The sequence below is a fragment of the Lutra lutra genome, chromosome 6 (genome assembly GCF_902655055.1).
Source record: "Lutra lutra chromosome 6, mLutLut1.2, whole genome shotgun sequence".
Lineage (NCBI taxonomy): Eukaryota > Metazoa > Chordata > Mammalia > Carnivora > Mustelidae > Lutra > Lutra lutra.
Genome location: NC_062283.1, coordinates 19,506,164 through 19,560,266, shown reverse-complemented (window position 1 = coordinate 19,560,266; position 54,103 = coordinate 19,506,164). Strand labels below are relative to the sequence as shown.

The 54,103-nt window shown below is 38.1% G+C and overlaps 1 protein-coding gene across 1 annotated transcript; it reads right to left on the bottom strand.

Annotated features, from left to right (window-relative positions):
* Positions 1 to 4,579: 4,579 nt before the first annotated feature.
* BLOC1S5 (biogenesis of lysosomal organelles complex 1 subunit 5) lies at positions 4,580 to 49,603 on the bottom strand. The gene is made up of 5 exons (XM_047734491.1): positions 49,447 to 49,603; positions 42,940 to 43,022; positions 26,953 to 27,082; positions 21,067 to 21,125; positions 4,580 to 6,102 (listed from the first exon to the last, which is right to left on the bottom strand). The coding sequence occupies exons 1-5, from the start codon at positions 49,559 to 49,561 to the stop codon at positions 5,923 to 5,925; spliced, it is 567 nt and encodes a 188-aa protein (XP_047590447.1). The 5' UTR covers positions 49,562 to 49,603; the 3' UTR covers positions 4,580 to 5,922.
* Positions 49,604 to 54,103: the final 4,500 nt, after the last annotated feature.

Here is a 54,103-nt window from a genome sequence, read left to right as displayed (position 1 = left end):
ATGGCAAGAAACAGTTCATAAAGTGAATGGAAGTGTTCAGATGGAAAGCCTATGTGTTCTGGGAGCAAAGAAGAGAACCTACAATGTATCTGGGAGGCATTTGTGACTCCTCCAGGTTTTCATGGCATTTCTGGTTTAATACCACAGATCTAGTACCTCTTATCTATATATCCATAATATTTACATATTCACAAACCACAGTATGTCCTAAAAAGAAAAGAATCCAAAATGAAGTATTCAGATAAAAGTGATATAGGTTCAGAACAAGACTATATTGTCTTCAGTAGCTCACAACCAGTAAAAATTAAGAATCCATCAGAAGTAATAATCAAATTAGTTCACAGATAATAAATAATCAAATGGACAATATTTGCCACAATAATTAAAACGGAAGGTATCACTTTTTATACCAGAATACGGACATTTCTTTTGGAAGTGAATTTTAATATAGTAAAATCAATGCATATTTGTCTAACATGCTATTTCTGGGGGTGCCTGGGTGGCTCGGTCATTAAGCCTCTGCCTTCGGCTCAGGTCATGATCCCAGCATCCTGGGATTGAGCCCCACATCGGGCTCCCTGCTCGGCAGAAAGCCCGCTTCTCCCTCTCCCACTCTCCCTGCTTGTGTTCCCTCTCTCTGTGTCTGTCAAATAAATACATAAAATCTTAAAAAAAAGTTATGCTATTTCTGTACAGAGAAATCTCACTAGCTACTGAATATCAAAAACCCTGGGGAAAAATTTTAACTTTTTTTTTTCATTGCAATGTAAATAAATGGCAACAACTGAAGGCAGATAGGAAAGAGTGAAATTCCATACCAAAATTTAGATTGGGAACTGGTTAACTGCCCTAAAGACATTTCCCCATCTCTGTAGCCTAGAAGGGCCCCAGCTTTAAGGAGCCACATCTACACAGGGGACAGAAGTTACACAGTTTGAGACTTGTGCATTAGTCTCCTCTGACGGGCATAACAAAATACTACAGATGGGGCAGCTTAAAAGAGATCTGGTATCTCATAGTTCTGGAGGCAGTGAGTCCACAATCACAATTCCAGAAAATTCAATTTCTGGTGAGGCTTGCAGAAGGCCAATTCTTGCTGTGTCCTCAGATGAACTTTTCTGTGTGTGCAAGTGGAGAGAGAGTGCTCTGTTGCCTCTTCCTCTTTATATAAGGATACCGTGTTATGGGATTAGGGCCCCACTTCATGTAACCTTAATTACCTTCTCAAAGGCGCTATCTCCAAATACAATCACATTGGGGGTTTGGGCTTCAACATATTAATTTGGTGGGACACAATTCAGTTCATAACAGGGACTCAGCTGGATGAACAGCAGGACTGATGAACCCCCCGAGGGTAGCACTCTCAATGAGTAAACTAGAAAGGACCTCAACGTGCCCTTCTTTACTCCAAGTAGATCTGTGAAGGGAAAAAAAGCCTCTTCTAGGAATGCTGACGCTCACATATGTTTGAGGATGAAGGTCTCACTACTTGTGAGTAAATGTATGTGCACGTGTGTATTCACGCACTGAAGGGCAGGTGAGACAGAGGAAGGAAACCCAAGATGAAAACGGAAGTGATCCAAGGTTGGTCATGCCCCAAGGAACGAACTGATACTTCAAGAAAAAAATACAAAAAACAGTATGTTCTCTATGGGAACATATTTTAAATAAAAATTCCCCAAAATAAAGTTTAGAAGAATACCAAGTCAACCAAAATCACTGATTTTACTAGAAAACAAATCACTGTACTTGTTTCAGACAACACTACAACAAATTGTAGATTTAGAGCCACAAAAAAAGGAGAAAAATACAAAATTATATATATATAGTATGTAAATACATTTATATAGTGTAGCATGTAAATATATATATATTTACATATATATAGTATGTAAATACATTTAATATGTTTTAAGATAAGAAAAAGAGGAAACAATGTAGCTATAACAAATGACCAGGAATGTTTGAGAAAGAAACATACAATACTTTGGAAATGGAAAAAAAAAAAAAGACTAATTAAAAACTCAATAGGTTATTTAAAAAAAAACTCTATAGGTTATAAATAGATTAGAGATGGTGAGAACACAAGAATTAGGGAGCAGAAAAACAGATTTAAAGAAACCATCCAGAATTCAACACACTGAAGAAGAAGAGACAGAAAATATGAGCCAAAGTGATACAAAGAACAGAGTGTGATGATTTCCCAAAGGAAAGAACAGAGAGAATGAGCAATACGCAATATTTAAAAGACATAATGATGGAAAATTTTCCAGAATTTATGAAAAGCACTAATTTTCAGGTTTAGGAAGCTCAATGAATGTGTACAGGATAATAAAAAGAAATTTAACAAAACAAAAAATACTGGAATTAAAACAAAAAGAAATCCACAGCTAGACACATTGTATTACAATGACTTTAATTGGGTTGGGTGAGCCTGGTGGTGGGTATTATGGAGGGCATGTATTACATGGAGCACTGGGTGTGGTGCATAAACAATGAATTTTGCAACACTGAAAAAATAAAATTAAATTAAAAAAAGAAAAAACCAAAGATAAAAACTGTAAGCAATGTGAGAGAAGAGACAGATTAGCTTCAAAGGAATACTGATCAGACTATGACATGATTTCAGAAGCAATAATGGAAGCAAGAAGACAAGGAAAGAATATCACTAAATACTGAGAGAAAATAACCATCGATCCATCAATCTAGAATTATAGAGTCAGCTATCTTTCAAGGATAGTAAAATGATAAACTGTGGGTAAGTCTAAACAAACACTGACTGCATACAGTAAAATAGCTATTTTTGGAGTTAAACTGAGATAAAGTAAAATTCTAATTTTACTTGATTTAAAATTCTAATTTTAGTTGAGTTAAATTTAGTTGATTGAGGAATCAAACTTTGTTCAACAGTTTCTAGCGTTTAGGAAGACAGTAAGGATACTGACTTTAGAATTTGTTAACTATGCAGATTAAATTTTTTGGTAAGCACTAAATTTTTACCTTCTAAACTAGGAGAGGGAGAATAAACAGGAAAACAAAAAAATTATAAGAAAGCAAAAAAAAAAAGGGCAGTGAGGAAACAGAAAAGGTAGGACAAAAAGCACGAAAGATGATATAAATGAATCCTAATACATTAATAGTTTCATCAAATTTAAATGGATTAGATAGAAAAAAATCCAGTTATAATTTTTAAGTTACAAATACTAACCAGCTGATGTGTGCAGCCTATATAAATTTTTAAAAAACCCCACATAATTAAAAGCAATAAAAAAATGAAATAAAAACATTTCTAGAAATAGAGACTATGACAACAAGAATCAATTCCAAGCTTGGAAGACAAAAAATTCCAAAGTTGTATGTACCCAACAACAAAGCTTCTAAATATAGAAAACAAAAACTGACAGAATTATAGGAAGAATCAGAAAACTCACCAGAGTATGAAATTTCAAAGTATCTCAGAATCTGAGGGATTACATAGAAGAAAAACAACAGTAAAACAGAGATCATCTGAACAACACAGTAAGTTTGGTCTAGTGGATACCCAAGAACTAGAAAACAGCATGTTCAAGTGCTAATGAAACACAGAAACTAAAAATATTTTAGGTCATAAGGCAAATAACAAATTTCAATATATCAATATAACAAAGTCTCTAACCACAAGCCAATTAAAGCATCAATCAACAAGAACAATTTAAAAATCTACAGGTTAAGAAATGAAAAAACATCCACAAATACGTAAGTCAAAATAGAAATCATAATGAAAAATAGAAAATACTTAGACCTTAAAAACAAATACTTTTATAATACTTTAAAAGGGCAGAACGTTACTTCACTTGATCATTATAAAATAATCCTGTGAGCTACACAGAACTCATTTCATCTCTGCTCAACAGCATAAACAGAAATGTTGTAAATTATGTAATTACTAATTTTTAAATGTAAATAAAATATCTGTCAAAAGTGATTTGGAAACTGTGAAATATAAGTGAAAATATTAAGGGGAAGGCAAACCAACTGTCTTTTTCACACACCATGTTGACTAGCTAACAAAGTTACAAAGAAAGAATTTACTATCTTCATGTTTACAGTTCAAAGAGCTTACCAACTCATTTGGGTTTAAGAAGTCCTTTAGATCCATGTATAAAATATACACACTTAGACAGTATTTATTATCATATGAGAGGAGCAGACACTATCAGAAACCTTTGCTGTGCAACTGGAGCAGCCACATTAAGAGCACGTTTGCTCTCACACACACAGTCCTGATTTCTTGGTTACGGCATCTGTTCAAATGGTGCGTTGGCAATTAATAGCATTCCAAAAACTGCCTACAGTACAAAGGGAATTTTCATTTAAGGTTCCCCTCCCTTTTCATGTGTGGGCTATTTTTGGAAGGATGGTTTTATTTTTTTTCATCCACTGAAAGAGAATTAAGAAAATTCCAACATGCCTTAGTGTCAGCAAGTGCTCTTTTTAGTCCAGGTACCAGAGAATGATTGATGAACCTGTCAAGCCTACAGTAGCGGACAGAGAAAGTTGGCCGAAGTTCAGTGTTATTGAAAGAAATCTCAAATACTTATTTCATCTCCTCTATTAACTTTAATCACATTTTCAACATGCAGCCAAGAATGAAGCTTTGACAGTAAGCCATAAATTTACACAAGCAAGCATTGTCACTTCTCTGCAGTAGCAACACTGAGATAACACAAGAAAGTTGGGTATTTTCTTTCTTGTGCCTTTCTTTACAGGAGAGCAATAAAAAATATTTGAAAGATTTATCCATACCTTGAATTCATTTGCTATAAATCTCAGAAATTATTGCATTTAATTTTGCTAGGTTTATGGCAAATAAAAAATCAACTTAGTTTCTCAATTAGGCTGTTAAATGCAGATTTTTTTAAAGATCACAGTGATGACAGAATTGGTACATGTTTCATCATAATACACCTGCTTATGAGAACAGACGTTAAACACTAAAAAAGGATTTACATTTAACATGGATCATTTGCCATGTGGGCAAACACTTCTGGTTTATTCAGAGCCAGAATCTTTATATGGTTCCAGAGGGACTCCTTGGCCAATTTTGCTGATTACTCATTACACAGTTGAAACATGGATAGACATTATTTATCTTACAAAGCTTACCCACAGCAAAACAGACACAAAAATGAGGTAAATACTATGGATAAGATTATGGTTTTTGGAAAGGCTAAACGTCAAATATTTTTTGGTAAGCTTTTCCTTCTAAGTCTGTTTTAAAAGCTGAAAATATTAAGTGCTGGAAGGCCACTTAACAAGTGTGTTTTGTCATTCAGTGAAACACGTGGCATCATGCTGTCCTGTAAAACCTGCAACCCTTCCCAATGGGCGGTTCAAAGACCAATGCGGCCATCTTTGCCTCGGTAGAGAAAAGATTTTGACTCTCACCTCTCTTAAATGGGATCTCTGTTCCAAAGACAGTTGTCTTTGTCAACATTACCCATGGAATAATACTGTATACATTCTTCTAATAGCCAAGGGCGTTATGACAGGTAGCTATTCTATCTGCCTTCTAAGCCACAATAACTAACCCAATATGGGAATGAATTAAATTATTTTTCTAAGTCTATACCTACAGTTCTCTGAGATAATCAACTGAAAAGACACCCAATGCTGATTAACAAAAAGCAAATTTATCCCATTTTTTTCCTCCTATCCTCCCCATTCAAATAGTCATATATAGGCACTTAAAACTGGAAAGTTGTGGCACTCTTCTTCTATTAGACACTTCATTAAGACTCCAATAGAACTTTCTTCTGATATAAGAGTGCCACTGAATATATTGCTAAGCTTGAAGCAGAGGCTAAATGGTTTGGTGGGCACAGTTTTTTGGGGGGAAGTCCATGTTCTCTTACTAAATTGTCACTGTTGTGGTTAAAGTTCTTAAAAGGTTGAAAATTTCGCTAGGTCCTTCTCCATCTCGGCATACTGTTCTTTAAGCCTCTCCATGGCTTTTCTGTGTTCTTCATCCACTTCAGCCTGTCTGCTGTGTTGTTCTTTCATGAAATCTTCCCACTGGGTGATATGCTGTTTTTCACTAGCTATTAAATGGTCATTAAGAATCTGAGAAAAGAAATTTGAAAGTCACATGACATTTTCCAGACAATTATTCTTCTATGCACAAGAGACAAACATAACTTTAACTCTTGGTATTTGCCTTCTACAACAATCAGCTTGAAAGTCACAATGCTACAACGGCACGGCAGTTTTAATATCCAACAAGAACAGGACAAATCAGAAACATCTAAGGCTTCTCTTACTGTGAGTGAACTCGGATGGTAACCGTATTTCTGAAATTTCTAAAGTGTCTAGTATCTTTAAGTGACAAAATCAAATACAATCCAAGTAAATTTTCATGTCTCTGTTTCTTCTCAAATTCCATTTAAGTGTATATAATTTTTAAATCAAGTGTAAAGAATAATTGCCAAAAGAAATCATTATTATGAGAAACCAAGGTGCATGTCTTACCTAAAATATTTTTTCGATGCATTAAAAAAGATTTTAAATTTAAAAAAGCTTTGGGGGCACCTAGCTGGCTCAGTCAGTTAAGCATCCGCCTTTGGCTCAGGTCATGATTCCAGGGTCCTGGGATTGAGTTGGGCTCCCTGTGCAGCGGGGAGCCTGCTTCTCCCTCTGCCTCTGCCACTCCCCCCATTTGTGCTCTCTCTTTGTCAAATAAATTAACAAAAAATCTTTTAAAGAAAATTTTAAAAAGATTTTAAATCTAAAAAAGACCTAAGATGCAAAGATTATTCATCACTGGAAAAGAACTCATGACATTTCTTCTGGTTTAGTTCCATTCCCTAAAGTAAATAAACACCAAAAGCATCTGTGCAAATAAGTTAAGTTCTTGAGATGTTCCTTAATATTTCTACATGAAGATGAAAAAATTTTCTTTTGACTACCACAACAATAAAGATAAAACAATGTATAAGTGAAAAGGTGTAAGTTTAGTACAATTTTAATCATCTCTGAATACATACAACAAAGAGAAGCTAAATAGGAAAAGAGAGTTAGAAAAATAATTTTATCTCCCTGCCTTAAATGTTCTACATACATGTCTTTAGAAGTCTGGATACAGACTAAGTCCTATTAAGAAAAAAAAAAAAAAGGGACAGATACAAACCATAAAAAGTTATAAAGCACCTAAAGCCATTATAAATTCCAGCACTCTAATGAAAACAGGACACCTGGCACACTCAGATACTGGTGCCCAGATGCTTGGTCACACCAAAGGGTAGCCAGTAGGGGAAAAAATGGGAACTGTGTTTTCATGCTGTCATCACATCCTTGCTGCTCCATTTTCTCTCTCATCTGAGATGATGATAAGCAGGATAAAAAGGTGGATAATCTGTTGTTCTCTAAGTATCTATGAAATGCATGTTTTTGCTACCTGTCCTGCGCATCTTATCTACTCCTAAAAACTACTGTTATAAAATGACATTATTTTCACTTTACACATGAAGATTAAGGTTTAAGGAAACTAAAGGTATTTCTCCACGGTCATTCAGCTATTAAGTTGAAGATTCAAACTTAGGTCTTTGTGATACCCAACCTATGCCTTTTTTATCCGAAGTGCGAATTGTATCTTTCCAGAGGAAGGTTTACACAGGTAGGAAAAGTCTCTTCTACAGGACAAAAACAACTACTATAAGAGCTTTTTCTTGCCAATCTGATCCGGTTTCTCTGCACAGAGGCTTTTCAAGTGAAACCAGGTTGGAGTGAGTCTGAAGTCTGCCTTAAAGTCAAACATTCCCCTAAAATATGTGCCCCAGACCAGGCACTACAGTGGTGGGGAGAGGGGTAGGGAGGGGTTTGCCGGTGGCAATAAAGTTAGGAAACAGGCTAAACAAAATTCAGAACTTTATTTTTTAACTTTTCAGCCTCATGGATTGTAATTCTCCAAAAGATGAATAAAACATGAAGAGTTCATTAAACTCTTTTCATGGAACTTTGGCAAAAATTATTATATTCTAAGAGAAAAGCCACAGTCAGACTAAAGATAGAAGAAAATGCATATAGACTTTCTCAAGATGGGATCCTGCTTTTAGCTGTAAACTATTTTTTTAGTAAGTCAGAAAATACTAAACATGCATACTCAGATGTTGCTTAATAGATTTTTCTTTTCTTTTTATTCTTTTAAGATATGCCATAATTGGCTCAGCCAACCCTGTGAGTTGGACCACAAGGCAACAGCCCTGATTCCACTTCCCACCAGAGAGCACTTTTTCCAGTGCAATTCAATGGAAAAATGATTTGGGAAGCATATAAACCTAACTTCAAATTCTGGTTCACTTGCTACCAGCTGCAGGACCCTAAGCAAGCTGAAGTTTAACTTTAAAATGAGGAAAATACTTTACGTTCATAAATAAATATGAAGTCCAGAGGTATTACATGTCCAGTTCCTAGCTCACTGCCTGTGGAACTTAATAAAAATTAATGTCACTATTATACAAATTATAAGCAAAACATCTAGAAGGAAAATCAAACCACTTTTTAACCTCCTCCTTTTTTGTCCTTTAATTTTAATAATTTATTTTTATTTTATTAATTTTAATAAATTCAATAAATTATTTAATAATTTATTTTTAAAGATTTTATTTGAGAGAAAGAGAGGGAGAAACCCTGCGTGCATGCATAGGTCCATGGGGGGCAGAGGGTAGAGGGAGAGGGAGAAGCAGGCCCGGGTTGAGCTGAGGGAGCCCAATGCCGGGCTCCATTCCAGGACCCTGGGATCATGACCTGAGCCAAAGGCAGATGCTTAACCAACTGAACCACCCAAGCATTCCTAGTTTTAGTAATCCAATTTCAGCAATGGATTCTTGTAATAATTTGAACAATACAGGCAACTCAAATAAAACTGAGTTTCCCCTTCCCATTCCTATACTCAATTTCAATCCTCCTTATCATTTGGCTCTAAGAAAGGACTTTAAGATGTCATTAAATACCAGTATGTCTATTTCGTAGTTTCAGAATATTATGACTAAAAATATATATATCCAACTAGCTTCTTCACAGATAGATAGATCACTCTTTGGCCTCACAGTTCAGGTAAAAAGAAGCTGAATGTGGCCTATGCTCTAATCTAGCTGAAATTTTAGTCTTGCTTTCTCATCAAGAACTTCTTGAAGTCACTCTTAGTTTTATCTCAGACTCTCACTTTTAATAAAAGAAAGTACTATGAGGGATGCCTGGGTGGCTCAGTGGGTTAAGCATCTGCCTTCAGCTCAGGTCCTGATCCCAGGGTCCTGGGATCAAGCTCCACCCAGCTCAGCGGGGAGTCTGCTTCTCCCTCTCCCCCCGGCTCTCCCTCTGCTTGTGCTCTCTCTCTCTCTCTCTCTCAAGTGAATGAATGAATGAATCAATGAATAAAAAAAGTAAGTGCTATGCAATCTTGCATTCTTCTTACCAATCAGTAAAGAAAATTAAAGGACAGCTTCTACGTTCATGTACTGCCAATACCATACTCTTTACATAAATAAATAACATCTGCCTAGCTGGAATAACATCTACTGAAACTTAGGGGGAGAACTATATGGTAAGTCTTTTTATTTTTTAAAAGATTTTATTTATTTATTTGACAGAGATCACAAGCTGGCAGAGAAGCAGGCAGAGAGAGAGAGGGAGAAGCAGGCTCCCTGCTGAGCAGAGAGCCCGATGTGGGGCTTGATCCCAGGACCCTGATATCATGACCTAAGACGAAGGCAGAGACTTAACCCACTGAGCCACCCAGACGCCCCTAGAGTAAGTCTTTTAATCCAACAAAAGAAAAAAAAAAGTCAAGTCCAATTACAAATACTGCAGTATTTGTGAAAAGCTTTTTTGATTCTGAATTAACTTACCTTACTTTACACACAATTCTAACCATGTTAATTAACTGGTTTCCAAAAGTACACCGTATTAAAAGTCACAAACTAGAAAAAAAATGCTGATAAATGAGATAGGAAGAAATGAAAGGCATCAGCCTTATGGGGAGGGAGAACACAGATACAAAAACTTAGAACACACATAGTATTTGAGGGTATTTGCCAAAGAGAAAAACTCTCTAATTCTCTGAGGACACCCCCATATTCACCATCGTGTAAAACTATTTTCAATAACTCCTAATTTCATAAAGAAATTTAGCCTATAATAATTTTTATGAAACCAGAAAAGTATGAAATATATTTTTTTAAAGATATCCTCCCAAAATAAAGTGATAAAAGTGGTGTGCCTAAAGAAGATAAAAACCTCAGCTGTGAGGTAAACTTGGCTAGATGGAATGTTCCATTTTCTAAGATTCCCATAAGGTTTTATTTTATGTAATAGCAGAAAAATTCCCAATTAGCTGTATGTTACATATCACCTAGGCAAAGAGTTAAAAAGTATTCTACAACAGAAGGGAAGGTTACCCTAGGGTCTAGCTATTCAAAATACACAGAAATGCAGTCTGGCCAGTTGTAACTTCCCTAGAATAGGACAAGGAGCTGAGCAGCGGCTTAATCGAAAGCAGCACATGAGCCCCCTAACAGACTGTCACAATACTTCAACTCCGCTGAAGCCATTCTAACGCCAACGTGCGCCCCAGCTCATACATGAGGAGGTTACAGAAGCCAAGGACTTAGCCCAAAATGCCAATGAATCTGGTCACAACTACAAAAAACTCTCAGAAATCAGGAAAAATCTTTTATAAATAACCACGCTAACTGCAGACCATCATCTCCTGGGCACATCACTTTCAGAAACAGCAATTCTGCTTTTATGTTCAAGAAATGGGGTTCTCATGAGAGACTATGGACTCTGAAAAACAATCTGAGGGTTTTGAAGGGGCGGGGGGTGGGAGGTTGGGGGAACCAGGTGGTGGGTATTAGAGAGGGCATGGATTGCATGGAGCAGTGGGTGTGGTGCAAATACAATGAATACTGTTATGCTGAAAATAAATAAAAAATTAAAAAAAATTTTAATAGCTAAAAAAAATTAAAAGAAATGGGGTTCTATGTGAGATTTAGTCTGAAATAAGTGTTCCTATAATTAAAACACATTTGAAAAACAATGATCCCATTTAACTCTAGTTATAGTCAAACAGCTTCATACAAGTCTGATAGGAAGTGATAGTTCCCTACATACGCACCAAATCCTTTCTCTAGCATCCTTTTTCCCGGTATTATAAAGAGTTCAATGAGTACTAAAGATTATTTCCTGATGTTTGTACAAACGTATTTCTTTAATAACAACAAAATTAAGTCACATCACATAGGATGGTCTGCAGCTTTCTCTTTTCAGCAATGATACAATAGGTACCGGGCACAGCAACAGCAGGAGGGTGGGAGAGCTCTGCCCTGGGTGCAAGTAATAAGACGGTGTATTGTCTGTAGAGAATTTACATCAAGGACACAAACAAATGAAAGACTGTTTTTTATCATCACCAGGCACTGACCATACTGAAAAATGTCGGTGATAAAATACTCTTAAACCAAAAATCTTTCTTTGGTCTAAAGCTCTACACAATTACTGAGGTTATTGTTGAATTTTAATAATGTGTTTCAAATTAACACGTTTTTATTATTTATCCTTTAATAAATTGTGTCTTTTACACTGAAGTGAATTTAGAGGACTTCCAGTTACAGAACCAGTCCTGGACAAAGATGAAGTCAGCTACACATGTTTATTTCCAAAGTAAATACCAAGTAGTCCAGAATCATTTCAGCTTTCTTTAGACACTAAGCCCCTCCAACCTCCGGGGAATTAAATATAACTGCACTTAAACAATGACAGTAGAGCAAATGCAGGTAAGATCTGAATCAGTTCAAATCCATTATTCTATACTACCATTTTTTTGTACTTAAGTTTGAGTATGTTTTTATTTAGACCTAAAATTTTTATATTATGGGGACACTGAGAGCCATCAGAACAACTGCCAAAGAATAAAGACAGTATTGCAATTTTTGGAATTCATTGTGATGTGATTTTTATGAAGCTCTTCCGGACTTATTCTTATGCTTAACACTTTTCTGAACTATTTATCTTATATTTATATTATATTACATTATTTATTATTTATTATTATTAATTTATATTAATATAAATATAAGCATTATATTTATATTAAATTATATTAATATAAATATAAGCATTATATTTATATTAAATTATATTAATATAAATATAAGCATTATATTTATATTAAATTACATTAATATAAATATAAGCATTATATTTATATTAAATTATATTAATATAAATATAAACATTGTATTTATATTAATGTCAAAGAAATTTCAAAATTATAATAAAAACCATTTTAAATCAACTGTGAGTCAAACAGATTAATAAATCTGTCTATACTATTTAATTTGAATAGTCAAACATCAAATTCAATGAGGTTATTAACCAATCTGCCTAAGAATCAAAAGCAAGCGGTAATATTATTACCATAACAGACAATATATAGGTGACGTTTTTTCTTTTTTTTTTTCCAAAAAGTAATCAATGCACTTAAATTTATTACTTACTTTTTTCCTTTGGTGTTATAGTTCTTTTAAGTTTTTTATTTTTTTATTGGTGTGACTACATACATGAAGTTAAAAACAATACCATCTGCATTTTTGTTCTTGTCATTCATTATTCTTTAACATCTGGCTTATTATTAAACATAATTTTGTTGGGAGAAGTGTTAAAAGAAGGTCTATTCTTGGTGTCAAATATGGTATGTATGCTGCTCCTATACAGACATATTTCCATGGACACACACTTAGAATAAGGTAGAATCAAGAGTAAAAATCCAGTTTTCTACTCTTTTTTGCTATATAACATTGTTTAAACCAAGTAATATATTAAATTATTAGTCTCAGGATTGGCAATGTTTTAAAAAATGACAGAAACTAACAAGTATTTCACATTCCAATTTCAAAAGTAATTAAGAGGTTCAAAAAACCTGAATACATCTGAATAGGTAGAGAAAAAGTATAGGCACACACTGTTAACCACTCGGGGACTTATATGTGGGGCTCCTGCTAATTTTCAAAACAAAAGTGCAACTAACTTTAAAATAGTTTTTCCTCTTCTAGCAAGAGTTTATGAGAGCATGTGGTATTAAAAATCAAGTCATTTCAGAACCAGATGAGTTTACTGGTGAATTCTAGAGAATACTTAAAGAAGAATTAATACTAATCCTTCTCAAACTCTTCAAAAAATCTGAAGAGGAGGGAAGACTTCCCAACTCATTCTGTGAGGTCACCAATGTCCTGAGACGAAAGCCAGATAAAGACACTATAAGAAAAATGGGGTGCCTGGGTGGTTCAGTTGTTGGGCATCTGCTCTCAGCTCAGGTCATGATCCTAGGGTCCTAGGATTGAGCCCATCAGGCTCTCTGCTCGGCAAGAAGCCTGCTTCTCCCTCTCCCACTCCCTCTGCTTATGCTCTCTCTCTCACTGTGTTTCTCTCTGTCAAATAAATAAATGAATCTTAAAAAAAAAAAAAAAGACACTATAAGAAAAAAACAAGTGCAGGTCAATATTCCTGATGAATACTGATATAAAATCCTCAATAAATTAGTGGCAAACTGAGTTCAAAAGCATATTAAAATAGTCACACACTATTTTGCTCTTGGAATGTAAGGATGGTTTAAAACACACGAAAATCAGTGAAAAAATATACTACATCAACAGAATGAAGAGAAAATAACCACATTAATCATTTCAATATAACGCAGAAAACGTATTAGTCAAAGTTCAAGACCGTTACATGGTAAAAACACTCCATAAACTAGTCATAGAAGGAAACGATCTCAACATAATAAAGGCCAATATGTGAAAAACTGACAGGTAGCTTCATATCCAATGGCAAAAAACTGAAAGCTTTCCCTCTAAAATCAGGAAGGAGACAACAAAATTTTGCTTTTGCCACTTCTCCTAAACATAGTATTAGAAGTCCTAGCCAGGGCAATTAGGAGAGAAAAAAAAGAAGGCATCTAAATTGGAAAAGAGGTAAAATTATCTGTGCTTACAGAGAGCATAGTCTTATATGCAGAAAACCATAAGGTTCCACAAAAAAAAAAAACCTCACTAGAATCAACAAATTCAGCAAATTTGCCAGATACAAAATAAAAACTCAAAAATCAATTGCATTTCTATATACTAACAATGAACAATTCAAAAAGGGTATTAAGAAAATTCTATTTACAGTAGCATTGAAAAGACTATTTGGGAATGAATTTAACCAAGGAGACTTGTACAAAAGACTTGTACACTGATAACTAGAAAACATTCTTTTTTTTTTTTTTTTAAGATTTTATTTATTTATTTGACAGACAGAGATCACAAGCAGGCAGAGAGGCAGGCAGAGAGAGAGAGAGGAGGAAGCAGGCTCCCTGCGGAGCAGAGAGCCCGATGTGGGGCTCGATCCCAGGACCCTGGGATCATGACCTGAGCTGAAGGCAGAGGCTTTAACCCACTGAGCCACCCAGGCGCCCCACTAGAAAACATTCTTAAAGAAGAAATTAAAGACATGTCAATGGAAAGTCACCTCATGTTCATGGATTGGAAGACTTAATATTGTTAAGATGTCAGTACTATCCAAAGTGATCTGCAGGGTGAGTGGAATCCCTATTAAATTCCCAATGACTTTTTTTACAGAAATAGAATACATCCTAAAAGTCATATGAAATCTCAAGTGACACCAAGTAGCCAAAACAATCCTGAAAAAAGAATGAAGTTGGAGGTCTCACACTGTCCTGACCATGTGTTCTACAGTTTTGATGACTGGGGCCTTGCTAACCCTGGAAAGAGAAACTCCCTCCCAGGGCTAGCTTATTCCTAGAGATAGGACTTAGGACTCCCCTATGAGTGTACCTTTTATATGCAAGCCAACCAACTGAGAGTCCATACCCCAACCACCTTTACTGGGATCTCAGCCCCTGGGCCACTATCTACCTGCTCTAATCACACAAGGCCAGACAGCCCTTATCCCCTAGAGCCTGCTGAAATTGTTCAAATTAGCCAATCCTAAGTCTGCTAACACTGTCTCACATGTTCTTTCCTGCTGAAACCACAATAATATGAATGATAATAACCTGTCTCCCCGCCCCCCACCCCACCTCCTGACTAACCTTGGTGCATCCTCATATGGTCCTGTGTGGTAGAGCATGCAACCTCCACTTGGGAACTATGATAATAAACAGTCTTTCCATGGCAGTCATCCCTTTATCAGTTGGTCTTACCATATCTGAATAATAATAAAACCTTCATTTTACAAAATACATTTGTTGATTTCAGAACTTACGACAAAGCTACTGTGGTCAAAACAGTGTCATACTAGTGTAATGAAAAACACACAGACCACTAGAATAGAAGTGTTCAGAAATAAACCCTTAGATAGATGGTCAAGTGATTTTTGATAAGAATGTCAAAAATCATTCAATAGGGAAAAGGCAATCCTTTCAACAAGTGGTGCTGGAAAACTGGGTATCTACATGCAACTAAAAATGAAAATGGACCTTTACCTTGCATCATATACAAAAATTAACTCAAAATAGGTCAAAGATCTAACGGTCAAGATCTAAAACTATAAAATTCTTAGAAGACAACAGGGGGAAAGCTTCATGACATTAGATTTAGCAATGATTTCTTGGCTATCACACCAAAAGCAGAGGCAACGAAAGTAAAAATAAATTGAACTTCATCAAAATTAAAAGCTTGTGTACATCAAAGGACACTATCAACAGAGTGAAAGCCAACCCACAGAATAGAAGAAAGTATTTACACATCATATGTATGATAAGGGGTTAATATCCAACATATATTAACCAACTCCTACAACTCAATAACAACAAAAACAAAACCAAATAACCTGATTAAAAGATGGGCAAATGGCTTCAAGGAACATTTCTACAAAAAAGACATACGAATAGCCAATAAACAAAGGAAAAGATACTCATTAAAGTAATGATAATGATAATCATTAAAGAAATGCAAATCAAAACCACGATAAGATACTATCTCACACCCATTAGGACTGCTGCTACCAAAGAAACAGAAAATAACAAGTGTTGACAAGGATGCAGAGAAAATGGAACACTTGTGCACTGTGGATGGGAATACAGAGAGGTGTGACTACAGAAAACAGGATGGTCGTTCCTCAGAAAATTAAAAATTGAATTACCAATTCATCCAGTAGTTCCACTCTTGAGTGTATACCTAAAAGAACTGAAGGCAGGGGTTTGAACAAATAGGTGTACACTCAAGTTAATAGCAGTGTTATTCACAACAGTGGTAATGTGGGAGCAACACAAGTATCCAAAGGCAAATGAATGGATACACAAAATATGGAATATACATATAATGGAGTCCTAGTCATTCTTTAAAAGGAATGAAATTCTGATACTGGCTATGACATAGGTGAACAAAGAAATAAGCCAGTGACAAAAAGATAAATGCTGTACTATTCCACTTAGCACAGGTACCTAGACTAGTCCAATTATAGGGACAGGCAGTAGAGTGCTGGTTGCCAGGAATAAAGGAAGTGGGAAAGGGCAGTTAGTGTTTAACAGGTAGAGTCTCAGTTGGGGTAGATGAAAGTTCTGGAAATGGATAGTAGTGATGGTTGTAGAGCAACGTGAATGTACTTAATGTCACAGAACTACACACTTAAAAACTGTTAAAATGGTAAATTTTATGTTATACGTATTTTGCCACAACAAAAAAATTCTCATATCAGGTGTCAGAGGGTTCTTTCTAAATGGAATCAGTTGCATTCTTAAATGAGTGGATAAATGTATTTTTAAAATAAAATTAGAAAATGCCAACTTTAAAAGAGAAGGAAGGGAAGTTTATAAATGAGCTACAACTGTGTACAGAGTATTTCGCTGTAATGATTTTTATTTTTCTCTACAAGGAAGAAATAGTAATAGAACATTGACTTACATATATCTCATGAGAGATAAATTTAAAAAGAAGCCAACCTATGTCTAAGAACAGGTCTATAAGTGAAATGTAGGATACATAATAAAAACAAAATTTTGTATATATTATAGTCTAAGTCAGTGATTCTTAACCTGGGGGGTGGGGTAGATTTAAACCATCATTTAATTTTCTCTTGTCCCTTAAACTTTTGGTTATCACAGCACACGTTAGGGGGAAGGAAGTGCTATTGGCAGGTGGTGGGTAAAAGCCATAGATGCTTCTAAACATCCTACCAACCTGCCACAACAAAGAATTATCTATTCTAAAGGTCATAGTGCAGAGGTTGAGACATCCTGGCCTACAGGGAAACTCTGAATAAGCCAACTAAGGCCTAAAAGGCCCTTTCAAACATCTGTCAGTATACACTGTCACTAATTTAACCTAGGCCTTATACCAAAAAATGAAAAAGAATCGACTGCAGTAAGAAGTGTCAGAATGTGACAGCCATCAGAAAGGATTTTAAACAGACTACTGCATACTGATCTATTCCTTTGTACTGTCAAACTCCGTGACGAACAACGTATGTGCTATTTCGTTGCTCTCATGAAAAAATCGTGCAGGGATGTAACTAAAATCAAGTGAGTATCTGTAGACAAGATGAATCAGAGGATTTGTATTTATTATTATCTCTAATATGGTAGAATATGGCTTCAAAAGTTGACATGTGTGCATGGACCTCAGTTTAAACTGCTGATGGGTATTCACAGCGTGTTTCCCTTGATGGTATATTTTTAAGTCCGTGAATTTTCTAAACTAGCTGTATTTTCATTTCACTACTTCTAATGCTAGCTTCCAAAATGCAACTTTGTACTAGAGGGTAGTTTTCAAGACATATGTTAAACAACTGGGGAATGTGCATTTATTGTTCTTCTGAATGTACTTTTAGGTATCAATTGTGGGAAGTGTAATTTGGATGAATGACGTTTATCATAATTTACTTCCCACAGAATTCCACATATTGTCTTGACATAAAAGAATTAAAGATTAATGGCAATAGTCTATTTTATTCCATTACTACTCCCATCTTTCTTTGTTCTGAGAGCCATTCAAATATACAAAATGTAACCAACAGTATAACCAAGGGCAACAATTAACACGAGGCTGTACGACCCAGCTAGAGGTCAGTTTTGCTTTGTACACATTTGCTAGATGAAAATTTAAACTTGTCTGTATCTTTTATATATATGTAATCTGAAACCTCTGCCATGTCAGTTTCTGCAGAAATCAGATACAGCAGTATAGAAAAAGGGTCCTTAAAGATACATATTTCAAATGTTCTGCTAACTAGACAAGCACTAAAAAAGAAACAGAAACTAAAGGTTTATTGATCTGCAGAATATGAAGAATTATTACTTTTCTCTGAGTGTTGTCTGAGAAATGCATCTTTGTGTAACATTCAGCTGGTCAATTTTATTAAATTATCTTGAGAAAAGAAAATAATTGGAGTGGATTCTTACACATGTAGCTTCGTAAATGCCATGAGCATGGCACAGTTAGTGAAACACATTTCAGTACATCCTAAAATACTAATTTTTAATGTGCATTCCACATTAAAAAATAGTTCAGTAACATTCTCCGACATAATACCTGTAAGAAATATATGTAAGACTAACATAATCTAAGGCCTTTATTATTTCTTAAAGCCATTTTTATTCAAACCAAGGTACAGTATCTTAGTATCTTTTAATTTAAGAAATCGTGAATGCGTGGAATTCTCAAATGCTTCACCAACTGAAGAGGCCACAGCAGGGCTCCTACCCACAGAGTGACTGCCTGCACCTTAAACAATAATTGAGCTGGCCGGGGGAAAATGGTGCCTTCCACTTGATGCAGTACAATCTGCAAAGCTGTTTCATGCAGATTATACGCTACAATTTACCTGGTAAGGAGAAAAATCAACCTGTCAGGTAAGTGTAACTGGTATATATTTTGCAACTGAGGAGCTTGAAGCTCAAGGATTTGTGTAAGGGGATGAGGCGAGCCAACAAAGGGAACACCGGAAGTAGAGGACTCCAGGTATTTTCTCACCTAAGCTGGTCATTTTCCTACTTATGCACTGTTAGTACACCAAATGTGAAAAAATTCCACGTGACAAGAGAAATTATTCCAATTAGATTTAATTTCAGGTCAGTTCTGCTTAAGAGCAGCAAGAACTGCCATTTTGTCACAACCGTAACTGTTCTGACAAGGTCTTAGGGAAGAAAGATCAACGGTGTCTGAGCGCATATTTACGTGAATCTGCTTAAGTCATATAATAACATGCTACACAGAACACTCTTTAAAATTTTTATTTTGAATAAATAAATAAATAAAAAGAATTGCTTATTTACGCAACAGCCAGTATAGCCAGTGTGCTATCAAATAGCTTTTCTGCTTCTCAAAACCAGAAATGCTGCTGGTGCCCTCCACCACAAATTGTTTAATATAGCATTCAAGATTCTCCACAATCATCTCCGGAAATAACCATTTAGATACTCTACATAGTGGCTGTGCGAGACTATGGACTTCTCACGTCTTCTGTCTTTGCTTACACTGTATCCCCTCATCCTACAATAGCTTTCTTCCCATCCTCCATCAACTGAATTCCTACTCACTGATTAAGGTTGGGCTCGAATGCCACCATGTTCCTACTACATTACTCCTTCTGCCAAGATCCTACAAAATTCTTTGTAACTTGAACACAGCTCTTACTTTATCCTACATCATACTAGTGTTAGTGGTTTGAGACTCCTCTTCTGGATTGTTAGTTAGTTCCTGAGTATATGAACTGCCTTAAACTTAACAATCTAAAATCTTTCATCCCCAGTGGCACCCCACAGAGTAGAGAAACAAAAAATATCTGCTGTCCAGCCTGGGATGGTCCACATGAGCTCCTGTGCCTGCCTTTACAGTGCTCTCTGGACACTGTACACACTACACCCTGACAGGTTTCCCAGTGGCTTTGCCTTGCCATTCTGTCAACATGCTCAGGGGCCCTGCTTCCTGACCCAGCCTGCCAGGCCCCTACTCCTCCTGGGCAGTCTTCACCTGCCTGAATGTCAAGTCCTTTCAGTAAGGTCTAACTCACCAAATTTTTGAATTTTTAAACTCTGTATTGATATTTAGAGTTAAACAGAGGCTGTGGAAACTTAAACTCTGGCAAGGTTTTTTCACTCGGTTTTTATACAGTGCAGATCTGAACACAACCCATTCCATAGAAATGGAGATAGTAACACTTGTTGATACATAAAATGCATTATATTCAGAATGATTTAGTATTTTCAACATTTCTTAAAAAGCCTATCTTTGTTAGTTTACAACAATGATTAAGTTATAAAAATACATAAATTGTAAGTGAAAACAGCAAAAAAACCCCCATAGGAACTTAAATTCTTGTGCTGTTTTTCCACATCTGAATGTACTTAAGATAGACTTTCAATAAGCAAAGCACTACTCACCAAGTGATTCACATACTCATAGGACTATTCATTAAATAACTCACCCACAGGCATGAATCCTTCCTTTTCTAGAAGAAATATACATAACCTGCTCATCAATGTTTCATGCTTAAAAAAAAGATTTATATTTCTAATCTGGTGGGTATTTTTTGTCCTGTGTAAAAGTCTTATTCTCTGTTCTCAATCAGACAAATATTACTTTCGGGGAAAAGATGGTAATGTTGAGAAAGAAAAAAGAAGAGGTCTACAATTTGAACTAGAAGAATATGAATGGTGCAATCATGTGTTCACACCTCTTCAACGTATCTTTAATGAAATGGTCATTTTTAAATCTTTTAAATCACTGCATAAAGAAAACAAATTTGAAGGTTGTTTTTTTAAATCAAAAGCAACTGCTGGGGCACCTGGGTGGCTCAGTGGGTTAAAGCCCCTGCCTTTGGCTCAGGTCATGATCTCAGGGTCCTGGGATCAAGCCCCACATTGGACTCTGTTCAGCGGGGTGCCTGCTTCCCCCGCCCCCAACCCCGCCTGCCCACCTGTGATCTCTGTCCATCAAATAAATAAAATCTTAAAAAAAAAAAAAAAAAGCAACTGATAACAATATGATGACAGTAAGAGTTATAGACCCCATTAGCCAAACGATCTACTTTTACCTTCCTTCGTTCCTGTTCCCTCTGTTGGAGTCTACAGACTGAGTCAGAAGCCGCTTGCACTGAAATAAAACAGACAATGGGTTTCAGTCAGCAGTCCTTATTCAAGACTTACCTGAAAAAAACAAAACAAAACACACCAAAATTTGGATTGTTTCAGATCTCATGAAGCTATACAAAAGAACTGATCCTATTTTGATCATGGTGAGGTGGCTAGAAGGGAAAAAAGAAGTTTTGCTAGTATATTAGGGATGCCGTCATTAGAACCACCATCATTCTTGAACCTTGAGGTACAAGCCAAGGGCATTTTAAGTACTAATTCCAATGACAAGTTGTCAACAATGACTACAGAATTCTCTAAAAAGATATAAAATGCCTGATAAATTTATCATTAGTCTGTCTCTACAGTGTCTCTTTGGTTTGTTCACCCTCCTTCCCCCTTTTCTCATACACGTGAACTTCTCTCTTGTAGGCAGTACCTGATACTTATAATGTTTCCACAACTTTCTGTTCTTGCTTCTCCTCTCTTATCTGTTAATTCATCCTCACTGCCACCACCACATTCAAATTTCTGTTTTCACTGAGTGATTTCCCTTTCCAATGGACCACAACTATTAGTAGTAATTATTAGACTTATTTATTAAGTATTACTATGTGCCCAGACCTATGCTAAGTACTTCCCATGTACTATTCCTTTTAAACCCACTTTCCTATCAGGAGAGGATCACTGTCCCATTTTACAGATTTCCGGCATCTGTAAAAAAACTGAGGTACAAAGAGGGGGTAATACGACTCGTAAGTACAGAAAGCAGGATTAAAATCAGACCCCTGCCTCTAAGGACTTGGCTCATACCCTCAACACTCTGCTCCTCTCATGATCTCATCAAGGAAACTGGTCTTCATCCAATAGTTTTTCAGACCTCTTCATTTACTCGATCCACTGTATTTCTGTACACAAACGTTTTCACTTATTTCACTGTTTCGCATGCAGGTTAATAGCAAGCCATAGTCAAAACTGGAGTTGAGCACTTAGTCACATAACTTGGCATGCCTGCTTGCTCATTGATTTACTTGTCTAACACTGAATGAGCATTTACTACGTGCCAGGTGCTGTGACTGCTGCTGTTCCTAATGCCTTAGCACCTTAGTTCCTCATCTGTAAATTAAACCTAACGACTAATAAGAGGGCTTTGGAATTGACATTAAATGAGATAATACAGTAGCTACTAGACTCACAAATAATAACCGCATATTAATGCCGCGGAGAACAGTTCTTCGCACAGTGTAAGTAGTTAAGGAGTGTTGTTACCACTATTTGTCTTCTTACTGTACTATCCCTACTGAAAATACTTTCCTTACTCCTTTCTTCTAATGAAAATGTTTTACTTGTCTTCAAAGAACAGTTCAAGGTTGACAGTTTTCATAATAAGGACCTTCCAGATTAATCCTTTCCCTACAAGGATTTTCTCTTATTTGAAATCCCTTTACCAGGTAGGTATGTATCTCACCACTTTATTTTGCAATTGCTTAAACAGAGTTTTGCCTAGTATTTCACAATTCTGCCTTTCTATCCTACTCAAACCCAGCCCCAAATAGCTCACAAGTTCCATAACAGGGAGGGACTGTGATTTCCCTTTCAGAAAAATGTTAGGTCCCTCCCTATGAGAATATGGTAAAAGAGGAGGACTCTGCTTTTCAAAAGTAATGTTTTTATCAGTAACCATTTATTTTAGTTATATCAAAGACAATATTTTAGGACTGAAAATTATGTTCCCAATCATTGTTTGTTCTAAAAGAAAAGATGAAAACAAAACAAAATGGGAGCTGATTAGATCTGCCTTCTTTCTATGGCATATTAATATTACATCATTTTTCCCAAGCCGTGGCTCTATCATTTCCTGATTGGATTTTTTTCCCCCTGACTCCAAACATAACTTTTTAAAAAAATCCGTTTTGCGGTCTTTGGTTGCTTCTTCATTTTCCAATCATTCTGGGTTTAATGTAAAAGAAGAGTTAAAAGACCATAACACTATTCTATCATTTGTTACGTTCTTTAAAATTTTAATTAGAAATTAATCAGATTTCTAATCAGACAAGTAAATCATCAGACAGAGGCAAACTTTTGTTCCTTATAGGGACTGTCTTTGGTCTCAGACAGAATGATCATTTATAGAAATTTCAGTCCCTTTGGAGTAACTGATTTTTTAATTCTTTAGCCACACAATAATAAAGGCTTACTTTCTAATTTCATGAAATATGCTTTTCTAAAATACAAGAAACATCATGGGACTATACCAAACATTCCTTCTTCATGATTAGAGATCCCAAGGTGAAAAGGCCCATTATGCAGACCTTCCCATCACCTCCATATCACTTACTGGTTATACCTAATTCAGTAGGAAGCTGTTTCCCCTGTTGTCTCACTGTTTTAGGAGACCGTACCGATTTTAAAGCATCGAGAATTTGGCAAATTATTTTCTTTCAACCAAAAGATTTTTTGAAATTAGCACCACATACAGTAATTGTGCCACAGACAACAGTTAACAACATCCCGACTGATCTCACACAAGAGAAGCAAATGCATTCTATCAAGGTGTGTGTATGTAAACTTCAAATACATACATAAGCAAATAATTTTGGTTTGGTAGCAGAAGACGTTGGCTGAATTCTCATTCATTCATTTCAATGAACACAATTACTTCATGACTACAATGTGTCACTGTTTTAAGTGTCGGGGTACTGCAGAGAACAGTCTCTGAGCTCATGGAACTTACGTGTTAGTTGGGGAGACAGACAACATATAGATAAATACTGAGCACATTAGGACTTGGCTCATACGTTAGGTCGTGGTGGATATTCCGGAGAAAAACAAAGCCCAGTAAAGACGCCAGAGAATGCCAGAGTGATGGGCGTTATTACAAAGGAGCTAGGAAGGTCTCACTGTGGACACTTGAGCGGAGATCTACAGGAAACGACAATGCACAAAAACCTGACAAGAGTATTCCAGAGGGAACACTGAAGTGGGAGCACATTTGCACATACTAGGAGAAGAATAAGGAGGCCAGAGTAGCTAGAATGAAGTGTGGGAAAAGAAAATGGAAGAAAATAAAAGTCAGAGTGGGTCCACTCATGTAGAAACGTCCAGGCCACTCTAAGGATTTTGGCTTTTCTCTAAGCAAGGTGAGGAGATCCTGATATAGTAATGACAGGAGCCAAGTCATATTTTAAAAAGATCACTCACGCTCCTATGTGGAGAACAGATAACAGGGAAGAAAGACATGAGTTATGTGACTACTAGAACAATCTAGGTGAGAGGTCGTCATTGTGGCTTAGACCAGGGTGGTGGCAGTTAGGGACATGATGAGGGCGGTCAGGTTCTGGTCACGGTCTCAAAGTGAAGCCAAGAAAATATGTTAATAAAATACATGTGAGGGAATGAATGGGAAGGAGAATGGAAAAGGGAGAAGAGGAAGAAGATGGGGAGCAGAGGCAGTCAGTGAAGAAGAAAATACTGGTGAAAATTCTAACTGGTAAAGTGCTATAAATAATTGGTTAGTATTTTAAACTGCTGAATTCCTAAAGATTTCTAGGTAGAGACAGACTGAAGCAAAACGAGGCAAACTTAGTCCCCCACCTAACTCACAAGATAAATAAAACGTTAAGAAAAACAAAAGGTAAAAAATTCCATCATTTACCGAACAAGGGTGAATTATAGTTGTATATTGTAAACTCTGAAATATGGCAGCCAAGAACTGAGACTCCTAATCCCACTTTAATTACTTCATCCCCCAAAAGTTAGAAAAAGAAAATGAGTTAACAAAATTCTTAGAACTCTAATATGCTTACATTTGTACAGAAACAGACTTGGAGGGGAGAGAAACCACATAACATGTGAGAGACAGATAAGATAGATGAAGCACCTATTCGGAAAAGAAAACCTAATACAACTTTCCACAGGTACTTTGTTATACAAAATAACAATATGAACTCATTAAAAGAGAGCAAACACACTGCATGAAATGAAAAATGAAATCACAGTGCTAAGGAAACAAAGCGAGAACTATCACAATATCATTACAGATCTAATCAATAGATCAGAAGGAACTGAACAGTCTACGACTAAATAAACAATCGGTAGCGCTGGAAGTGCAGGACAGAAATCAAATACTGCAAACCTTGATAAAGTTAAAATTTTCCAGTGATGGGCTGGGGAAGAGAGGCAGGAGGGGAAAGCGGCCTCCAACTCTCAAGGCATAAATTAATGCAGAAATAACAACAACATGACTTTAACTGCTGAGTGTTTTTTAATAATTTTTTTGTTTTTCTAATTTCTTCTTTGCTCTTTAGTAACTACTATCTTTTATAGTAAAGAAACACTTAAAATAACTTAAAGGCTGCATCTTGATGACTTGATGGGCTGCTTTTTCCCTATCCTCCTAGAGCTCTCATTTACTTTTTGTGATTTTTAAGGAGCCACAGGTCAGTTTTTGTTCTAAAGCTTCTGGTCACCAAATCTGGAGACACTCTGCAAGGTGGGTGGCTACCCAGCCCAAAGCAGAAATACTTCCAAGCTGACGATTCCGTCATAGTTCTACATTCCAGTAATTCAAGACGTCTGCACCTTGCTGCTCCACAGTTCCTTAGTTCTGTGCAACACGTGGGACCACCCGCTTAAGGCCACACCTGCAGAATTCTGAGCGCACAGCTCTCCACCGTGCACGGGAAGAGATAAATGTGGCAGTTGTGTTAAGAGGCACAAAACAAAACCTAACTCATCCCTTGGCTTGCAAAATGCTACTTAGGTTGGAATATATTCCAGTATATTCCATATAAACTTGCTTGCATGATTTCATAAAACTCACAGATTTTTACCAAGTTTAACCCAATTTTTTTTTATATACTCAAAGTGTAGAAAAGGCAAGTTACAAGCACATCTCAAATACATTCATAAGTATTCTCATTAATAATAATTCAAGCTTTATTGTTAGTATAACATCTAGAATGATTGTCAAGGTTAAGGAAATGACAGCACAAACAAAGCCTACAGTCAATTTTAGACGTTCTACTACTCCACTCAAAGAAACCAAACGTAATCTCGGGGTATTCACTGTCTCCAAGCTCCTAAAGGCATCAGACTACATAAGACTAACCTGGACTTGAATACAAAGACTTGCTTTTAGTTATCAACCAATCTCCCTGTAGCTTTCCTTCATAGATCATTATGTTACTGGCTAGTTTTGTTTTTTCTTTTTTATTCCCCAGAAAGGTATTTTTTTCAGTTACCAGCATTATCTATCCCTGGACAAGCTGAATACTGTCAATATAGATCTAAGGAGAAGCCTTGAGTAAAAGCAGTTATTAATAAAACTTTTATGTCATTACTTGATATGTTTAATAAGGATTCTTTTTGAATATCTCTCCAAAGTATAACATTTTGCTCAATGAAAAATGTTATAAGATACAAATATTTATGACAGGATTTTTTTTTTTTAAAGTTAAAAACTCTAGTATCCTGTTTGAAAAAGAAGCTTCATTTCATAGCCTAGCTCCTAATTATCAAACTTCTTCTTATGGATAATTAAAAAAACAAAAAAGGTAAAATGTGTTCCAATAGTCTCACATCCTAAAAGGACTGGCTGTCTTGGGCACCCCGGATGCACACTTCTCACTTCGGAGATTGAGGTTCTCAATGTCAACGGCAACGTACATGAATCACGAGATAGTCAATGTTCTCTGTGGCAGGGCTTCCAATTTGTACGTTTTGGTTAAGAATTCTCTCTCTACCTATTATCAAAATACTGAAGGAAATACATTTTGGCATAGCATTCATTTGAAATAAAACAATATATATATTAAAAACAAAACGAAACAACAACAACGCTGGCTTACATCTCTGGAGAACATGGTTTAAGTTGTCCTGCATGATTTCTCTACATTTGGGAAGAGTATGTTCGTTTGTTTCATGGATCATATTCTTCAAATTTTCAAGAACTCGCATTTCTCGAAGACCACGTTTTTCCTATTAAAAGAAAGCAAATTACTAATACATACTGTGTCTTAAATCTCAGTAATTACTTTCTGGGATTTCCAGCCAGGTTTCGGTTGTTATGCCATTACTTATTAATGAAATTTACACAGCTTTTTTCCAATTATTTGGCAATAAATGAGGTCACAACCTGGAGGCATTTTTTTTATTTGAAATGCTTCAAAAGTTGCAATATGAGTAATATTTTTATAGCAACGTTTAAAACTGGGCAGGAGAAACTCTAAATGAACAGAAAGAGGCCTAGACTGCCACATACTTCATTCTGTACAGAAAAGAAATTAGACACCCTTGATCTAATTTTAATTTTGCTGTTCTTACATCAAACACATAATAATAGCTCCCATTACTATGCTGTTTTTAAATCTCATTCCATTTTTCTCAAAAATTGTGCAGTAAAGGCAACAACATGTAGATACTCCTCTATACAGAGAAGAGTTAACATTGACCATTCTCTTTAGAAAGGCCTGCTTACAAGGTTGGCCTTTGGCCAGGGTCTGGGACCTGGCCCAGTAAATAGTTCCCTGCACTAGTATAAAACTTTCTATAAATGATAAGACATATCTTTTCTTCTGGGACTCTGGAATTTTGACACATGCCAGGCACAGACTGCCTACCTGAGCAATTGCCAATAAAATCCCTGGACTCCTAGACTCCGGTGAGTTTCTCCAGTAGGCATTTCACCTGTGTTGTCACAGCTCATTGCTGCGGAAATGCCGCACATCCTGTGTGACTCCACTGAAGACTCTTGGAAGCTTCTGCCTGGTTTCCTCCAAAATCTATGTCATGCACCTGTTCCCTTTGCTGATTTTGCTGTGTATCCTTCTGCCATATTAAAGCCTACACACCAGTATGACCATATGCTAAGGCTTATTGTCAATTACAGAAACTGGATGGGGCCTTGAGGACCCCAGACACACCCCCACTTCAGAAAGTGACTTTAATACCACCCCCCATCACCACCACTTGAGGGTAGGCCAGACTTAATGACTTGCTTCCAAAGAACACAGTAGGGAAAGCAAAAAATACTGACTTCATAGTAAAGACAATGAAGGCTGACATCATTAGTGATGTCATGGTGATAACATGTACCCTCTGATGTCATGTGACAAGGGCACTTCTCCAAAACCCATAACCCAGCCTAATCTTAAGAAAAACATTAGACAAACCCAGATTGGGAGACATTCTACAGGCTAATGGCCAGTATTCAAGACTGTAAAAGTCATGAAAAACCAAGAAAGATAACCATCACAGGCCGAAGAAGATGAAAAAGACAGTCGAGTAAATGCTATGTGGTACCCTGGATTAGGTTCCAGAATAAAAAGAGGACCGTAATAGAAAAACTGATGAAACCCAAATAAAGCCTAGTATTTCATCAATAGCAATGTATCAATGTTAGTTTCCTAGTTTTTTACCCATTATATAAGATATTAGTAGGGAGAGAAATTGAGTGAGGGATATATGAGAACTATTTATACTACCTTAGTAACTTCACTGTCAGTTTAAAATTAATACAAAATAAAAAGTTCATTTAAAAAAGAAGGGTAGTAAACTTGATTGTAGGGAAATAATAAGTTAATAGTATTGCTGAGGTTCTTATTTTGTTCTGAGCCACTCTTAGCTCTTCTTCATTTTGTTTTGAGCTGCTACGGAGCAGCTATGGCCAGATTTTTACTAATTTTTCCACAGTAAAAATGAAAAAGTTATACAAAGGTTGAGAAAGAATCAAAAGTGAATCCTGTACTTATCACCAATCAACAGTTCTCAACTCCTGGCTTTTTTTGGTTCCCTCTGTAACAATGCATACCTTCTCCTGCCCACAATTCTAGATTCTTTTGAAACAAATCCCAAACAGCACATCATTTCAACATCTTTAAAAGACAAAGATTCCTCTGTAAAAAAAAAAAAAGAAAAAAGAAAAAAAAAAAAAAAAGAAAGAAAGAAAAAAGAAAAAAAAGTACACGGGCTCCTGGGTGGCTCAGTTGATTAAGGGACTGCCTTTGGCTCAGGTCATGATCCTGGAGTTCTGGGATCGAGTTCAGCACTGGGCTCCCTGCTTGTCAGGGATTCTGCTTCTCCCTCAGACCCTCCCTCTTCTCATGCTCTTTCTCATTTTCTCTCTCTCAAATAAATAAATAAAATCTTTTAAAAAAAAAGTTAAAAAAATACAGTAAGACCACCTCTCTGTCCCTTTCTCTCCTCACACTCACACACACACGTGCTCAATAATAATTCTTTAATACTATTAAATATCAAGGCGGTATTCCCATTTCCTCAAGTGTCTCATTAATGTTCTTTTTTATCCCCATTTAAACCAAAATCAAAGTAAAACTTATATATTGCAACTGATTAATATGTTTCTTAAATTTTCTTTTAATCTACAGATTTCCCCTCCATCATTTTTTTCTTTGCAATTTGTTGAAAAAAAAAAAAAAAGTGAGTCATCTGTTCTGCAGTTTCCCACAGTCTGTTATTTGGCTGAATGAACCCCTGTGGTGTAATTTAACATATCCCTTTGTCTGTTCTCTTTCCTGTAAATTAGTAGTTAGAGCTAGAGGCTTGATCAGATTCAGGGTTTTGTTTTTTTGTTTGCAAGAGTATTTCAGAGGTGGGCTGTGTACTTTCAGCAGGATGTTGGTAGCATTCCGTCTTCGTTTATCAGCAGGAATACTTCTGGGAAAAAAAAATTTCCTCTCAACTATTTAGTTACTCTTAGGAATGCTTACATGTGAACAGCAAAATAAAGCACTTGATTATTTCCTCTTATTTAACAGTTAAAAATAATGATTTGGTTCCCTAGTATTCTCTAAAGGTTTCTGTTTGTTTCTACACATTCCTATGACTCACGGAATTAACAAATTTGAAGTTTTCAAGTCATTACAGTATTTTTCCTTACTGGTGGTCAAACTGTCCTATCTTTGTCCAGTGGGAGCCCAGTCAACTGGGTTCTGCAATGCTTTAGACAAAACCGTATGTTTTGGGGGCGCCTGGGTGGCTCAGTGGGTTAAGGCCTCTAACTTCAGCTCGGGTCGTGGTCCCAGAGTCCTGGAATGGAGCCCCGCATTGGGCTCTCTGCTCGGCGGGGAGCCTGCTTCCCCCTCTCTCTCTGCCTGCCTCTCTGCCTACTTGTGATCTCTGTCTAATAAATAAATAAGATCTTAAAAAAAATTGTATGGTCTTCAGTAGCCAATTTGCTTTCTGATACAACTGGGTGCTCCAGGCTCACCTTGTAGATTTCTGGACTCAGATTTGGAATCAGCAAGTCTCTAAACACCACAAATATTTAGGAATAGTATTTGAGAATGAACACTAGGGGCGGTCACTGCTACTGGGTCTGTCATTATTTCTAGGGCTTTCGGTGGACAAGGCTACAAAACAGGTTATGTGCTTTTAAAAGATCCATTTTAAGTTCATACTCACGAATTAAGAATAAGGTTTTTAATTACTGCTCTGTTACCCGTTTCTTTGCAGTTCTCGAAAACACCAGCAGAACTAAGCATTGGCTTTATCACCATTTCACTCAAACGACAATGACGACACTAGCTTCAAAAAATGATTACTGCAAACAGCTTAAGGGTTGGTTTGCTGTTGCTGCTGCTGTTCTGAAGGGATCTTCCATTAAGAACGTACCATCAAACTGTCGTGTTTCAAAGTTACTGGCAACAGAATTGCTCTCTGCATGCCAAGGCAACCATCCAGAAACACTGGTTTGTTTTTTGACGCTTTGCTTGATTTTTAGGATCTGTTCCTTAAAACTTAATTTCTTATGTAAAATACTTACATGTCTCCAAAGTTACACCTATAAAAAATATATATACATTCAAAAAAGTCTAGCTTCTATCCATGTCCTTTGCACTGTATTCCTAACTCTCTCCAAAGGTAATTATTTTAAAAACTTTATCCTACCACTGTCTTAAGTATGTGGATATACATCCACATACATATGCGTATATACACATATACACACACAGGCATGTATGTGTATGTGGATGCATTTGATGTGAAAATGCTGGAGTTTGGAGTGAATGGTCAAGAAAGAATTCTTGAGGTGTCTTCAGGGCAAAAAGGTGGTTTTTTTTAAAGCCTGGGGACAGGACCCGTGGGCAGAAACGGCTGCACTTGGGGTTGTGAGGATGATTGATTAGGGACAGTATAAGCCTCTAAGGAATTTGAGATCAGGCATGTTCAGGGGGGTATGGCCACAGACATCTTCCTTTAAGGAATTTGGAAGCACGGTTTCCAGGACCCTGAGGGACTAGCTGTTATGAGGTAAAGGTCATTTGCTACTGTTCAGTAAACCCTTAGTCATGCGACCCTTCAGACATTTACCAGGGGGCCACATGCTTGGAGGACTATTGCTAAAATACAGAGAGATATGGGGGTAGAGAAAAGGAAGTTTCTAAAGCAATTTTCGTACGTTAAAGAAGACTGAAAGGATCCTGGAGGTCGGGCTGGTATTAAGCTAAGACTGCATTTTGCTCTTAGCAAAGCGTAAACACAGAGGCAGTTGAGCTCTGAGAAGAAGGTCACTCTGTCTATCGCAAAGATTTGTCAATGGGCCGTAAGTTGTAAGGAAATTTAATTTTCAATTTTCTCTCTTTTGCCTTTATTCTCCCCATCGTATTTATTCATATGTAGGTGTAAGCATATATATATTTCCAATTCCTTCCTTCTTAAATGGAAACATGACAGACTATTCTTATGTCACTCTCTGAGGGAGACTCATAAATGCACACACACAACATACATAATCTTTTTCTGTACGGTCATGTGATCTATTTGTTCTCTCTCTCTTTTGGCATCTCTTTCACTATTGAGAAGAACTCGGCATTTTTGTTCTCACGGTTGTGTTTATATTAATACTTTATATAATACCCTTGGGCTCCACTTTTTTGGTGACTGTCTACTAGTTCCCTACTATAAGCAGCATTAATATTAGGATCACCTCCTTCTCGAGCTTTCACAGTTCTTCAGGATCCAACATGAAACAATGTCCTTTTACTCCCAGTTAATATTTATAAGGCAACAAGAGACGATATCCTACTTTTCATATACACTTCCCTCGGCCTCCAGTTTCTGCCACACCGCATCTGCACTATCAGAAAGCAGCCACTGCATGTTAAACTCTCTCCCTTACAATTACCATTCAGTCTTAGTTTTGTAAGTAAATATATATTTAATGCTTACCAACTATTGTTAGGTAGAAGTCTTACCAACTATTCAGGTCATCTGAAACTCACTCTGTGGATTAGATAATAGGCTCCTCAGGAAAGGCTCATGTGAACAATATTTGCAGAGTCCTGCATGACCCAGCAACAGTGGATCTGTGGTCCCTATAGCTCAGGGTCAGTTAGGCTAGACATAAAATCCCCTGCTGTTCAAATCCATTGTCTTCTAGCATAAGGCAGATAAGTCTGTTAACAATCAGGTCTTCTTCCCCATTTTGTCTATACGCCCAAAGAAAAAAATTTTTCTATGAAATCCAACAGATTAATAAAATTTCTCACTATAGGCCCTTCTGGGTTAATTTTCCCTGACAGCAGTGTGCCCTTCCATAAAATTTCACTAGTATTTTATTTCAAGAAAGCATTCTTGAATTTTAGTTTTCACATTTGTTCTATTATATCACTTTGGCTTTTTTCTGTAGGGGCTGATTATCAGACATATACTGTATTGCATCTGCTGTATTTACTATCAAAAACTACTCCTTTCTCTTGAATTCTTCTTCTCTCTTTCACTATGTCTTAAATTTCAAACAAGGGCTATCCATTGTGTTTATTCACTCCTGAGTTCCTCCTAGTTTAGTTTTCATTCCTGAAATTTTTTAAATTTTTAAATTTAAATTTTTAAAATTAAAATTTTATTATAAATTTATATTTTTAAAAAATTTATATATATATTTATATATAATTTATATAATTTATTATAAAATTAATTTTAAAAATTTAAATTTTTAAAATTTCCTTTTCTTGAATTTTTCACTTTAGCTTCTTTTTTTTCCATTTTTGTTTTAGCCAATCAATTTTGAGTTTTTCTGACTCTGATTTATACCATTTTTTCCTCACTTCTCATAGTTTTCTAATGCTTCCCAAGCTCATTTTAAATATTAGGGCATCTTTTTTTGTGGTCATACTTCATTGCCTTAAAGGACATTACTGTTATGGGATTTGACTCCTGCTTACTTTTTTTTTTTTTTTTTAAGATTTTATTTATTTATTTGACAGACAGAGATCACAAGTAGGCAGAGAGGCAGGCAGAGAGAGAGGAGGAAGCAGGCTCCCTGCAGAGCAGAGAGCCCGATGTGGGGCTCGATCCCAGGACCCTGGGATCATGACCTGAGCCGAAGGCAGAGGCTTTAACCCACTGAGCCACCCAGGCGCCCCATCCTGCTTACTTTTAAGTGAAATTAGTTATCCTCTGTTTTTAGAAGGGAAGGGTGGTCAGGACAGCCTTTCAAATTTGGAAGTTCTAGAATCCCTTTCCTGCTGTTTCACAAAGTATTCAATCTCCTTTAGTTTCTCTGGGTGCAGGGCCTTGTTCTAGAAGGGTGTTTTGGTTTGTGAGTTTCAAACTCATAGGTGGCTTCAGCCTAAAGACTTTCTTGTGGTCTGTTACCACTCACTCAGAAATTAGAACCTGTGAAGTCCCCTCCGAAGGTTCTACCTTTTCCTCAGAATGGCCCTTCAAGCATTCCTGATGGTAATTTTGAGGTTTTCTAGCATTCAACGCTTCACAAGACCCTCAGGCGTTCTTCCATGTCTTCCTTCTGTTTCTGATTCCACAGAAACCTTTTAGCTGTTGGTGATTTGGTCTTCTGGTATTTGGGGAATATCTTGTCTTCTGGTTTTATTACAGATGTTGCTTGATTTTGCTATCCTAGCTGTTCTATCTCTATAGACAGACTGAAGCGAAAAATCAGACCAATTATGTCAAAGCTGCTGCCACCTTGCTCTCGATGGCACTGGAATCTGAATAAATCAAGACTACAGAGATTTTTGCATTCCTTATGGTACATTTTTTCTTTACCAAGATACAAAAAAGTGGTTCTCAATTCAAATACAAAGACAATGAAAAACAGAAATGGGAGTTCTGTAGTTCTATGCAAATTATAGGTCTTACTCTAGGGTCAATGGATGGGCTCTGGGATTCCAGAATGCCCTTGAAATTGTACTTAAATTGAATAAATATGTCCTCTACATATTCTTCTGGAAGAAAAAAATTCTCCAAGAACACCATGATGTACTAAAGTTAAGAAACACTATCAAAGTTAAAATAAAATATAAAGTTATACCACATCTTCTTTATCCATTCGTCTGTTGATGGACATCTAGGTTCTTTCCATAGTTTGGCTATTGTAGACATTGCTGCTATAAACATTTGGGTGCACGTGCCCCTTCGGATCACAAGATGTGGTATATATACACAATGGAATACTATGCAGCCATCAAAAGAAGTGAAATCTTGCCATTTGCGACGACGTGGATGGAACTAGAGGGTATCATGCTTAGCGAAATAAGTCAATCGGAGAAAGACAACTATCATATGATCTCCCTGATATGAGGGAGAGGAGATGCAACATGGGGGGTTGAGGGGGTAGGAGAAGAGTAAATGAAACAAGATGGGATTGGGAGGGAGACAAACCATAAGTGACTCTTAATCTCACAAAACAAACTGAGGTTTGATGGGGGGAGGGGGTTGGGGGGGGTGGGGTTATGGATATTGGGGAGGGTATCTGCTATGGTGAGTGCTGTGAAGTGTGTAAACCTGGCGATTCGCAGACCTGTACCCCTGGGGATAAAAATATATGTTTATAAAATTTTAAAAAAAAAGCCAAAAAAAATAAATAAAATATAAAGTTAAGAATCCCTATCAAAACACCAATAGCATATTTCAGAAATAGAACAAATAATACTGACATTTTCAAGGACCCACAAAAGAACCCAAATAGCCAACATAGTCTTGAGAAAGAAAAACAAAGCTAGAGGTATCATAATCCCAGGTTTCAAGATATACTACAAAGTTGTAGTAATCAAAACAGTACACAGAACTGGTACAAAAATCACACAAAGGTCAATGGAACAGAATAGCGAGCCCAGAAATAAACCCATGTTTATATGCTCAATTAAGCTATGACAAATGAGGCAAGAAAATACAATGACAGAAAGATAGTCTCTTCAATGAATGGTGCTGGGAAAACTACAGCCACATGCAAAAGAATAAAACTGGACCACTTTCTGACACTGTACACAAAAATAAACTCAAAATGGATTGAAGACCTAAATGTGAGGTCTGAAACCATAAAAATCCTATCAGAAAACACAGGCAATGATCTCTTTAATATTGGCCTTAGGCAAAAGCAACAAAAGCAAAAAGAAGCTATAGGATTACACCAAAGTAAAAAGCTTCTGCACAGCAAAGGAAACTTACCAATAAACTGAAAAGACAAGCTACTGAATGGGAGAAGACATTTGCAAATGATATATCTGACAAGGGATTACTATCCAAAATACATAAAGAACTTATATAATTCAAAACCAAAACCAAATCATCCAAATAAAACATGGGCAGAGGACCTGAATAGCTTTTTTTTTTTTTTTTTAAGAAGACATACAGACAGCCAATAGACACATGAAAAGATGCTCAACTTCACTCACCATCAGGGAGATGCAAATTAAAACGATAATGAGATATCACTTCACACCTGTCAGAATGGCTAGAATCAAGAAGACAAGAAACACCAAGTGTTGTCAAGGATATGGAAAAAGGAATCCTTGTGTAGTGTTGGTGGGAATGCAAATTGGTACTGTGGAAAACAGTATGGAGGTTTATCAAAAAATTAAAAATAGAGGGGTGCCTAGGTGGCTCAGTCGTTGGGCGTCTGCCTTAGGCTCAGGTCATGATCTCGGGGTCTTGGGATCGAGCCCCGCATCCGGCTCCCTGCTTGGCGGGCAGCCTGCTTCTCCCTCTCCCACTCCCCCTGCTTCTGTTCCCTCTCTTGCTGTGTCTCTCTCTTCCAAATAAATAAATAAAATCTTAAAAAAAAAAAAATTAAAATAGAATCTACTACTGGGCATTTACCAAAAGAAAATGAAAACACCATTTTTGAAGACACAGCCACCCCTCTGTTTACTGCAGGATTATTTACAATAGCCAAGATATGGGAGCAACAGAAGTGCCCATTAATAGATGAATAGATACAGAAGATGTGAAATGTGCACGTGTGTGCATACACACACACACACACAGACACACACACACACTGGACTATTACTCAGCCATAAAAAGAGATGAGATCTTGCCATCTGCAACAACAGGGATGAACTTAGCAGATACTATGCTCAGTGAAATAAGTCAGACAGAAAAGGACAAGGGTACCTGTGTGGCTCAGTTGGTTAAGCATCTGACTTTTGATTTCAGCTCAGGTCATGATCTCAGGGTGGTGAGACTAAGCACTGCGTGGGGCTCTGAGCTCACTGGGGAGACTGCTTGAAGATTCTCTCCTTCTTCCTCTACCCTTCCCCCCAAAATTAATCAATCAAAAAAAAAAAAAAGGACAAATACCATATGATTTCACTTATATGTAGACTCTAAAGAAATAATACAAAGAGCAGAAATAAATCTATAAATACAGAAAACAAGGAGATGGTTGCCAGAGGGGAGGGTGGGGGGGGATGGGCAAAATGAGTGAAGGGGGTAACAAGTACAGGCTTCCACTTATGGAATGAGCAAGTCTCAGGGATAAAGGACACAGCACTGGGAATATAGTCAATGGTATTATAATGCATTGTATGGTGAAAATGGTAGCTCTATCTGTGGTGAACACAGTATAACATATAGACTTGTTAAATTACTACCTGTAGACCTGCAACTAATGTAACATGTCAATTACACTTCAATAAAAATAAAAATTAAAAAAGAAGCGCTTACTTAAAAGGTTATTTCTTCTAGCAGACAAACTGGTGGTCTTACATTGTAGAAAGGGAGTTTGTAGCCTCATTCATTTAAACAACAAATAGGCTCAATGATTGTGTTATATAAGACAGGATATTAGAAATTTTCTTTCAATCGCTAAACTCATCAGTCCCACAAGATTTAAAACCATATTGTGTGTATGTGTGTATAGATATGTCTATCACATGCTATATGGGACAGACTTTATCCTGGTATTTAATAATCTGACAGTCACTCTAATAATCTAACCAAAAATGAGAGATCAGGATGTCATGTGAAATTCTAGTTTGTCCTGCCTTTTAAGGAATTTTCTCTCCATTAATTCAACCCAACCCACATTCAAACTCATGGACACAATCCCTCCCGACTCTGTAATTACTGTATATATTTGAATCCTTTTTTTTGGCCTCTAATTTTAATCATTTTCTCTATTTTTCCCCCGTAGGGGCTAACATCCATTTTTCTTTCTTAGCTCAAACACCAACCCTTCCATGAAAATTTTCCTCCCCCCTCTGCTGGGAGTTGCTTCTGGAGTTGTTTCCTCTTGAGATCTCAAGTGCTCTGTGCTTATTTTATAATAATTCCACCATTAAAACTCACTGTTTATATGTCTTTTTTTCCCCTAGACTGTAAACTTCCTGGAGGTAGACTGTTTCTTATTTATTTTTATCTATCTCCTCAACATTATTTCTGGATTCATTCTCCTCTCTTCCTATCAGTCCCCAAATACTATCTGGAGTGGTAAATGTGCCTGTAAAGACTGCTTGCTATTTCCCATCTGCCTTCTTTTTTGTTACATGAAATGCAGATGTCGTGGTTAGAGCTCCCAAAGCCACCTTGAAAGCGTAAGGATAGGAGCAACACTCCAGGATGTAGAAGGCAAAGTTAGAAGAAAAAGTTGACTCTAGCCCTGGATATTGAGAGAAAAATAAATACTTATTAAAAAGTCACCATTTTTCAGGTTACTAGTTTAGTTACTAGTAACTAAACACATTCCTTACTGATATACCTAGGTAATCAGTAACTATTCAATAAAGCATTCAAAGAATAAACTTTTCTAAAAAATGAAATAAGCAATCAGAGGGGAAGAGGTGGGGGATGGGCAAAATGGGTGAAGGGGAGTGGGAGACACACGCTTCAGTTAACAAACTGAATAAACAGGTCATGGGGATAAAAGGTACAGCCCAGGGAATATAATTAATGGTACTGTGATAGCATTGTATGATGACAGAGGGAAACTACACTTGTGGGGAGCACAGCATAATGTATAGACTTGCTGAATCACTATGCTGTACACCTGAAATTGTGTGTCACCTATGATTCAATAACAAAAGTTTTTCCATTAAAAAAGAGACTTATGAAACTAAAAAAAAAGAAGAAAGGAAGAAAGAAAAGAAAGAAAGAAAGACATTTGTATAGGACCATATACCCCAAAAGCACTCCAGCAAAGCTCACTAGCAGTTCCACATGGAGAGGCCATGACCTCTCCCCTGCAGCTAGGAAGATTATGGTCCAGCAGACAATGCCGCACCCACAGACCCTACTGAACTAATGCTCACTGAAAGGGCTCTACTGAGATCTCTGTGCACCAGAATCAACGACATAGAATCATGCACAAAAGATCTGCATAAAGTCAGGAAAAGACAGTCAACTGTCCAGAAATACTAACAAGCACAAAAAGAGAGCTTAAATATGATAGAACTTCAATAATTTACGTAATGCTGCCACCGTGTGGCACTTGTTCCCCTCTTCTAGAAATAAAATTTTGTAAAGAAAAAGATGATTGTTCCCCCGCGCATTAACTTTCTGAAACACAAAAACTATAAACAACTTTAGTTTGAAATACTAGCCGGGTTTTCTTAAGATGAACTACATTTAAATGCGAGAGAGATGAAAGTTCTACAAGTCCTGACAATTCTACTTCACCATTCCTCTCTGCCCAACCATGCCATCTAGGGACAAGTTAGAGGATGTTATTGTCCACAGCAAGATGCAAAAGAGCTGTAAATCATGCAGGTATAAATTCAGATCAAAAGCCTCTAAAATACTTTCAGCTCTTTCCTTCTCACTTGAAGGGAAATGTCAGAACACGATACACAAAAAAAAGTTAGTTGAACCTGATACACAGGAAAGTTTCCACACTACTCTAAACCCTCAGGAAGACCAACTAGGAAGGTTATCATGTAAAAAGCCTGGATCAGGTATGTGGCAAGAAAAGGATTTGGGGCAGCTGGATGGCTTAGACGGTTGTGCATCCCACATCAGCTCAGGTCATGATCTCAGAGTCCTGAGATCAGCCTCCCCCACCCCCATCAGGCTCCACAGAGGACACTATGCTCACTGAAGGGTCTGCTTGTCCCCCTCCCTCTGTTGCTCTCTCCACCCCTCAAATTTAAAAAAAAAAAAAAAAAAGAAAACCATTTAAAGGAGTTATGTTACACTTGGTTGAAGCACTTAAACTTAGCTGACAAGATATTTTTGAGTCCTTCAGAGGTCAGTCTTTAATGACAATATGAGAATGCTTTATGAAGGATGGGTCTGTCTTCTTCATCAGGAGAGCACTGGTTCCTGACATTCTGTCTCACACAAAACAAGTGCTCGAGACACTTAAAGAATAACTTGTTTCTATCACACCCGGTGTGATCATTTCCTTCTCTAGTAAACATTTTTCTAACATAAGCTCATGTCATTTGCTTAGCAAATCTCTATTTTCCCTAAAATGGAACTTATTCTTGTTCAAATTATTGCAAATTCTGAATCAGAACATTTTTATTTGACTCTATTTGCTACCATCTTTCTCTTAATACTAACAGTTAACAACATTCATCAAATATTTCTATGTCACGGATTTTTTAAAGATAACATACCATTTAAGTGATCCGAAGGGGCACGTGCACCCGAATGTTTATAGCAGCAATGTCTACAATAGCCAAACTATGGAAAGAACCTAGATGTCCATCAACAGACGAATGGATAAAGAAGATGTGGTATATATACACAATGGAATACTATGCAGCCATCAAAAGAAATGAAATCTTGCCATTTGCGACGACGTGGATGGAACTAGAGGGTATCATGCTTAGCGAAATAAGTCAATCGGAGAAAGACAACTATCATATGATCTCCCTGATACGAGGGAGAGGAGATGCAACATGGGGGGTTGAGGGGGTAGGAGAAGAATAAATGAAACAAGATGGGATTGGGAGGGAGAGAAACCATAAGTGACTCTTAATCTCACAAAACAAACTGAGGGTTGATGGGGGGAGGGGGGTTGGGAGAGAGGGGGTGGGGTTATGGATATTGGGGAGGGTATGTGCTATGGCGAGTGCTGTGAAGTGTGTAAACCTGGCGATTCGCAGACCTGTACCCCTGGGGATAAAAATATATGTTTATAAAATAAAAAATAATAATAATAAAAAAAAAAAGATAACATACCATTTAATTCTCGCAAGAACTGTATGGTATATATTATTGCTCCCATTATTAAGTAGGCACCTTAAGCCTTAGTAAAGCAGGTAATCTTAGCTGGTAAGGAGGAGGGGCAGGATTTGAGCCCAAAGACGTCAGGCTTCAAGGCCCATGTTCTTTTTCCCCTCCTCAATATAGCCTCCTTTCCTGACATAGGGCTCGGTCTCACAACCCTGAGATCATGACCTGAGACAAAATCAAGAGTCACACATTTAACTGACTGAGCCACCCAGGTACCCTGGTTTAGGCATTTTTTAATACAACAGAGAATAAGGCATTTCTATACAATGGAAAGTCCTGACTCTTATGGTACCTCTATTCTAGTGAAGGAAGACAGGCAATAAATAAGTAACAAGGAAAATATCAGGTAGTTACAAGAGCTTATGGTAGGCAAAATTCTAAGATGGCCCTTAAGACCCCTGCCCCACAGTGTACACACACCTTCTCCCAGTTATTCAATCAAGCCCTAATCGAGGTGCTACTGTATATATATATTCTACAGATTTATTAATGTCCCAAATCAATTGACTTTAAAAAGGGGAGATTCTCTTCAGTGGCCCTGACTTAATCAGTGAGTCCTTTACAGAGTCTAGGCTCTTCCTGGCAAGCACGAGAGGGAGGGACTCCATGTGAGTGAGACTGACTTATGGTTTTGTTTTTGTTTTTCTGGTTTAAGTAATGTGTACATCCAATGTGGGGAGTCACACGCTCTACCAACTGAGCCAACCAGGTGTCCCCAATTTATGGCTTTGAAGATGGAAGGGGCCACCTGTCAAAGAATGTGAGTGGCCCCTAGGAGTTCAGAGGGGCCCCTGGCTGAGACCAAATAATGAAATGGAAACTTCACTATACCAGGGAAAAGAATTGGACTCTGAGCTTCAAATAAGAACAATGTCTGATCAACACCTTGATTTTGGCCTTGGAAGACTCTTAAACATAAAATCTAGCCATACCATGCCCAAAATTTATTCTCACCATGGAATTGGTAATAATCTTCATATAGCATGATAAGGGAATAATTTCTGGATAATATTCTGTGTGTCCCAGATTATCCAAATCCCACCACACAGTAATGATGATAAAGAGAGCTATCAGTTATTTATTCCTAGATACTAAGTAATATTCTCAAATACACACATACAGACACATGCATTGGGTGCACATGCATACCTTTGATCTTTACACCCACCCTGTGAATCAGGTGTTATGCAAATTTTAAGTAAGTCTGTTGAACCCAGAAATGGTATCTGAGCTGCAGCTGTGTCCCTCATCTGGAGTGCTCTGTGCCACAGGCTTTCTGTAGTTTTAAAGGATTTATGAAAAGGTTCTTTCCTTTTGGCAGGTTTAGACTTCCTGTCTGTTTGGGGTCTTATTTAAAAACAGCACCCCAACTCACACAGCATCATGACATTTGTGTGTGCAACAGCATTTACCATCTATCTGACAGCAGCTCGGGGCGTTACTATCTAATGCACAATGAACCAATTATATACGTGCCAAACACCAGGAATATGAAACAGGATGGCAGGCTGGTGCTTCAGTATTGCTGGAGCACAGCATGAAATGGTGGGTGGCAGACGGTAAAACCAACAAGGTAGGGGCCAAGAGAAGGATGCTTGGACATCCTATAGACAGCAAATATTATTAAAGGGTTTTATTTTATTTTATTTTATTTTTTTAAAGATTTATTTGACAGAGAGAGATCACAAGTAGGCAGAGAAGTAGGCAGAGAGAGGAGGAAGCAGGCTCCCTGCCGAGCAGAGAGCCCGATGTGGGGCTCGATCCCAGGAACCTGACATCATGACCCGAGCCAAAGGCAGAGGCTTAACCCACTGAGCCACCCAGGTGCCCCTATTAAAGGGTTTTAAAAATCGAAGTAACATCAGAGCACTCTGGCAGCATGGTAAAGACTGGATTTAACTGGGATGATGAAGCAGGAACACAAATCAGAAGGGATGGAGATATTGCAAATAATATCCAAAAGAAATGGTCACTGAAAGTGGGCCCTAACTGGTTAAGAACAGCCAAGGATGAGGCTCATGTTTTAATCTGAATACTCTGGGTGGGTGTTGATAATACAACTGAGAAAAAAAATATAGAATGAATCTGGGAGACCTACACCCATCAGTCTTTAAGACCTTTTTTTCACGGTATCTCATTTAAAGATGAAAAAGACTGAGATCAACAGATATTCAATACTCCAGATAGGCACCAGCACTTGAACCCAAGTCTCCTGCTGCTTAGGCTTACGCTCCTTCCATGAATGGTAATGCCTCTGAATGAGTTTTCCTTTGCCTGTTTTATGACCAGGCGAATGGAAATCAGAGATTTTAAAATCAGAGAAATCCCCTTCTGTATATGAAAACACTAACAACTAGGGCAGTATTTTTACAAAATAAGTTTTAAATACTCACTTCAAATTCTTTCACAAAATAACGGGTTTCACCTTGAATAACTGGTCTGTGATCTAAAAGCCTTGAGTGAATTTCTCCAAGGTCTGTAAAGACAAAATGAAATTCAGAGTTAATCCACACTGGGTGACGCAATTTCTAGGACCTCTAGTTTGTTTTGCTCTTCCCAATTCCCATGAATAGAGGTAGGTTAAAATCTAGTTTAGACTTGGAGTGAGAGGAAATCTCACCCACTGCCAGTAAACTGGCATAAGTACTTCTGAGAGCAATTGGCAATACCTGATAAAGCTCAAGACACGTATACCCAGCAATTTCATGCCTGTGTGCATACCCCAGAGAAACTCCTACACAGATGAAAGACATTTACAAATGTTTACTACAGCATGAGTGTAAGGTCGAAAGAAGAAAAAAAGTTAACAATGGAAACATACTTAGACAACGGAATACTAAAAATCAGCAGGTAAAAATGAATACACTACAGTTACATTTATTAACACGGATAAATCTCACAACTGTAACGCTCAACAAAAAAGCAAGTTCAGAAGGATAAAGCCATTGTATATATGCAGAAGACACTTCCTGTTGGGACACATACAGAAGCAATAATACTAGAAAGAAAGGCATGAAAATGATAAAGAGCAGGGCTCCTCAGTGGCTCAGTGGGTTAAAGCCTCTGCCTTCGGCTCAGGTCATGATCTCAGGGTCCTGGGATCAAGCCCCACATTGGGCTCTCTGCTCAGCAAGGAGCCTGCTTCCCTTCCTATCTCTCTGCCTGACTCTGTCTACTTGTGATCTCTGTCAAATAAATAAATAAAATCTCAAAAAAAAAAAAAAAAAGAGAAGGATAAAGAGCAAAACCAAGACAGTGGTTACCTTTAGAGAGGAGGGAGAACAATGCAACTAGAGCAAGGTTCCCAGTGAGCTTTGAATATTTATTTATTAAGATGGGTGGTGAGTGTGCATTACAGGTTTTTGTACTTTTTGGTACGTCTGAAAAAGTTGTGAATTTTAAACGTTTTTGGTTAAGTCATTCTACTCATCCTACTTTGTTACAACTATAAAATTAAAGAGGTAAACCTCAAACTTCCTGGAGGAAATTAGATCTCCAAATAAAAACATGTATCTTTCATGTTCATTTACTGGCATAGAATACATTAGGGGAAGTATGCTAAGTACAAAAATATAAAGAGAACTATTATTTCTGCTTAAGTCCTTCAATGGTTCATTACCCAGAACACTTCTGTAAGAAAATATAGGAGTTCATTAAAAAAAAAAAAAAGGTCTATGCTGAGTTAAGTTTGGGAAACATTAGATAAAATCAAGGTAGACACATTCCTTCACCTCAGATCTTCTGGGAGCCTACAGTTTACTTATATGAACTATTAAAGCCCAAGTGAGGGCTACAGTATGCAGAAATGTGTGGACTTTATTTGGTAAGAGAACCTATGTGGCAGAGTATCTGTCCACATTTCAATAAATACCAGCGTCTCTGAAACACAACTGGCTAACAGGCTGAAGTTCAATCCTTCTAATAGCCACACACGGTCCTCCATATCTGGCTCCAACCTCTTCTCCCCACACGTTGGCAATTCTGAACTAGCTGCAGTTTTCCAAACATACCAAGCTCCTCATATGTCCTTGCCATAGTCCATGCTCTGGAACCCTTCCCCAATCCCTGCTCTTCCTTCAAAACTGCTCAGATACCACACTTCCTTGAAATTTTCATTTGTTCTATTCAGGTTCCTCCTAGGTTTCAAGGAGTGTCCCCACTTAATGCTCCCAAAGCACCTGGGGCAATTACTTCTATCATACTACTTACTGTATTGTCCTGAAACTGTATCTCTCTTCCAGTGAGTATCTCAGAGACCAAATTATTTATATCATCCACAGAAGACATATGGGTTAACATGTATCTTTCTATAGGACAGAAAAGGCACTAAGCTTTGCTGATTTGAATGGGGGAGCCTGATAGAATGAGAACTTACTTGGCCTTTGGAGAGAGAATTCAGTTTTCTTTAGAAGTTTTCTTTAGAATAATGATCACCTCTTAAACCTGACATTCTCCCAAAATTTAAGAGAGTAAAGATCTGGGGAGAAAATACACATGACCACAGAAATGAAGCCACTAACTAGTTTTGTTATAACATTATAACAACAAAGCAAGCACATTACAATGCAGGAGTCCCAAGGATTAGAAATTCTCCAAGTCTGATAGTGTAAATATAAGCTACAGATTTTCACATAAATTCAACCCTAACCTTACCACATGCAAAGCATTCTTTTGTTGTTTGATACATTCTTTTGTCTTCCAAGGGTTCATACTCTAATGTGGGAGCTGGAAAGATACCGTTTTCACACAAAAGACAGAGATAAGCACTTTAACAGAAGATCAGTATGCTCTGTGGCTATGGAACAAGAAGAAACAGTGTACTGTATAGATGTCTCATTATCTAATAAAAGAAGTTTCTCCTCTGGCCCTGAATTTCCAGGCCTTTAGTGTAATATCATATGAAACAATTTACCGCAATTTTTTTCTGATAACATCCCCAGCATTACCAAACAGATGTTACTCTTCCTCACTACTTCTCAGATCCATTCCCTTGTTTTCATCCCTGCTTGTCTCATTAGGACTATCTGAACAGTCACACCTCTCTGTAACCCATTCCACAGAGTTCTTGTCATTTGCAGTAGTGATGTTTACAAAGCTGCTTCAAACACTGAACTAGCACATACAGAACTACTGCTCCTAGAGGAAATACAGGCTTAGGTTCCTGCAGGCCTCTGGTCACATTTCTGTCAAACCAAAATGTCATTTGTATCACACGGGTTTGTTTACCAACATCCTTGTAAAACATACCAGTCTTGGCATTCCAAAAATGGCCCTTCCAATATAACAATTTCTCCTGTATAACACTTACCAGTTATTTTTATCTGTATAACTTCCTTCACCTGCAAGTTGAACGTTTTTCACACTGTACCATGTCTGAAAGTGCGGCCAGCGTTTAACATTCTCCTGACCTTATCCAACTGACCGTGAATTTCTTTGGCTTTCAGTTTCACAACAATGCTGTCCACTACGCTCTCTCAATCACCTCAGGAATCCACAAATATAGCTGCTATCCTATCACCGCATCACACACTATAAATGATACTTTGGCACTCTCCAGAATGGCCTAACACACAAATTGGTGAATGTCCTTCCTTTTTCCGGATTGTTGACTGATTAACATTTACTAGCACCAAACAGCACTCTAACTGATACGTGAAAGAAACCTCTCTAACACAGCTCTCTTTCTCTGTAAGGCACACAGCTTTCTTGTACTGTAGGAAAACTCAGCACTATACACCTTGGAGATCATTCTAAAAAGCAAAATCCCCATCAAAAAGCACAAAAATGTGAAAAATATGGCACTAAATAAAAAGTAAAAAGGACACTTATGTGTAGTATAAAAGATAACACAAAAAGCAGGGCATTGCCTTGCTCAGTCTCAACTATAATGTGCATGTAGGGAGATTCAAATTCGTCTCTATTCTATGCACCTGGGAATAACCATGAAAGCACCATCAGTATTGAATCTGGAGTTACAAATTCATTTTAGCAATTAGGCAAATTCACAAACACCCAATCCACAAGATAAGGATCCACGGTCATCTGCCTGACTGGCTTTATTTGAAATACAAATCAGGGCACCTGGGTGGCTCAGTGGGTTAAGCCTCCGCCTTCAGCTCAAGTCATGATCTCAGGGTCCTGGAATCAAGTCCCACATTGGACTCTCTGCTCAGCAGGAAGAATGCTCCCTTTTCTCTCTCTCTGCCTACTTGTGATCTCTCTCTCTCTCTGTCAAATAAATAAATAAATAAAATCTTTAAAAAATAAAATAAAATAAAATAAAAATAAAACCACACAATTCTCACACTTACTGCTGGATGGCTTCCTATCATTCCAAAAAAAAAAAAAAAAAAAAGTCCAATCCCCTTAAAAAAAAGCTGAGAAGTCTTCTATGATCTGATTTCCACTAAACTCCACCTCTCTCAGTCATACTGTAGCAATGTAGTTTCCCAAACCTGCCATGCTGTTTGAGGCCTCCACACCTTTGCACATGCTGTTCTAAACTCAATCCAAAGGAGCCTTGCTCTGTTTTCTTAACTGTTAACACTTGACTCTTTAAGACTCATATCAGACACTCAAGTGTACAGGAAGCCCTTCTTGTTTCCCAGTCCTTACCTCTTAACACCCAAACCATGGGCCAGAAACCCTTAAAGACCTAGGGTACAAGGACAGAAATCATTTATTTATGTTTCCCTTTCACTAGACTCTGGCAATAAAATTCAACAATGATATGTTTGCAACCAATGGTCTTCGCATGAGGATGAACTAAAAACAGATTTTCAGAATGCAAAGAGAAAATGGTTCCATAAAAAAAGGCCAAGGAAATTCTACATATATTTGTAATTAAAACTCAATTTTCAATTAACTTGAAAAACTTTCTTTGAATTACCTTTAAAAAAAAATCTATGAAAATCTTTGAAAAACTATGCATCAAGAGATACAATCAACAGAGTGAAAAGGCAACCCATGGGATGGGAGAAAACATAAGCAAATCATCCATAAGCAAGGGGGTAAATATCCAGACTATACAGAGAACCCTGACAACAGCAAAAAATTACCTGATTGAAAAATGGGCAAAGGACTTGAATAGACATTTCTCCAAAGATATACAAATGGCCAATAAGCACATAAAAAGATGCTCAACATCACTGATCATTAGGAAAATGCAAATTAAAGCGGTAAGACAGGACTTCATACCCATTAGAAGGGCCACTGCCAAAGACACAGAATAGCATGTGTTGGTGAGGAGGTGGAGAACCTTTTGCACTGTGAGACTGTAAAATAGTGCAGCCACTATGCAAGACAGTATGGTAATTTCTCAAAAAATGAAAAACAGAATTATCACTTGATCCAGTGATTCCAGTTCTGGGTATACACTCAAAAGAACGGAAAGCAAGGGCTCACACAGGTCTCTGCATATCAATGGTCAAAGCAGCATTATTCACAGCAATAAAAGGCGGAAGCGACCCAAAGGTCCACCCAGAGATGAACGGATACATAAAATGTGGTCTATACATATGGTGAAATAATATTTAGCTTTTAAAAGGAAGGAAATTCTGACACACGCTACAACATGGATACACCGTGGGGATATTATACACAGTGAAATAAGCCAGTCACAAAAGGGCAAATACTGTATGATTTCATTTACATGAATTATCTAGAGTAGTCACATACAGAGTCAGAAAGTAGAACGGTGGTTGCCAGGGACTCGAGGGAAGGAGGGGATGCGGAGTTAATGATTCGTTGGTACCATGAGTTTCAGTTTGAGATGGATGATGGTGAGGGCTGCCCAACAATGTGGATGTCCTAATACCACTGAACTGTACACTTAAGAAAGGGTTAAGATAAATTTTATGTTACATGTATTTCACTGCAATTAAGAACACTTTTAAGTAGCAGTTCACTGAAGATAACATATGTAAACATTTATAATTTAGCCCTAACACTCACCCACCACTCCCACACTCCTAATCAGATTTAAGAGACAACCTGAAGTCTAGAAAAATAGCCACAGCCAATTGTGCTGGAACGGTCTACCATCCTGACAGATAAAGTTAAAATGAAATGGTCAGCAACTGAAGGATGTCATTCCCCTGATAGTGAAGGACTCTAGCATACTACGAGGGCTTCAACGCTGCAAGATGTTGGGACACGCGGGATCAGCATAGGGTTAAGAAAGGATAAGGATAAAAAATTTAAAAAAAAAAAAAAGAAGAAGAAGAAAAGGATGAGTATGAGAAAGTACAGAATCTGTCAAAGATCCTGCTACCGGAAAAGAGGGTTGTTCTGAGCTTCGGGAAACAAGTACTCAGGTTCGTGAGAATCCAGGATGTAACCTTCTTCCAGAGCAAAGCAGACAAGACAAATGGACATCTGTATACGCGTATGGCGCTTTAATGTTTTCAGATGTTTTCATGTAAGTTATCTCATATATGTTTACTCCTCTCATGATCCAGGAGCAGAAAGGGGCAGAGTAAGTAAAGTGGACCACCCGAAATCACCCAACTCCTAAGCGACCTGCAGCGGGGCGCAGGCCCTTCCCGACTCCCCAGCTCCATGCCTCCCTAGCTTTACAGGACCGTCGTGAGGCAGCGTCCAAAGAAGCTCGGTGTTCAAAAGTCCCCGGCAAGGGAAAGGGGCGAAGGGGCGGGGCCCAAGACTCTGGTCCGCGGCTTTTTCGAAAAAGTAGGAGGGATTGGGTTGGTTGGTTGTTACTGGAATGCACCTGGCGTAGGAAACCAGGCAGGCTCTGGCCACCACTCCCCCAACCTCCCACGAACGCAAGGCCGCCCGGAAACTGGGGGTCGTCCTGGGGAGCGGCCCCGGGTCAGAGGGTGCAGCTTGGGAGGTGGAGTGGCGCCGGGCTCCACCACAGCGATAGCCCCACCACTCCGTACCCTTGATAATGAGATGTGCTGGCGAGCCCGCGGTTCCCAGCGAATCCTTCTTCTTGTCGCCGCCGCCCGGGGTGGCCTCACTACCCACAGCAGTCTCGGATCCTCCGCCACTCATCGCGACCTGCTCCGCCCACCCGCCTCCGCGTTGCGCCTGCGCAGACCAGCGCTGCCCGCCTTCCGGGCGCGGATTTTGGGCGTCATCAAAGGGCGTAGGGAAAGCTGAGTCTACTTATCGCGCAGTTGCGTTAGTGTAGCCAGAGATGGGGGCTTTAAGAAGCAGATGCCGCCATGCTAGGTTAGGGCAGATGTTGCCAGAATTGGAACGTTAACGTGAAATTCTGTTAATTTCTCCTTGAACTCCCTGGAATTTATTTTGGTTTAGAGAGGTTGGGAGAGAGGGGTTACAGTCGCAGGTTATTAATAGCGGTAGAAGTATATTATCTCTATTATTACCTGACACCAGTATTTTATAAAGCATTTCTACGTGCATTGCCACGTTTGGTCATCATAGCAGCTCGGGAAAACGGTTTTATCATTTCTAACAAATGAAGAAACAGGGTTAAAGGCTAAGTAACTTGCCCGAATCCCTTAGGCTCATTCGTGCCCATGTGAAGAAAAAAAATGTGTTCTTGGTATTTGTATGTACAAAATTTCGACCGGTTGTTATATGGTCTAAGATAAAATACATGTAATTACGGAAGGGACCGGTTTGCTAGGCAGCTTTGAATTGTGGTCATGAAGTGTCAACTTTGGAGCTGTAGGGATCTAATGGCTGTGGTTTGTTAAACTTCATAAAGTTCATCTTGTAATCTCAACAAGTCCTTGTTTGCTCTAAGGACAATGTGCCGCTTTGCAGTGGCTCCTTCAACTCTTGTGTTCATCCAGTGGTTCTTTCTAAGAATCATCCAGTCTCCCCTTGTCCCTCTCTTTCTGTACCCTCCAGGGTCTTGCAGCCTAGTGCTGAAGAAGGAACATAACCCAACGTTTAGAATATGAAGTCTATAAATGATAGCATGCAGGAAGGTACAGTACACATGTGGGACACCTGGAAGTGGGAGGCGGCCAGGAAAGACTTCCAGAGGAGGCACATATTTGTCCTCAGAATAGGAATGAAGAGGTATTAGTCAGGTTGAGTGAGGAGAAGATGGAAATTGGGGTTTTCTAGCAGAGGAAATAAGCCCAAAGGCAAAGATGCATAAAATAGATGAATTAATGCATGAAATGTACACTTGGCTAATTGCAAATTGTAGTCTCGCTTGTAACCTTTGTAACCTTTCTAGTCCCAATTTCATTTCCTTAGTTTTAGCATCAACCTCTAGAAAATGTAATTATTTTTAAAGCCCTTCATTTTTCTCCCCACTTCTAAGTACTTTTCTTGCTCAAGCTTTCTTCTGCACCTGCAAATTTCTGCACCTAAATTTCCGTTCTTGTGTCTTCTTAGTGTCTTTGAAATACTGAAAAACCTGAAAAGTCTCACTATAGTACAGGGAGGTTAATGCTTCTTCCACATTAGTGTGGCTGTTAAATATGCAGATTGTAGGTTCCACATTCAAAAATTCTGTTTCGGTAGTCCTGGGGTAGCAGCAATCTCTGCTTACCCAACTGCTGATTACTTATAAGTGATAGAAGAATTCTAGGTGCAGTAGTAGTTAAGACTTTGGAACTAGACAGAACTGGATTGAAGTTCTGGCTCTGCCACTTGCCTGCAGTTCCTTCACTGTAAAATGGCAAAATATCCGTTTGTAAGGTTGTGATGATTAAAGAAGATAATGCCCATAAAGCCCTTAGTACAATGCTTGGTGCATAGCAAATGCCCAATACATGTTATTATGACTACTATAATTTCCTCTATCTCCTTTTAAAGCCCTGTATAAACTGTTCTCATTCTTCCAATCCACATTTATCACCCACCACTAAAAAAATCTTGTACTATTTAAAAAAAGATTTTTATTTATTTATTTGACAGACAAAGATCACAAGTAGGCAGAGAGGCAGGCAGAGAGAGAGGAGGAAACAGGCTCCCTGCTGAGCAGAAAGCCCGACGCGGGGCTTGATCCGAGGACCCTGAGATCATGACCTGAGCCGAAGGCAGAGGCTTTTTAACCCACTGAGCCACCCAGGTGCCCCAAATCTTGTACTTTTTTTAGCACTCTACAATCTATAAAATGCTAGCATATATCCTATGCCATGTCTCCTAATCTTCTCAGGAAGATTCTCGTGAATCTTCTCATGAACCTCAACCTCTAGTTGGGGTAGCTATTAAAATACCCCCCTTGAGGGACGCCTGGGTGGCTCAGTTGGTTAAGCAGCTGCCTTCGGCTCAGGTCATGATCCCAGCGTCCTGGGATCGAGTCCCACATCGGGCTCCTTGCTTGGCGGGGAGCCTGCTTCTCCCTCTGCCTCTGCCTGCCATTCTGTCTGCCTGTGCTCGCTCGCTCTCCTCTCTCTCTCTGACAAATAAATAAAATCTTTAAAAAAAAAATACCCCCCTTGATTAGTAATCTGAGGGTCAGAGGACATGGTAGAGTATCCAAAGATGACGACAGTGATTCCTTGCCTCCCTATGTACACATGCAACATGCTGCTTTTTCCATCAAGAGATGGAGTTTGTCCCCTCCCCACCCCGCCTTGAAACTGGACTGGCTTTGTTATAGCTTGGACAAATAGAACATGGTGGCAAAAATGTTGTGCTAGTGTTGGGCCTGAAACACCTGGTAATTTTTACTTTTGTTCTCTTGTTGGGAAGTCCAGGCTGTCCTGCTGTAGTAAGGCCATCAAGTGGAGAAGTACTGGAAGATAAGACATCACATGTAGAGAGAGGCTATGTGGGGGAAAGCTGAGACAGCAAGCAGTCAGCACAAGACCCCAGATGTGTGAGGGGGCCCTTCTTGGCTCTTTTCATCCCAGCCATCAGCCTTTTTGAATGCAGTCCCACGACTTGCAGTGGGCCTCATCAACACCACACGAAGTCAGAAAACTGCCTAATCTGACCATGGTATTGTGAGAAAGAATGAATTTTGTGGGGGAAATGATACATTGGTGAGAAATAGTAAAATTTTGAGAAATGATAAATAAATAAATTCACTAAATCGTGTGTGTTTCAATTATGCCCACCTCTCCTAGATAGAATTTACGATGGGTTCCAGTAATCCACATGCTCCCATAAGACGGCATCGTAGCTATCAAATAGCAGAACAGTAGCTCTGGTCCTTAGCAATGTAGCAAAGCCCAATCAGCTCGGGGATCTTTCCACTGTGCCATGACTATGCCAGGCATATTGCTTTGGCTCCTCTTTAGACACTCCCTTCCTGGAATGCTTTCTTTGCCTCTTCTGCCTATTCAATTCAGCGAGGTTTATTATGTTTTATAATAAAGACTTGGGCTGATCTTTGTTCCTGGTTGCTTGGAGATAACCTCTAAATCTTTGGAATATCTCAAGTGACAGCAGTGTCTTTGTTATTCATGGTGGTCTGAGTTTATGCTAACCAGGTCACTCTCAAGGGCCCTTAGATGGCTTGGGGATGGGTGTTGGCCATGCTTGTAGACCAATGGGTGATTAGAGGGTTGGGACTTTGAGCCATATAATAACAGTCTGACCTCTGGGGATTGGTGGGGGACTGGGAACTGAGTTCAATTACACGGTCAATAATTCAAGTATCCACACCTAAGTAATGAAACCCCGGTAAAAAACTCCTGGACACAGAAGCTCCAGTGAGTTTCCCAGTTGATAATATCCCACTGATGTATCTAGAAGGTGAGGTATATTGAGGATACAGAAACTTTGTGTTTGGGACCTTCCCAGATCTCACCCCATGCATGTACTCATTTGGTTGGTCCTGATTTGTATCCCTTGCAATAAAACTATAATCAGAAGTACAGTACTTTCCAGAGTTCTATGAACCATTCTAATGAATTACTGAACCCAAGAGGTAGAGTGGGAACCTCCAAAATCTGTAGACCACTGGTCAGAAACATGGGTGGCTTGGAAGCCTGGAGTTTGTGCCTGGTGTCTAAAGGGAGGCTGGTCTTATAGGGAATGGTGTCCATTACCTGTGGGGTCTAAGCTAATTCCTGTAATCAGTGTTAGAATTGTGTTTCAACTGAACAAACACCTACACGGCACCCATGATATGCCAGATAATGTTGTAAATGCTCTATACATACTAATTCATTTAATGTATTTAACCCTCACGTCAGTCCTTTGAAGTAGGTATTGTTATTATTATCCTCATCTTACAGATGAGGCTGAGGCACAGAGAAGTTAAATGACTGCCCAACTTTCATGCGGCAGAAACAGTCTTGGTCCCTGTGCGTGTGTTTATGTGTAGATGGCGGGTGAGGAGAGAGTGGGGAAGGGAGATTGGGAAGGAGAAAAGAGAGAAGCCATTCTATTTATCACTATATGATTACTCTTCTACAATTCTGTTGCTTACAGTCTGCAGATACATGTTCTAGCTGTTTTATCTGTTCTGCATATCACTGACTTATGTTGTTCTCTGGGATGGTTAGGTCCATAACAAGGAGTCAGAGAATAGCCCCATTGCACCGTGCACTTCAGCAAGGATTAGGGCTGCTGAGAGCATGTCCTTGGACTCTATGTCATCCTGCCAAAAGTCTTGTGTTCTCTCTTGTTGTCTGTCAATGAGATTTTCTGTAT

Bases quoted from the DNA above. Each gene is read 5' to 3' on its own strand.
- BLOC1S5 (XM_047734491.1), bottom strand. From the start codon at position 49,561: ATGAGTGGCGGAGGATCCGAGACTGCTGTGGGTAGTGAGGCCACCCCG. The intron at 43,023-49,446 runs GTACGGAGTGGT...TTGTCTTTACAG, and splicing joins AGCACATCTCATTATCAAGG to ACCTTGGAGAAATTCACTCA. The intron at 6,103-21,066 runs GTAAAAGTAGAT...TTCTTTTCTCAG, and splicing joins GGGAACAGGAACGAAGGAAG to ATTCTTAATGACCATTTAAT.